We start from the raw sequence: 72,089 nt of genomic DNA, 5'->3' as shown, positions 1-72,089 counted from the left end.
CTTCCCCAACGTCGGCCACAAGTGCCTCATGGCAAAGGACGACAAAAGGAAGAAGGTTAAATCCAACTCCTCCACTAAATATGAATCTTCTAGTGATGATAATGCTAGTGGTGAGGAAGATAATTTGCGTATCCTTTTTGCCAACCTTAACATGGAACAAAAGGAAAAATTAAATGAGCTAATTAGTGCCATCCATGAAAAGGATGATCTCTTGGACTCCCAAGAGGACTTCCTAATCAAGGAAAATAAGAAACATGTTAAGGTTAAAAATGCTTATGCTCTTGAGGTAGAAAAATGTGAAAAATTATCTAGTGAGCTAAGCACATGCCATGACACTATTGCCAACCTTAGAGATGAAAATGCTAAATTAATTGCTAAGGTTGATTCTCATGTTTGTGTTACTTCAATTCCCGATCTTAGAAATGATAATGATGATTTGCTTGCTAAGATTAAGGAATTGAATGATTCTCTTGCTAGCCTTAGAGTAGAAAATGAAAATTTGATTGCTAAGGCTAAAGATTTTGATGTTTGCAATGTTGCTATTTCCAACCTCAGAAATGAGAATGATATATTACATGCTAAGGTTGTCGAACTAAAATCTTGCAAACCCTCTATATCTAATGTTGAGCATGTTTCTGTTTGTACTAGATGTAGAGATATTGATGTTAATGCTATTCATGATCACATGGTCTTAATTAAACAACAAAATGATCATATAGCATTATTAGATGCTAAAATTGCCGAGCATAACTTGGAAAATGAAAAGTTTAAATTTGCTAGAAGTATGCTCTATAATGGGAGATGCCCTGGCATCAAGGATGGCATTGGTTTCCAAAGGGGAGACAATGCCAAACCTAATGCCCCCCTAAGAACTTATCTAACTTTGTTAAGGGCAAGGCTCCCATGCCTCAAGATAACGAGGGTTACATTTTATACCCTGCCGGTTATCCTGAGAGCAAAATTAGGAAAATTCATTCTAGGAAGTCTCACTCTGGCCCTAACCATGCTTTTATGTATAAGGGTGAGACATCTAGGTCTAGGCAACCAACCCGTGCCAAGTTGCCTAGAAAGAAAACTCCAAATGCATCAAATGATCATGCTATTTCATTCAAAACTTTTGATGCATCATATGTGCTTACTAACAAATCCGGCAAGGTAGTTGCCAAGTTTGTTGGGGGCAAACACAAGGGCTCCAAGACTTGTGTTTGGGTACCCAAAGTTCTTGTTTCTAATGCCAAAGGACCCAAAACCGTTTGGGTACCTAAAGTCAAGAACTAAAATTGTTTTGTAGGTTTATGCATCCGGGGGCTCAAGTTGGATACTCGACAGCGGGTGCACAAACCACATGACAGGGGAGAAAAAGATGTTCTCCTCATATGAGAAAAACCAAGATCCCCAACGAGCTATCACATTCGGGGATGGAAATCAAGGTTTGGTCAAAGGATTGGGTAAAATTGCTATATCACCTGACCATACTATTTCCAATGTTTTTCTTGTAGATTCTTTAGATTACAATTTGCTTTTCGTATCCCAATTATGTCAAATGGGCTACAACTGTCTATTTACTGATGTAGGTGTTACTGTCTTTAGAAGAAGTGATGATTCAATAGCATTCAAGGGAGTGTTAGAGGGTCAGCTATACCTGGTAGATTTTGATAGAGCTGAACTCGACACTTGCTTGGTTGCTAAGACTAACTTGGGTTGGCTCTGGCACCGCCGACTAGCCCATGTTGGAATGAAGAATCTTCACAAGCTTCTAAAGGGGGAACACATTTTAGGACTAACCAATGTTCATTTTGAGAAAGACAGGATTTGTAGCGCATGCCAAGCCGGGAAGCAAGTTGGCACCCATCATCCACACAAGAACATTATGACAAGTGACAGGCCACTGGAGCTCCTTCACATGGATCTATTTGGCCCGATCGCTTACATAAGCATCGGCGGGAGTAAGTACTGTCTAGTTATTGTGGATGATTATTATCGCTTCACTTGGGTGTTCTTTTTGCAGGAAAAATCTCATACCCAAGAGACCTTAAAGGGATTCTTGAGACGGGCTCAAAATGAGTTCGGCTTAAGGATCAAGAAAATTAGAAGCGACAATGGGACGGAGTTCAAGAACTCACAAATAGAAGGCTTCCTTGAGGAGGAGGGCATCAAACATGAGTTCTCCTCTCCCTACACGCCACAACAAAATGGTGTAGTGGAGAGAAAGAATCGAACTCTATTGGACATGGCAAGAACCATGCTTGATGAGTACAAGACTCCGGGTCGGTTTTGGGCCGAGGCGGTCAACACCGCCTGCTACGCCATCAACCGGTTATATCTTCACCGAATCCTCAAGAAGACATCCTATGAACTCCTAACCGGTAAAAAGCCAAATATTTCATATTTTAGAGTTTTTGGTAGCAAATGTTTTATTCTTGTCAAAAGAGGTAGAAAATCTAAATTTGCTCCTAAAACTGTAGAAGGTTTTTTACTAGGATATGACTCAAACACAAGGGCATATAGAGTCTTTAACAAGTCCTCAGGACTTGTTGAAGTTTCTTGTGATGTTGTGTTTGATGAGACTAACGGCTCTCAAGTAGAGCAAGTTGATCTTGATAAGTTAGGTGAAGAACAGGCTCCATGCATAGCGCTAAGGAACATGTCCATTGGGGATGTGTGTCCTAAGGAATCCGAAGAGCCTTCACATGCACAAGATCAACCATCCTCCTCCACGCAAACATCTCCACCAACTCAAATTGAGGATGAGGCTCAAGATGTTGAACAAGAAGATCAAGAAGATGAGCCACCTCAAAATGACGGCAACGATCAAGGGGGAGATGCAAATGATCAAGAAAAGGAGGATGAGCAAGAACCAAGGCCGCCACACCCAAGAGTCCATCAAGCAATACAACGAGATCACCCCGTCGACACCATTCTCGGCGACATTCATAAGGGGGTAACCACTCGATCTCGTGTTGCACATTTTTGTGAGCATTACTCTTTTGTTTCCTCTATTGAGCCACACAGGGTAGAGGAAGCACTTCAAGATGCGGATTGGGTGATGGCGATGCAAGAGGAGATCAACAATTTCACAAGGAACGAGGTATGGCACTTAGTTCCACGTCCTAACCAAAATGTTGTAGGAACCAAGTGGGTCTTCCGCAACAAGCAAGACGAGCATGGTGTGGTGACTAGGAACAAAGCTCGACTCGTGGCCAAGGGGTATTCACAAGTCGAAGGTTTGGATTTTGGTGAAACCTATGCACCCGTAGCTAGGCTTGAGTCAATTCGCATATTATTAGCCTATGCTACTTACCATGGCTTCAAGCTTTATCAAATGGACGTGAAGAGTGCCTTCCTCAATGGACCCATCAAGGAAGAGGTCTACGTTGAGCAACCTCCCGGCTTTGAAGACAGTGAGTACCCTAACCATGTTTATAGGCTCTCTAAGGCGCTTTATGGGCTCAAGCAAGCCCTAAGAGCATGGTATGAATGCCTTAGAGATTTCCTTATTGCTAATGGCTTCAAAGTCGGCAAAGCCGATCCTACTTTATTCACCAAAACACTTGATAACGATTTGTTTGTATGCCAAATTTATGTTGATGATATTATATTTGGGTCTACTAACAAATCCACATGTGAAGAATTTAGTAGGATCATGACATAGAAATTCGAGATGTCGATGATGGGGGAGTTGAAATATTTCTTAGGATTTCAAGTCAAGCAACTCCAAGAGGGCACCTTCATTAGCCAAACCAAGTATACTCAAGACATTCTGAGCAAGTTTGGAATGAAGGATGCCAAGCCCATCAAGACTTCCATGGGAACAAATGGGCATCTCGACCTCGACACGGGAGGTAAGTCCGTGGATCAAAAGGTATACCAGTCGATGATTGGTTCATTGCTTTATCTATGTGCATCTCGACCGGACATTATGCTTTCTGTATGCATGTGTGCAAGATTCCAAGCCGACCCTAAGGAATCACACCTTACGGCCGTAAAACGAATCTTGAGATATTTGGCTTATACTCCTAAGTTTGGGCTTTGGTACCCTCGGGGATCCACATTTGATTTGATTGGTTATTCGGATGCCGATTGGGCGGGGTGTAAGATTAATAGGAAGAGCACATCGGGGGCTTGCCAGTTCTTGGGAAGATCCTTGGTGTCTTGGGCTTCAAAGAAGCAAAATTCGGTTGCTCTTTCTACCGCCGAAGCCGAGTACATTGCCGCAGGCCATTGTTGCGCGCAATTGCTTTGGATGAGGCAAACTCTGCGGGACTACGGTTACAAATTAACCAAAGTCCCTTTGCTATGTGACAATGAGAGTGCAATCAAAATGGCCGACAATCCCGTCGAGCATAGTCGCACTAAACACATAGCCATTCGGTATCATTTTCTTCGGGATCACCAACAAAAGGGGGATATCGAGATTTCTTACATTAACACTAAAGATCAATTAGCCGATATCTTTACCAAGCCCCTTGATGAACAAACTTTTACCAAACTTAGGCATGAGCTCAATATTCTTGATTCTAGGAATTTCTTTTGCTAATTTGCACACATAGCACCCAAGTATACCTTTGATCATGTCTCTTTTATATGCTATGACTAATGTGTTTTCAAGTGTATTTCAAACCAAGTCATAGGTATATTGAAAGGGAATTGGAGTCTTCGGCGAAAACAAAGGCTTCCACTCCACTCTACTACTCATCTTTCGCCGTCGCTCCGCATCACTCTTCAACATTGGTATAATCTTCACTCGTTTATTTTATGACCAAAGGAGGAGAAAGTACTTCATTGGGCTCTAATGATTCCGTTTTTGGCGATTCATGCCAAAGGGGGAGAAACTATGAGCCCAAAGCAAAAGGACCGCACCACCATCCTAATTTTAAAATTAATGATTCTCAATTGGATGGAAAATTTCAAAATTGGTATCTCTTTGTGTTCTAAAGGGGGAGCAAGTAGTATTTTCAAAAGTGATGTCTTAAAACCCTCTTGAACACTAAGAGGAGAATTTATTTGAGGGGGAGTTTTGTTTAGTCAAAGGAAAAGCATTTGAAACAAGGGGAGAAAATTTCAAATTTGAAAATGCTTTGAAAAATCTTATTCGTTTTACCTTTGACTATCTTGCAAAAAGTTATTGAAAAGAATTTACAAAAGATTTTGCAAAACAAAACTTGTGGTGCAAATGTGGTCCAATATGTTAAAAACAAAGAAGCAATCCATGCACATTATGTAAGTATTTATATATTGGCTCAATTCCAAGCAACCTTTGCACTTACATTATGCAAACTAGTTCAATTATGCACTTTTATATTTGCTTTGGTTTGTGTTGGCATCAATCACCAAAAAGGGGGAGATTGAAAGGGAATTAGGCTTACACCTAGTTCCTAAATAATTTTGGTGGTTGAATTGCCCAACACAAATATTTGGACTAACTAGTTTGCTCTAGTGTATAAGTTATACAGGTGCAAAAGGTTCACACTTAGCCAATAAAAAGACCAAGTGTTGGGTTCAACAAAAGGGCAAAGGAGCAACCAAAGGCTCCCCTGGTCTGGCGCACCGGACTGTCCGGTGCGCCACCGGACAGTGTCTGGTGCACCAGAGGACTTCAGCTCAAACTCGTCGCCCTCGGGAAATTCTGGAGCCAGCGCACTAAAATTCACCGGACTGTCCGGTGCTCATTTGAGACGCGGCTCAGGAACTCGCCAGTCTCAGGAATTCACGAAGACTGCTCCGCTATAATTCACCGGACATGTCCGGTGTGCACCGGACTGTCCGGTGCAACCTCGGGGCAACGGCTACTTCGCGCCAACGGTCACCTGCAGGCGCATTTAATGCGCGCCAGAAGCGCGCAGTCGTCGGGCACGCGGGAGCAGGCGCACCGGACACTCTACAGTTGAGAGCACCTAGAGGGGGGGGTGAATAGGTGATCCTGTAAAATTTAAAGACTTAAGCCACAAAACTTGGTTAAACGTTAGCACAGTTAATGCCAAGTGGCTAGAGAGAAGATCTTGCACAATACGATAACCACAAAGAGTTCAACACAGAGAAGACACAGTGGTTTATCCCGTGGTTCGGCCAAGTACAAAACTTGCCTACTCCACGTTGTGGCGTCCCAACGGACGAGAGTTGCACTCAACTCCTCTCAAGTGATCCAATGATCAACTTGAATACCACAGTGTTATGCTTTTCTTTTCTTATCCCGTTTGCGAGGAATCTCCACAACTTGGAGCCTCTCGCCCTTACACTTTTGATGTTCACAAAGAATCACGGAGTAAGGAAGGGAAGCAACACACACAAATCCACAGCAAAATGCGCACACACACGGCCAAGAATCGAGCTCAAAAGACTATCTCAAAGTTCTCACTAGAACGGAGCTCGAATCACTGAGAATGACAAACGAATGCGCAAAGACTGAGTGTGGATGATCAAGAATGCTCTAAGGTTGCTTGGTGTCCTCCTCCATGCGCCTAGGGGTCCCTTTTATAGCCCCAAGGCAGCTAGGAGCCGTTGAGAGCAATTCTGGAAGGCTGATCTTGCCTTCTGTCATCGGGCGCACCGGACAGTCCGGTGCACACCGGACACTGTCCGGTACCCGATCTCCTTCCTAAAATGTCGCAGCCGACCGTTGCCCGCCAGAGAGCCGTTGGCGCACCGGACATGTCCGGTGCACACCGGACAGTCCGGTGCCCCCTTCTAGCCGTTGGCTCGGCCACGTGTCACGCGCAGATCGCGCGGCCGACCGTTGGCCCGGCCGACCGTTGGCTCACCGGACAGTCCGGTGCACACCGGACAGTCCGGTGAATTTTAGCCGTACGCCGTCGGCGAATTCCCGAGAGCGCCGAGTTCACGCCGAGTCAGCCTGGAGCACCGGACACTGTCCGATGCACCACCGGACAGTCCGGTGACCCACCGGACAGTCCGGTGCTCCCAGACTCAGCAGATTCTTGGCTGCTCGAGCCAAGACATTTCCAATTGGATTTTTCCTGTTTCCAGCACTTAGACACAATACATTAGTCCATAAAGCAATGTACTAAGTCTGAGAAACATACCTTAATTCTTGATTTGTACTTTGTCCACCTTTTTACACTTAGGCACTTGTGTTGGACACTAAATCACCAAAACACTTAGAAATGGCCCAAAAGCACATTTCCCTTTCAATCTTTTTGGTGATTTATGCCAACACAACATAAAGCAAGTAGAACAAGTACAAAATCAAATCAAATAAGAACTCAAAATTGTTTTGATTCAATTTTGACATATATGGATCATCCTTTGCCACCACTTGGTTTGTTTTTGCAAATCAAACTCAAATCTCTATCTCTAAGTCAAACACACATGTTGAAGCATACAGAGAGTCATTCCAAAAGAGATTGATTAAAGATTTCAAAAACTCCCCCCTTTTTTCCATAATCAACACTTCTCTCCACAAGAGACCAACTTTTGACAAAAGAGACAAAAATGATTTGACAAACCAAAAGCTCTATTCTACTGTTTTCAAAATCTCTCAAGTGGTAGCTGATCCATTTATCACTTTGGCCTTTATTTTCTCCCCCTTTGGCATCAAGCACCAAAACGGGATCAATCTTGGCCCCTTAACCCCATTGCCTCACCAAAATCTTCAACTAAGAGCAAATAGGCAATAAGAGTATAAAGATGAACTTGGAAGAGTTACTCTTTTCATCGGAGTGCAGTGGAAGCCTTGCATGGTCCAAGTCCACCTTTTTCCCTTTCAATTCTCCTTGGAGACTAAAACAACCGAACTCAAGTACATGGTTAGTCTCAAAGGGTCAAGTTGTAGCACAGCTCCCCCTAAATATGTGCTTCACTTGCAAACAGGACTTGCGAGGTCCAGGGAGTGTTTGTACAACTTGAGCACCATTATTAAGCAACAAAATGCATAAGGAATATGATCAAAGGCATAAACACATGTATGCTACAAATCAATCCAGGTTCCGCGAATCTAAGACATTTAGCTCACTACGCAACCTGCAAAAGGTCTTCTCATCTAGAGGCTTGGTAAAGATATCGGCTAGCTGGTTCTCGGTGCTAACATGAAACACTTCGATATCTCCCTTTTGCTGGTGGTCTCTCAAAAAGTGATGCCGGATGTCTATGTGCTTTGTGCGGCTGTGTTCAACAGGATTTTCCGCCATGCGGATAGCACTCTCATTATCACATAGGAGTGGGACTTTGCTCAGATTGTAGCCAAAGTCCCGGAGGGTTTGCCTCATCCAAAGTAGTTGCGCGCAACACTGTCCTGCGGCAACATACTCGGCCTCAGCGGTGGATAGGGCAACGGAGGTTTGTTTCTTAGAGTTCCACGACACCAGGGACCTTCCTAAGAATTGGCACGTCCCTGATGTACTCTTCCTATCGACCTTACATCCAGCATAGTCGGAATCTGAGTATCCAACCAAGTCAAAGGTAGACCCTTTTGGATACCAGAGCCCGAGGCAAGGCGTAGCAACCAAATATCTTAGAATTCGCTTCACCGCCACTAAGTGACACTCCTTAGGATCGGATTGAAATCTAGCACACATGCATACGCTAAGCATAATATCCGGTCTACTAGCACATAAATAAAGTAAAGACCCTATCATTGACTGGTATGCTTTTTGATCAACGGACTTACCTCCTTTGTTGAGGTCGGTTCCCATCGGAGTCTTTGCAGGCTTGGCATCCTTCATCCCAAACCGCTTTAGCAGATCCTGCGTGTACTTCGTTTGGGAGATGAAAGTGCCGTCCTTGAGTTGCTTCACTTGGAACCCAAGGAAGTAGTTCAACTCGCCCATCATCGACATCTCGAATTTCTGCGTCATCACCCTGCTAAACTCTTCACAAGACTTTTGGTTAGTAGAACCAAATATTATGTCATCGACATAAATTTGGCACACAAACAAATCACCATCACATGTCTTAGTAAAGAGAGTTGGATCGGCTTTCCCAACCTTGAAAGCATTAACAATTAGAAAGTCTCTAAGGCATTCATACCATGCTCTTGGGGCTTGCTTAAGTCCATAGAGCGCCTTAGAGAGCTTACACACGTGGTCGGGGTACCGTTCATCCTCGAAACCAGGGGGTTGCTCCACGTACACCTCCTCCTTGATCGGCCTGTTGAGGAAAGCGCTCTTCACATCCATTTGGTACAACCTGAAAGAATGGTGAGCGGCATATGCTAGCAAGATGCGAATTGACTCTAGCCTAGCCACAGGAGCAAACGTCTCCTCAAAGTCCAAACCTGCGACTTGGGCATAACCTTTTGCCACAAGTTGAGCCTTGTTCCTCGTCACCACCCCGTGCTCGTCCTGTTTGTTGCGGAACACCCACTTGGTTCCCACAACATTTTGCTTGGGACGAGGCACCAGTGTCCAAACTTCATTGCGCTTGAAGTTGTTGAGTTCCTCCTGCATGGCTAACACCCAGTCCGGATCTAGCAAGGCCTCTTCTACCCTGAAAGGCTCAATAGAAGAGACAAAGGAGTAATGCTCACAAAAATTAACTAATCGAGATCGAGTAGTTACTCCCTTGCTAATATCACCCAGAATTTGGTCGACGGGATGATCCCTTTGAATCATCGCTCGAACTTGGGTTGGAGGTGCCGGTTGCGCTTCTTCCTCCATCACGTGATCATCTTGTGCTCCCCCTTGATCACACGCCTCCTTTTGATGAACCTGTTCATCGTCTTGAGTTGGGGGATGCACCGTTGTTGAGGAAGAAGGTTGATCTCGTTCATCTTGTTCCTGTGGCCGCACTTCTCCAATCGCCATGGTTCGTATAGCAGCCGTCGGAACATCTTCTTCATCTACATCATCACAATCAACAACTTGCTCTCTTGGAGAGCCATTAGTCTCATCAAATACAACGTCGCTAGAGACTTCAACCAAACCCGATGATTTGTTGAAGACTCTATACGCCTTTGTATTTGAGTCATAACCTAACAAAAACCCTTCTACAGCTTTGGGAGCAAACTTAGAATTTCTACCCTTCTTTACTAGAATGTAGCACTTGCTCCCAAATACACGAAAGTAAGATACATTGGGTTTGTTACCGGTTAGTAGCTCATACGAAGTCTTCTTGAGGAGGCGATGAAGGTAGACCCTATTGATGGCGTGACAAGCCATGTTCACGGCTTCCGACCAAAAGCACTCGGGGGTCTTGAACTCTCCAAGCATCGTCCTCGCCATATCAATGAGTGTCCTGTTTTTCCTCTCTACCACACCATTTTGCTGTGGTGTGTAGGGAGCGGAGAACTCATGCTTGATCCCTTCCTCCTCAAGGAACTCCTCCACTTGAAGGTTCTTGAACTCGGATCCGTTGTCGCTCCTTATCTTCTTCACCTTGAGCTCAAACTCATTTTGAGCTCTCCTGAGGAAGCGCTTGAGGGTCCCTTGGGTTTTAGACTTATCCTGCAAAAAGAACACCCAAGTGAAGCGGGAAAAGTCATCAACAATAACTAGACCATACATACTCCCTCCTATGCTCAGATAGGCGACAGGTCCGAAGAGGTCCATATGCAGCAGCTCCAGGGGTCTTGAAGTGGTCATCACATTCTTGCTGTGATGCGCTCCTCCCATTTGTTTACCTGCTTGACAAGCTGCACAAGGTCTATCTTTTTCGAATTGCACGTTAGTCAAACCTATCACGTGTTCTCCCTTTAGAAGCTTGTGAAGGTTCTTCATCCCCACATGTGCTAAGCGGCGATGCCACAGCCAGCCCATGCTAGTCTTAGCTATTAAGCATGCATCTAGACCGGCCTCTTCTTTTGCAAAATCAACTAAATAAAGTTTGCCGTCTAATACACCCTTAAAAGCTAGTGAACCATCACTTCTTCTAAAGACAGACACATCTACATTTGTAAATAGACAGTTATACCCCATGTTGCATAATTGACTAACAGATAGCAAATTATATCCAAGAGACTCTACTAAAAACACATTAGATATGGAGTGCTCATTAGAAATTGCAATTTTACCTAACCCTTTTACCTTGCCTTGATTCCCATCACCGAATATAATTGAATCTTGGGAATCCTTATTCTTGACGTAGGAGGTGAACATCTTCTTCTCCCCCGTCATATGGTTTGTGCATCCGCTATCAATAATCCAGCTTGAACCCCCGGATGCATAAACCTGCAAGGCAAATTTAGGCTTGGGTCTTAGGTACCCAACTCATGTTGGGTCCTACAAGGTTAGTGCAAATATCCTTAGGGACCCAAATGCAAGTTTTGTCTCCCTTGCATTTTGCCCCTAACTTCCTAGCAACTATTTTCCTATCCTTTCTACAAATAGCAAAGGAAGCATTTAAAGCACGATAAATTGTAGAAGGTTCATTCATTACTTTCCTAGGAGCATGAATAATATTCTTTCCAGGCACATGATGAATAGCACTTCTCCTAGACATATTTCTACCATGCATATAGGAAGAACTAGAAGCAAACATGGCATGAGAATCAAAATCATCATAAGCATTATAACTCCTATAAGCATTTCTAGTTTGTCTCCTATCATGGTACATAAAAGCATGGTTCCTTTTAGCACTACTAGCCATAGGAGCCTTCCCTTTCTCCTTGGCGGAGATAGGAGCCTTATGGCTTGTCAAGTCCTTGGCTTCCCACTTGTAGCCAAGTCCATCCTTAATTGAGGGGTGTCTACCAATTGTGTAGGCATCCCTTGCAAATTTTAGCTTATCAAAATTACTCTTGCTAGTCTTAAGTTGAGCATTAAGACTAGCCAATTCATCATTAAGTTTGGAAATTGAAACTAGGTGTTCACTACAAGCATCAATGTCAAAATCTTTACACCTATTACAAGTTTCAACAATTTCTACACAAGAATTAGATTTACTAGCTACTTCTAGTCTAGCATTTAAATCATCATTAAAACTCTTTAACTTAGCAATAGTTTCATGACAAGAAGATAGTTCACTAGAGAGCATTTCATTTCTCTTAATTTCTAGAGCAAGAGATTTCTGAGCTTCTACAAATTTATCATGTTCTTCATACAACAAATCCTCTTGCTTTTCTAAAAGTATATTCCTATCATTCAAGGCATCAATCAATTCATTAATTTTGTCTACCTTGGTTCTATCTAATCCCTTGAATAAGCATGAGTAATCTATCTCATCATCATCACTAGACTCATCCTCACTTGAAGAAGCATAAGTACTAGTATTATGAGTGCTTACTTTCTTCTCCCTTGCCATGAGGCAAGTGTGTCGCTCGTTGGGGAAGAGGGATGACTTGTTGAAGGCAGTGGCGGCGAGTCCTTCATTGTCGGAGTCGGACGAAGAGCAGTCCGAATCCCACTCCTTGCCAAGATGAGCCTCGCCCTTTGCCTTCTTATAGTTCTTCTTTTTTTCCCTCTTGTTCCCTTGATCCTGATCACTATCATTGTCGGGACAGTTAGCAATAAAATGACCAAGCTTACCGCATTTGAAGCATGAGCGCTTCCCCTTGGCTTTGGTCTTGCTTGGCTGTCCCTTGCGACCTTTAAGCACCGTCTTGAATCTTTTGATGATGAGAGCCATCTCTTCATCATTAAGTCCGGCCGCCTCAATTTGTGCCACCTTGCTAGGTAGCGCCTCCTTGCTTCGTGTTGCCTTGAGAGCAAGGGGTTGCGACTCGTTGATCGGACCATTCAAGGCGTCGTCCACGTACCTCGCCTCCTTGATCATCATTCGCCCGCTAACGAATTTCCCAAGAACTTCTTCGGGCGACATCTTGGTGTACCTGGGATTTTCACGTATATTGTTTACCAAATGAGGATCAAGAATGGTAAAGGACCTTAGCATTAGGCGGACGACGTCGTGGTCCGTCCATCGCGTGCTCCCGTAGCTCCTTATTTTGTTGATAAGGGTCTTGAGCCTGTTGTATGTTTGTGTCGGCTCCTCGCCCCTTATCATCGCGAACCGTCCAAGCTCGCCCTCCACCAACTCCATTTTGGTGAGCAAGGTGACGTCGTTTCCCTCATGAGAGATCTTGAGGGTGTCCCAGATCTGCTTGGCATTGTCCAAGCCGCTCACCTTGTGATACTCGTCCCTGCACAAAGAGGCTAGCAACACAGTAGTAGCTTGTGCATTTTTATGAATCTGTTCATTAATAAACACAGGGCTATCCGAGCTGTCAAATTTCATTCCACTTTCCACAATCTCCCAAATGCTTGGATGGAGAGAAAACAGGTGAGTACGCATTTTGTGGCTCCAAAATCCGTAGTCCTCTCCATCAAAGTGAGGGGGCTTGCCAAGTGGAATGGGGAGCAATTGAGCATTTGAACTATGCGGGATGCGCGAATAATCGAAAGAAAAGTTTGAGTTAACCGTCTTTCGTCTATCGTAGTCGTCATCGTCCTTTTGGGAGGAGGACGATTCGTCGCTGTCGTAGTAGACAATTTCCTTGATGCGCCTTGTCTTCTTCTTCCTCCCATCTTTTCTTTTGTGGCCCGAGCCCGAGTCATTGGACTTGTCATCCCTTGGCTCGTTGACGAAGGGCTCCTTTTCCTTGTCGTTGATCACGATTCCCTTCCCTTTAGGATCCATCTCTTCGGGCGGTTAGTCCCTTTGTGAAGAGAACGGCTCTGATACCAATTGAGAGCACCTAGAGGGGGGGGGGGGGTGAATAGGTGATCCTGTAAAATTTAAAGACTTAAGCCACAAAACTTGGTTAAACGTTAGCACAGTTAATGCCAAGTGGCTAGAGAGAAGATCTTGCACAATACGATAACCACAAAGAGTTCAACACAGAGAAGACACAGTGGTTTATCCCGTGGTTCGGCCAAGTACAAAACTTGCCTACTCCACGTTGTGGCGTCCCAACGGACGAGAGTTGCACTCAACTCCTCTCAAGTGATCCAATGATCAACTTGAATACCACAGTGTTATGCTTTTCTTTTCTTATCCCGTTCGCGAGGAATCTCCACAACTTGGAGCCTCTCGCCCTTACACTTTTGATGTTCACAAAGAATCACGGAGTAAGGAAGGGAAGCAACACACACAAATCCACAGCAAAATGCGCACACACACGGCCAAGAATCGAGCTCAAAAGACTATCTCAAAGTTCTCACTAGAACGGAGCTCGAATCACTGAGAATGACAAACGAATGCGCAAAGACTGAGTGTGGATGATCAAGAATGCTCTAAGGTTGCTTGGTGTCCTCCTCCATGCGCCTAGGGGTCCCTTTTATAGCCCCAAGGCAGCTAGGAGCCGTTGAGAGCAATTCTGGAAGGCTGATCTTGCCTTCTGTCATCGGGCGCACCGGACAGTCCGGTGCACACCGGACACTGTCCGGTGCCCGATCTCCTTCCTAAAATGTCGCAGCCGACCGTTGCCCGCCAGAGAGCCGTTGGCGCACCGGACAGTCCGGTGCCCCCTTCTAGCCGTTGGCTCGGCCACGTGTCACGCGCAGATCGCGCGACCGACCGTTGGCCCGGCCGACCGTTGGCTCACCGGACAGTCCGGTGCACACCGGACAGTCCGGTGAATTTTAGCCGTACACCGTCGGCGAATTCCCGAGAGCGCCGAGTTCACGCCGAGTCAGCCTGGAGCACCGGACACTGTCCGGTGCACCACCGGACAGTCCGGTGACCCACCGGACAGTCCGGTGCTCCCAGACTCAGCAGATTCTTGGCTGCTCGAGCCAAGACATTTCCAATTGGATTTTTCCTGTTTCCAGCACTTAGACACAATACATTAGTCCATAAAGCAATGTACTAAGTCTGAGAAACATACCTTAATTCTTGATTTGTACTTTGTCCACCTTTTTACACTTAGGCACTTGTGTTGGACACTAAATCACCAAAACACTTAGAAATGGCCCAAAAGCACATTTCCCTTTCAACAGTGCATGTCCGGTGCGCCACCGAACATCAAGGCGGGCCCAGAAGTCAGAACTTCAACGGTCGACCCAACGGCTTTTTGGTGACGTGGCTGTCGCACCGGACATGTCCGGTGTGCACCGGACTGTCCGGTGCACCATACGACAGACAGCTCCACCAACGGTCAAGTTTGGTGGTTGGGGCTATAAATACCCCAACCACCCCACCATTCATGGTATCCAAGTTTTCCAGCTTCCAACCACTATACAAGAGCTAGCATTCATTGCAAAGCACACCAAAAAGAGATCAAATCCTCTCCCAACTCCACACAAAGCCCTAGTGACTAGAGAGAGTGATTTGTAGTGTTCATTTAAGCTCTTGCGCTTGGATCGCCTCCTTTTTCTTTGGCTTTCTTTCTTGTGATCAAACACTCACTTGCAATTGAGGCAAGAGACACCAATCGTGTGGTGGTCCTTGCGGGAACTTTGTGTTCCAAGTGATTGAGAAGAGAAAGCTCACTCGGTCCGAGGGACCGTTTGAGAGAGGGAAGGGTTGAAAGAGACCCGGCCTTTGTGGCCTTTTCAACGGGGAGTAGGTTTGAGAGAACCGAACCTCGGTAAAACAAATCCGCGGGTCTCACTTTATTATTCGCTTGCGATTTACTTTGCGCCCTCTCTCGCGGACTCGATTATATTTCTAACGCTAACCCGGCTTGTAGTTGTGATTGTTTTTGAGATTTTTAGTTTTGCCCTATTCACCCCCCCTCTAGGCGACTTTTAGTGTCTACTTAGGTTGTGTATCTAAGGTCTTGTTTGAAATCAACCTAGTTTTTAAGGATCCAGTTTTATCTCTAGTTTTCTATAAACTGATTTATGAAAAAACTAGTTTATGGTGTTTAGAAGTACTCAGTTTTTATGAACTAGTTTTAGTTAGGGAAGGCTAGCTTTTTGGTTTATAAAAAACTGAGAATCTAATTTCTATAAACTGGTATATTTTGAACTACCTCAGTTTTTATAAACCAGTTTCTTGGAAACTGGGTGCTTCCAAACAAGCCCTAAGTTGTTATAGCTCTTTAGTTTAAATTATGTAGTTTTGCTAGTTAAGAAACATGGGTGGACATGACTAAGTCAAACTAATCATGATTGGGATCATCCTGTCGGTGCTTCACCCATTTTGATCATCTAGAAATGAAAATGTTGCTAGAAGGTATCTTTATATCATTTAATTGATTTGATTTGTTTACATGATGTGCTAGGGTTCATATATGGTCGAGAAGGTGAATAAAGAGAATGAATAATCCTTTCCAAAACTAATTATACCAGCTAACTTAACACATGCGTGTAATTAAAAATATTTGATCAAGCTAAGACAACACCCCTCTATCTATCATAAGCACCGTACAAAAGATCCTAATTCAATTGACTAAGACGATGAGTTAGAGAGAGGCCACCTAAATAATTATAACCCATACAAACCTATACAACTATTACTCTAAGTACGTCGGAAGATCCTAATTTCTAGTGAGAACACTAACATTTCTCAACCAGCAAAGCTGCACAATATAAACTTGGCAGATAAAACAACTTAGCTATACAACCTAAGCAAGCACGAGAGCAAGAACACAAGCTTAATATCACTAGAACAGGAGTCTTGTTTGGTACAACTTCTGCTTACACATGTGATGAACACACAGTGAAACAAACTGGTCGGCTACATTGGTGTGTGAGGCAGGATTTTTTTTAGTAAAACACAATGACGGTCTCTAAACTTTTAGCGGTGTATCATCCCGGTTCCTAAACTCTCAAAGTGCAAATCTAGGTCTCTAAACTTGTGAAGTTGTATTGTCCCGGTCTCTAAACTCTCAACATGCACATTCTGGTCTCTATACTTCTATGGTTGTGTCATTTGTGTCCATAAACTTATTTTTTGTGTCATCACATGTCCACACTATTTGGACCCCACTCCACGTGTATTTTGTGAGTTTAGGGACCAAGATGATACAATCATATGTGTATAGAGACCAGAATGCACATGTTAAGAGTTTAGGGACAAGAACAGTACAACTTCACAAGTTTAAGGATCTAGATGTGCCTTTTAAAAGTTTAGGGACTGAAAATAATACACTGCTAAAAGTTTAGAGACCACAAGTGTATTTTACTTTTTTTATTTGTTGTTGACGTTTTACTGCTGGTTGGCAAACCAATGACAATGAACACCATTTTCACCACACTTTCACCTATTATTATAGTGTCGATATAGTAGGCTGCATGAGGCCATGACACGAAGTGGGCTACCTATTTTTTTATTTTAATTAACAAAGGTAAGCACTCTGCCCATATGAGCTATCATGAGGTGTATATGTACAACCCCTTGTAGAAATAAGTTGTGACCATCCCTAAAATGCCTTTATTCTGGTACTGGTCATAGACTCATAGTTCAGTGATGCAAAACGATGGCAAATATTCCATGCATAAAAAAACTGATGACAAATGTATATAATTCTGTCAGACACCACCATACTTCTTCCCCCTTCCATAACTACTACATTCACCACCAAGAAAAAATGTGGCCAAATGGTGCCTTAGCGAAGCTAAGATGAAAATGGAACATATGCAAAACCATCTACTGGTAATGGCATCCACCAGGGGATTTTGTATCATGTTGTTCCAAACGTACAATGCCTCCTCACGGGGGGCGTCGAATCGGAAGTTATGCCACGAAATGTTGGATATTTCGGTCCTGTTTGAATCCTTGGAATTGAATTTTATTCTAATAATACTAAGAGCATCTTAAAAAAAAACTTCTAAATTTTACTCTCTAAATTATCATTTGAAGAACCATTTGCATAGAAATCACTTTGTATATCTTTCCAGTCTCCAACAGCTTAGCTTTTCTATATGTTATTTGCCCTCTAAAGAGTCATTCACGTTTTCCAAAAAAACATTCTGTTCATATCAATTAGGAAGAATATAGAGAGTCTATTGGAGTTGCTCTAATTTAGACATAGATCAATTAAACTAATATGATATTATACAAAATTTATGTGTATATCGTTGTTGGTCATATGTGAGAGATGTTTATATTGCAACATTTTTATTATAGGGAAGCGAGTCGAAGAGTGTGTTATAAGTTGCGAAGTAAAATCGTAGACTAGTGATACATAAAATCAATTATTACATCTCATCCTATGTATTTGGGATAGACTTATATCTAAATATGGAAAAGTGATGGAATGTCAAATTCCAAAATAAATAAGTTACTCTATTAAGTAAGGCAACGTATTAGATGCAAATACCAATTCCTTTAAAATGAAGGGATCCAAACAACCCCAATAGAAATTCTCGCTAACTTCAGAGAATGGTTGCACGCACAAATACTGTCAGGGTGTGTGGCTACGTTTTCACATATGTTGGTGAGAAATTCCTGGAAAGCTTAGTAGACGAAAATCCTGGAAAGCATGACTTTTTAATTTTTTTATCAATTTATTATTATCTCCTTACCCATGTATGTAATTAAACAATGATAGGACATAGTGTTGTACTTACATTCTGACCTAACCTTAGGTTTCTGTTATTTCTAGCCACCACACACGTAGGCCAATGACTTGATATATATTTGGTGTAGGGAGGTTTATTAATTAAGCTTCGGGTGAATTCTCCACAAACCAAAATTCGTCGTCTATTTGGAGAAGAACAGAAATACCTACCTACCGTCTGCACAAAGTAATTAATACAGACGTCATTAGAGCATGTACAGTGGTGTTTAATGTGGGGGCTCTTAAGGTGTTTTACGGGGTTATTTGCAAAAAAATCTTAGAGCCGTCTCTCCGTGAAGAGACGTCTCTGGCTCGTAAACCAAGTAACAACAGACGCCTCACTTCCCACTGTACAAATTTGTCGTCTGTTCTATCGATCTGATGCTATACAAATACATTTAATTATGTATTTATTAATAGACTACGTTTATAGACACTCCATTGTACAATAGAGTCTCTTAGTTGTCTCCTGTGCTTGGAGAACCGTTTTGGTGTCTCTCCATTGTACATGCCCTTATTGAGCTGGGCACGCACGGCCCCCGATTCAAGAAATAAGTTTCAACGTCCTCTAATCAAGAGGGCTTGTTATATATATACTAGTGGTTCGTCATCCAGTGTAACATGAAAATTGATTCCAAATATATATTTTAGTGTCATCATTCATCAAGGGCACCACCCTGCGTTCTCCGCCTCTCTAATACCTCTATTCTATTTGTCACCAATCCAAAGGGCAATGGATAACGGAGCAGAAGATGAGGGTAAGGGTGGCCCAACTAGGGAGGCAAAAGAAGCATATGCAAATCTTCTCCTAGAAATGGAAGGCACCAGGAACTATTCTACTACAAGGGGTTTGCTTTGGGTTTCTTGTTTCATTACCACCGGTCCTCTGAGGGTAGTAATGTCTGGGATTCCATTGGGCTTCTTGTTCCGTTGCCACCAGTCCTCTACTCCTCTTAGGGTAGCAATGTCCTTGGAGCGACCTCTAGTGATAGCGAACCCTTTCGTGCTATCTACACCATGCCATAATGTACCTTGGTAGTCTTCATATTTCCTTCACTGCGGTCTTCTACATAGTGCACATATAGGTGGTGGGCAACCTCTAGACAGGGGCGGACCCAGGATAAAACGGGAGTGAGGGCACACTTGTGAGGACGAGTACCAAAATAATAGAGTGAGGACATCTAAGTTAGGTTGAGCAGAGGATCTAATGATGAAAAAATGTGCTATACTACTTACGGGAGAAAAATGAGCGAGGGTCTGTGCCCTCACTCCCACCAACGTAGGTCCGCCCCTGAGGAGTAGCCTATGGGGGCTTTGGCTCAACTACGATGGCTAGAAACCACTAACTTTTCTTTGGTTTGTCCTCTTGAATACTTAATCCCTTTGGAATCATAAGAGTTAGAAGATATAGTTTTGGTGACTTTATTCTATACATATGATTCAATTGCATATTTTTATTAAGTGTTGTTTGAATGTAGACCAATCGCTATATATATATCTCTATCCCTACTACTCTATAAGACTCTAATATAGATCGTGCACCGTGGTTCTGCCACTAGTTATGCCCACCTCCGATCTGACAGATGGACCTGATGTCAGTGCATCTCCTTCCTCGCCCTCCGTCACGTGGCGCACGCAGCAACCGCTCCCCCTCCACATCTCCTCAATCTCCATCGTCAGTCCGCATGCGAATCCTTCGCCGCACCCTTCCGCATGCAGTCCACGCCTAGGCCTCTGCCTCCACCCCTGCGCAGCAAGACGGCAAGACCCAACCTTTGCCACGGAAATCAGCCGAGCGCAGCTAGGCCTTTGCCCCCACACAACACGCGCCATGCCTTTCGCCTCCGCCGTCAGCACCGCCGATTGGATCCTTCCCTCCACGTGCATCCCTCGCTCGTCTCGCCACACAAATCACCACCTCCTTCTCTGCCTCGCCCCAATCGCCGAGGAAGGACGGGGGCTTCTTGACGCAGGACCAGCCCAGTGCTCGTCCACGGCGGCCCGTGACACCACCTCCGTCGCTGCCAGGAAGGAGAACACCGCGCCCAAGCAGCACCACCTCCACCGTCGCTGGGAAGGAGAACACTGCGTCCAAACCCACCTCCGTCGTGCGGTGGTCCACGTCGTCGCTCCCGCAGGCCAGCAAGATCCAAAGCTCGGTGGACTCCTCCAAGGTCGTCTCCACCTTCAGGGCTCCCGTGCTGCTGGGGAGTGCTGCTCCACGACCTCGCTGACAGGGTCAGGGACGATGACCAGACCGCTGCAATCGACATCTAGCTGGCGGCTGCATTTGATTTGGGAAGGAAGCGTGAGTTTTGTGGACTGTGGTGGGGGACAAGCAGGGAGATTTGCACTGAAATAGGAGGTGCTTTGATAGCACAGTAGTTTATTCCATTTTACATCTTATTGGTATATTAGGTAAATGCCCGTGCGTTGCTACGGAAGAACATATTATGATAAAATATATTAAAATTCACAGAATAAGACAAGCATCGAATTAATTGAGCCAATGCCAGTTTGAGCATCCCACAGAATAAGATAAGCATCATCGCCCACATTACAAATTTCCTATGCACTTCATTCCCCAAAACAAAAAATAATATAGGGTATTAATATAAATAAAAATGAAAATAAGGCATCTATCAACATATACCTTTATAGAGAAGACCACTGATCCTAGTTTAATTGACAATAACATCATTAAACAAATAGAGTGTTTTAACAATGAAAATCTAAAGATTGGAGTATATATTTGCTTACATGTGTCCATTGTGTGTTCTATTTGGATAGAAAAGGCATTTAACACAAACATGGAACTAAACAAAAGGAATGCATGCGCTAACTTCTCATGTTGCTCTCTACATGTCCGTCTCCAAGGAGAAGCCTTGCACCTTCGTCAAAGTGAGATTGTCTCAACCTGCACAAAATACAAGCCCCATTATAGTTAAGTGCGAAAGAGAAATAACCAGAACCACACAGTGTGAATTTAGTCCTCTAACCTTCATGGTGAAGAAGAGCTTGACAAAATTCTGGGTGAGGAGCCCAAGGGACTTTTCCTTCACAGATGTCAGTTTTCTACAGAAATTCATATAAATTTGGGCCAAGTTTCTCACAAACATGTTCATTCACTGAAATTTATTGATTGATTTGACCCCAATGTCTACTTGACAGGTTGGGGAAAATTCTAAAAATCATGCATTATACTTACAATACAAATATGGCTACGATAATCAAACCACTTCCGTATTTGAACACAACTGCAAAAACACATGAGCATGTAACTTCCCACCATTACAGCAGCAACATAGTTTTTTAAGAAATCCCACAATTTAATGCACATAACTTATTTCTTTGTTTTCATAATGGTGACAAGTAAATGTATAGCTTATTGTTTGCCTGCAAAACTTAATCAGTTTAACCAATTACTAAGCTAATCAATCACACACAAGTAGTCAAGCACAATTGTGCCAGAAGAGTGAATGTACAATGAACATTAACAATAGAAGCATAAATAGCTTTGAAGGTAAAAACAACAGTAATTGTGCAAATGACATACTGGTACATGTATCCATTAAGTCCAAGATTATATCACACAAATACAAAGAGCAGTCTCAATTTGTTACCTTGTTCTAAAATGTTGTTCTGGCCTGTTGCAATCAAACTACATTCTTTTTATCAACTATTGATGTTCCTTGAACCAGATTTAGCTAGCTGGTCTACAAGGACGTGGATTAATTAACATACAGACTTCAGTTTTCCCATAATATATACTCAATTGTTGTTCATCTAGATTTACATATATTGGTGAAAAAATCCCATGAATAACACATGGACATGTCTAATGGGTTAGGTCAGATTGTGTAGCTTTAAAAGATTTGGCAATTGGCACAACCCACAACAAAGTAAAAATTCACTTTCCAAAACCACTATATGCATCTGCAACAACTCTCAATGTAAGTTGAAGACCAAGAGAAAAGCTATATGGCATCATTACTACAACCCTCAAGCAAGTGGCAATTTCATGAGATTGCACTATAGTCCCAAGCAGAAAACTCATGCTTTTATGGACAATTGTTGGAGGCTAATAGTGATTAACGATCATCTAAGCCACTATAATAATGACCTACATTACAGGACCACAAGTAATATATGGACTCATGAAGAATAATAACTGACAAACTTACTTGAATAAAAGCATCCTGTGGAGTCTCACACTCTGCTGCCACAAAAACAAACACCTAAAAGCATGCAATAAAAGAAAAGTTAAGCAACAATATTTTAAAGTTTCGCTTGAACAACACAATAAAAAAGGTTCATAAGAGATTCAGTTGCACTGATGTATCAAGATAGACTAAAATTTTCTAATGAAAAAACATTCTGCAAATTGAGAACACTCTAATACAGTTACCCAAAACTCAGGTTTAAATTCTCATTCGCTAAAAGACCCGAACATTAACGAGAGGTACCTCCTCTGCTCGGGGATTCCTTATTTTCAGTGTTAACCTTGTACATCAAGATAAAATCACACTTTATTGTGCAGTAAAAATTAGTGGAAACCAGGAACGACGACCATGAAGGAAATGGTCTGAAGTGCCAGAAATACGTGTTTACCTGTTTTGTGTTCCACGTGAAAAGAGGTGAAAGGTCGGCCAAAATGTTCAGCGTCATGCTAACCTGAAGAACAATACAACAATTAATGGTTACAAATTCGAGGCACATATCTTAAACAAGTAGCCTAATTTAATTGTCCATGCAGTTTTGTGCCACACACAATGCTTTAGAAATCTGAATTGCAGATACATTATGCAAAGAATATTTCAGAAAAATTTACATGTATAGTTGTGCCCCCAAAGATGATACTATAGAAAAGTTTGAACCCTCTTCTATTCTTGAGCAACCCTCATTCAGGAATGACAGGTCGAGTCCTTCAACATGAACAAACCTTTGATAGTTCATCACCAAATATACAAACTATTGTAGCACCATTCCAAATAACAGTTCATCACACTAAAAATGGATGATTTAGACAGTTCAAATTATAATCATGCTAAACTAACAGTTTTAGGAACTTTGATGCCTTGTCCATCTTCTGGAGTCTATATGCTAAACTAACGGGTTTAGACAGTTCAAATAAACCATACATGTTGTATAAACAAAACTAACTCATAGTATGTCTAAGATGGCATATGCATCTTGAATTCCGCACCTCACATAGTTAAAGTTGATGTGGTAAAGAAAAAAAAGTAAACCGATAAGTTTCAAAAAAGTAGATACTCCCTCATGTTTTGCATATATGATGTTGGGACAAGTAGTTAGTTTAAAAACACATCATATAGTTAAAAATCAAGAGAGTAAAAATCAAGAGGGGTGGCGTCGCGGAGGTATGGGATATATCTGCGTCGAGGCAAAGAGAGGGGTGGCGCTGCAGAGGTATAGGATGGATCTGGATCTAGGCAGAGAGAAGGAGAGGTGACCCGTAGATCTCCACCAGCACCTTCTCGTGGTACTCCTTGAGCCACGCTGCCCGCGCGAAGGCCGCCACCATCCCGTGGCTGCAAGAGAACCTGAAAAAACTGTTACGTAATGAATAATAAATACAATCATATAAGTATTCCATGGAAAGTTTATACTCCAAGTGATAGACAGTAAATTAATACTTGAATTTAGACTACTCAAAAGTATAAAGATGTGAACTTGAGTACCATGTCAGTGGAAAACGAAAAAGGGCCGAAGGGCTGAAAATTTAATGCATAGTTCTATTTATGGCACAGAAGTTTCATCATCCTGAATACACTTCTCACACCTCTCGGAGTAAAATGATTTTAATCAAAATAAAATCCTTAGGCCAATGTAACCAATAGCTTAATAATACTTTACATGGTGACAATGGAGGGTGCACAATAGTCTCCTTCTCGGCCCGGGACCTCTAGCCTTCATAGTGGAGTAGAGTGCCCCATGTCATGTGGTAGCAGGTGTTATGCTCGACCATCAACTTGCCGCTCGAATCATCACAGAAGTCAGAGTTGAAGTGGAGAACCCTAATTTGCTATGTTACCTAGCTGCTCCTTGCTACTGAAGATAAATAAAACAAAGCAAGCATGCATTGTGCTAGTAGCCTAAGGAATGTGTTGTCCAGAGATGACGCAGGATGTCAAGGGACCACAAACACAAATGAAATTGCACAACTGTGAGTACCACAAACCTAACTAAGTAAAAAAACAGAGATCAAATGATACTGCTCAAGGAAAGGAGCCAGCCACAAACCCAAACACCAACGAAATACACGAAAAGTTGAATTGTTTTTATATCTGATCTTTCACGACATGTTCTCTTCCTTGAAATGAAACAACACTTATACTTAGTGATGGTGATGAAATGTGTTCTTGGGAGAGACAACAACTCTTGGTTTCAACTGCCTCATTCAAATCCACCTTTTTTGTCAATAAAACCTTGTTAGCAATGGAGTTTTGAAAGTAATGTAATGAAAGAATGAAATTGATTCTTTACACAAAAAATGTAATAGAAGAACAGCTAGCAGAAATATAGCATGTTTTCACGACAAATACACCCTTTTCGCTTTTATTATAGGATAAAAAACCCTGGCACCTAAAAAGACCGATGAAATTCCAATCATGAAGTACATGAGATCTAACACTTGGCTTAGGTTCAAACTCATATAATCAATGTCAGCTTCACAGAGGAGGCTCATAAAGCTTGATAGGGAAATTCATACTGCCAAGGAAGAGCTGACTTATCTCATTGAATATATAAGAAGAACTAAGATCTCACTCAAAGAGAAGAAGAAACTCACCTTATCAGTTTGTCAGGCTCTCAGTGATGAGAAAGAATCACCGCGGAGCAATTTTGTGGTAGGCCATATCGATGCCATGAAGAGCCCACACGCAACGGAGAAGGCGAAGAGCAGGAGGCCTTCTCATGGTTCAGCTCCCCATTTTATGTCCTCGACGATGTGCAGACGGCAAAGACAGTCTGCAGGATGACATTTTGTTAGTAAGCCAAGGCTGACGAAGTCGGTAAACAGACATCTGACAGCTAAGGTGAGTGGGGCCAGTCATTCAGCTACTCTAGCCTTTTGTACGTCATATGTTCACTCATATACCATGTCAACAAATCATCTATCTTAAATCTAGACCCAGAAATAACAATAAAGATACAGAAGCACTGTACTTCAGTGCTCTTGGGCCAGGAAATGTCTTTCCACACCCGTGACTCTTTGGGAGAAGACGGTCCTCAACTTCTTCCCCGCTAATGCCCCTGGCAGTCTTCCATAACCAAGTTTTGCACGAAGTCAAGCGCTTACAAGATGAGTTAGTGAGTATTTGACATGATACTAAATAAATGTATGCAAAGAAGCATGTTTTTGCTACAACAAACTAACTATTAACTTATAAAAGTTAAATAATCTGCTAAAATCCTAAGGGAATAACAAATCTTGACTCTTTAAAATGTGATATCATATCTTCACTATAATCTTATGTCTACATTAATCAAGGTAAACCAAATAATAACACATTAATAAAGCATGAACATAATTACCCAGTATTTACTCCATACTGCTCTTGTAATTTTTCCTCTGTAAAACTTAGGAGATCACCAATAGTCTCAACCCCAAGATCATCCTGCAAGGAACTTCCAAGCTTACCACCAAGTTGTTTCCTGAACAATATGGTTATTCTCACTATTCAGTTTCACATGCAGAGTTCCAACTAAAGCACAATGTTATGTGATCTAATAGTGTCACAAAGTCTCAAAAACTTTTCCCAGGAAAGAAAGAACCATAAAGGACAGAGGCATCTTGTTAGAGGTAGATCATTACATCTTTTTCACAGGTAGTGATGCTAGTAAGTCTTGAACTGATGAAGAAGGGACAACTGTTTGCTGAGCAGGCTTGTGCATTCCACTGACAAGTTTAGCTAACATCTGCACAGTATAAGAACAATGAGTGGAAAACTAAGATAGCAAGAGAAAGGAATAAAGGAATGCATAAAACAAAAAAACAGGAACCTTAGCTGATTTTTTGAGCACAACAAAACTAACATGATAATAACCATGGGCTACTGAACATTTTTGTCAACAGAAAGAAAAGCATCTACTCACTATTACGACTCATTATAAACCTTATTGTGAGCAATCCCAGCAGAGCATGTGAATTGGGTTTCCTCTAGAACTCTGACTCGTAACTGTGCAACAATTATAGCTCCACATGGCAGTAACTTGTCCTGGTAATCAGCTTCTGATTGACAAAGCCATGCCCTCACATTCTTTTCCTTCTCGCTGGCATCCTGAATATATCATGGCCTATGACCATGCTACATCAAATAGTAGAGCAGTAACAAATCTAACTGCGAGAGCGTTCTTACAGCCGGAAGGCCCAAGATATTTGACTTTGCTGCCTCCATAAAAATCCCCTCTGGTGAATCTGGGGGAGCTTGTAAGAGCATTTCCTTTGCTGCATCAGTAAGGTCAAGATAAACTTCGTCGATGGATGCCCGCTCGCACTTCCCTTTGCTTGCAAGGATTGCAACAACCTGAAAGTTTAGGTGCAAAATATAGACTTATTGTTCTATAATAATATGCCATGTAAGTCCTGCGCAATTATAACTTGTAGTAAATTAGTCTACGATGGTGAACCAACCTCAGCACCAGCACTTCTGTAAAGATTAAGGTCAGCCTTGCCACGTGCCACTGGGACCTGAACAAGATTAATACCAGAACAGACCCTCTTGGCCTCATCTCCGCGCATGGACCTGAATAAGCACAACCATTTCGTCAGAAGTTACGACCTAAGCAAATTCCAATTAGACGAGACTATTGACGAAGAAAGGAACGGCACTCGCCTCTTCACACCAAATCCACGAGCCTCGTAGCTGATGGCAATCAAGCCACCGCCTTTCCAGCCGTTGTACTGCACCACGGCGGTTGGCTGTCCCCTGAGCGTCGGGTTCCTCCGTTGCTCGATTGTGGTAAAGCAGATGATCACTTTTTCGGTCGAAGAACGGTTGGTGATGGGCGGGGTGGGAGAGGGACGGGCAAGGATGGTCACAGACCTTGAACATAGAAGCAGTCCATGTCGACATGGGCGATCACTCGGGGCTCCTGCGGCTCCGGCCTAGCAACCGGCATCCCCAATACTCTCCCCTCCAGAAAAACATTCATCATTGTTACCAGTAACATAGGTAAAAGCATCTAGAATGGCCTTATAAAAATAATAGTAAAAGATTCACAAAAAGAAGGGGATGGATTCATGGTGATATACTTCTATGGCCTTTACCAACAAAGTATGAAAATTCAAAAGTTTATTCTCCAATACTGTAGAAGTTGAGAAAAGGACATCTTAAATGTAACCGCTTTTGAACTGCAATACTCCTCTCCCTTCGTTGTTCGGATCCAAACTCTGGGCTAACGTGTAACCATGTTCACAAGCTGCACGAAGTATAAACATAAATGTTACCAGATCAAACCAAGTTGCACATTGCCTGTTTCAATTGTAAACTGCACGAAGTAGAAACATAAATGTACTTAACCAAATGAAAATGAGAAACACACAAAAAACATTTTTTGGATCGTGCAGAAAAAATAAATTTCAGAGTCTTTCTGTATACCTTAGTGACTAAAATTTCAGAGTCTACAAAGTCCCTAAGTGTGATAAGGATCAAAGAACAAACAGAAAACAAAAGAGTACAGACTGCACACCAATGTTGAATAAAATGCAGATATTCTTTTATGAATGGACAAGATACCCGGCACTTCATTAATGAAGTTGTTGTGATACTGAATATAATTGGTTCGTAATGATTTTTTGTTTGTTGTTGATCTGCCATGTGACTGGCAGCCACACTGTTTATGAACGGACAGTGTACAGTACATGGGTGTGAGTACATAGGATGAAAGAACTCAAAAGTGGATCTGCATTGGGAAGGTTAATTGGTATAAGCTTACCTTGACTTATCATATGGTTGAATAGCAACCATGCCCGTTGTGGGGTCTGGGGTCCTTGAACGCAGACTGCAGCACAATGTTGGAGCTGAGCCACAATGCGTACTTGAGCGTGAGGTGCTCGGCCAATGGCCGGCTGATGGCGAAGCCGCCGCCGCCGTACGCCATCCCGTAGGAAAAGCCGATGTAGTAGGGCTGGCGGTTGTCGAACTTGTTGAGCACGGTGAGGAGGTTGTCCGGGAAGAAGACGGTGTCGTCGTCGCCCATGACGAACCAGCGCACGCTGGGGAGGCCGAGGCGGAACGTCTCGGAGATGATGCAGGAGATGCGGATGGCGAAGCGGTGGCCGCGGCGGTGCGTGTAGGGGAAGGCGGATGTGTCAGACGAGATCCTGATGGCCGAGAGCCCCATAAACAGGTATATATATTGATTATAGGACTATCTGAACTCAAAACCAATGTGAAAAACTTAGCTCAGAACAGATGAAAAACACCACCATTCAACACACAAAAGGGAAAAGTGTTGAACATAATTACCCTTTACAAGATCATCAGGAGCAACGTGAACAACAACAGCTCTACCAATGATTGAGTTTGGCCCAGTCAGTGGGGTCTAAAAAATCATTAGCGGTGTTATTACCTGGATGTCAGTGAATTAATATTAGCAACATCTGACAGCAAAGAAACAAACTCAGTGACAAGATAATACATGTTGAAGTACCTCTATTATCCATTCACCTGTTTGAATCATATGCAAAATCAAATGATGCCATTTTACTCATCTATTTGAATTTTTTAACAAGGAATTATACTGTTGGAATTAAAGCAAATTTAAACCCCAAACTTGAACGGAGCATCTGCTTTTTGAACATATGAACGAATACACTACTTGAAAGAATGATCAAACCAGAATTGTAAGAAAAAAATAAATCCTATTACAGACTGAGTATGGATTACAAAGGTCTAAAGAATGAACATAGACATTATGAAAAAACGGATGTTCCGTATACACTATGAAAAACTGCAGCGAACATAGACATTATGAAAAACTGGTACTCTAAAGCTGCAGCGAACCAAACCCTGTCAACTAAAAGCAGATGTTCTGTATACACTCCATATTAGATGTTTGAACACACTACTTCAATCACTACTTCAATCAAAACTGATGTCACTATCACTGCTCGTGCTGCTAATTCATCGCATGATGAATCTTTGAAGCTTTTCTTATTTGACAATCTTTTCTGAAATAATCATTACTTCAGGTCCAGTTGTTTTTTCGAGCTTCTACTGCTGCTTGAAGTTTTTAACATGATTTTTCCTAGAAGATTCTGTCATCAATAGCCATTTGTTTGTTGGGAAAGAGAGGCATAATAATTATTTTACCTTTTTATACAAAAATGCACATGTCATATCCTGTTTGGTGTGTGAGATAATGAAAAAGAACTAATTCATAGTAATCTGTAAGCTTGATTGCGAACAAAAATAATATGGTTGAATGTGAACATACAAGAATAATTTACACATTTCTATATTTTGCCATATTTCAGATGTACTTAGTGAGGCTGGTGCACCATGTGGGATAAAATCAGGCTGTCTTTATGGTGGAACTAAAAAGGAACCCCAAATATCTGCCCTTAAATCTGGAGTGGTAAGATAACTGATTTCATTTTTCTTTTCCCAGCCACAGTTCATATAATTGTACTGAATACTGAATATTGATTAAGTTATGAACTTTTGATATCGTTGCATACCAAACCATTACCATGCCACTTCTTTTTTCACGGATTTCACTTAATGAAAACTCAATGTTTCTTTACTATATAGGACATGTAATGTAACTGTGTCCCCAATCAGTCTTTGACAGTTAATTTGTGTAAAAGCATACTGTTGCCTGACCCTGTATTCATTTTTTTGGGGGTTTGTGGTTGCAGGATATAGTCATAGGAACTCCTGGTCGTATGAAAGTTTTTATTGAAATGGGTGTTTGCTGTCTTAATGAGGTGTAGGTTATTATAGGTCCATTGGTCGAATGGCAACAAGATTAGAATTGTACTGTACTGTGCAAGCTAGCAAGATGAGAGAGGCAAGCAGCTGTTGTTCCTTCGAGAAGAAGCTTTCACCCAGCACATGACGACACACGGATGGGATAGCGTTTGGCACCTCCACCTACCGATGCTACCAAAGAAAAGGGGACTCTTTGCCAGGTCGTCTTCGTTCCAAGGACACCGGCAGAGACGCGCTCCAGATCTCGCCCGTACGTCCATGAACCTGGCGGGCGAGTGAAGCGAAGGCCGGCGTACGGGTCCGGCAGCAGATGGGGGAGGGAAGGGGAGGTAGACAAGGTGGTGGTGGTGCTTGGATCGGTCGGTACCTGGGAGGCGCTGACGCTGTCCTCTCGGGAGCCGGTGAATCCGTGGGAGAAGACGACGGCGAACCTGGCTTGGTCCCGGGGCACGCCGCTCTCGCAGTAGGCGAGGTGGCGGCCGTCGCGGAGCCTGAGCTTAGGCGCCGTTGAAGTCGTGCGTGCGCTGAATCAGGTGGCGGCCGTCGCGGAGCCTGAGCCTGACGAGGTTGAAGTCGTGTGCGTAAATGGCGGAGCTGGCGGAGCGGTTGAAACCGTGGTCGTGAGGAGGAGGTCGAGGTCGTGGGCATCCTGCTCGCGCCGTCGCTGGAGTGAAGGCAGCAGGCGCCGTAGCCTGGGGTGTAGAAGGCAGGCGCCGTAGGATGGGCTGTAAAATGGGCCGCACCATCGTTGGGTCGCATACACCACTCGAACAGAGGCACTGCTATGGTGTTATTTGATTAGTGCCATACCGGCCACCCAGAGCGTCGAAACGTGACTTATAAGCGTTGGTGTGTGTTGTTTGTTGCTTAGATGTGTTGGTGTGTGCTGTTTGTTGCTCAGACGAACGTCTCTGGTACCGTAGCAAGATGATTTTTTGGCGCGGAGCTGTACGACCGGAGGCAGAACGGGTCAGAGGCAGAACGGCAGAACGGGTCAGAGGCAGACTACTATTGCTTACTTAATAAGTAGTAGAGATATACGTGTGTTTCTACGGAGATTCACACTTATCAGGAGATTTGATTTAACAATTGATACACGCTTGCTCTCCTCTTAATAAAAAAGAACTTATGGGTTTCTGGTTTGATGAGTCTTCTGAGGCTTTGATATCGCAATTTTTAAATAAATACCCACCCAAACCAAATAAATAAATAACAAAAATAGTTGATGAGTGCTGCCATGCACAGGGCAGTTCATGGCGCTTAAGCAAAGCATCGATCCATAATTGTAACTGCACTTGTCATGCGTTTGGTACTTGACTTTTTAGAATACAAAAGTAGTGTTGAATATCAACTGTGGTCTGTGGAATTGAATGAAATTTGAAAACACTACTCGTGTGGCCATAACTGAGTAGCATTGCCAAATTGTTTAAAAGTCATTATAAAATTGAATGCATGACTATAGACATATACTTCCTTTTATAGAAATCTAATGGCCCAGTAGCAACAAGGTAAAAATAAATTATTGAACACACATCCCTAACCTATTTTATTTCATTTTATTCCATAAATTGCTAAATACAAAAAACTAAAACTCTATTTTAGTTTCTGTATTTGGCAATTTAGGCACTAAAATAAAATAAAATGAAGTGACTAAAAATTAGTCCATGGAAACCAAACACTCCCCTAAAGAGCTTAGATCTGTTACAATGTCCTTTAGCATTCTGCTCAGTTCTTTTATTTCAAACCCGTTCTAATTTATTTGAAATATGATTGAACGATACAATGATATGCAAAATACTAATTGTTATTTTATTTTTTGTTAGCACCATGTATGTTGTTTACGTACCCTAAAAGATATAGTAAGGTATCTATGCTTTGCTACAACTGTTCTCTATTCATATACAAACATAGTTATTTCGTAAACTAAATTGTTCAAAAGGAATCGAGGTTATATGATATACCCATTTTAGAATTTGCATGATTGATATAGCTGGCACAATCAGATAAGGACAGCCTAGAAAGTTTTCTAGTTATATTTATCCACCCCGAGAATTTAAAAACGACAAAGATGTCATACATAGGAAGAAAAAAACAAGAAGCTACCAATATACTCACTAGCAAGAAAAAATCGTAGAAACCAGTAAGCATTGCTTGTGTCCCAGTCACAAAGAAATCCAAATCCTGTTAACACACGTGCACCTTACTATATTTTAAGGTATGTAAACATCCAATTTTATTGATGCTAACAAAAGTATAGAATAATAATTATATATATATATATTCACAAAAGGGCACATCGCTTACTTCTGCCCCCTTTCGTACCTTCATTTAATTTGTTATCACCAATCCAAAGAGCAATGGATAATGGAGGAGAAAACGAGGGTGGGGTGGAAAGAAAAGGAGGTAATAAGAACATATGCAAATCATATTGGGAATATGTGAACACATGATTGATATATTCCCTCGTGGTTCAAGTTTGTGTTGAGTGATTGTCAACAAAGTAGCATTTTGGGTTGAGTTGGATGGACTGACTAGGGTAGGGCTGGAAACACGACTCACCCACTACACGAGCTCAGGGATGATGCTCGGCTTGACTCGAAGTTGGCTCATGAGCCACACCTTGGTAAATATAATTGCATTATATATTAAATTAATAGTATTTAAATATGAAATATAAAATCATTATTCAATATTTTGAGCAATTTAAATTTTGAATTGTCATATATTCATCGTTAAAGACTAAGAAATGAACCGATAATCTATTATGATTCTACAAATTGATTAAGTCAGCACAATTGGCGCAGCTCGCGAGCCAGAACGGCTCGACCTGCTTCACAAATAAGCCAAAAAATCAGGCTCGGCTCGACTCGCTCGAGGCTCGCGAGCCGCTCCAAGCCGAGCTGCTCCAAGCTCGAGCTTATTTTCTAGCCCTAAACTAGGGCGTAAGGGTGTGCAACATGTCTCTTAGCTTGCCGTGTGCAAGTGTGAAGTGTGGAGGTTATGATCGATGATGAAGTATAGGTCATGCAGGTTCATTCTAATAGACCATGAGTGCGAAAGATGAGCATTTGGACTTGATCGAGGGACTGAAGAAGCTAGGTCACTAGTTGTAATGGCTGACACCTAGGAACACTAACAGGCACGAGGACATGATGCAATAGATTGTGTCACCGACATGATCGAGGATTGGTGGGACATATGTCCAGAACATGGGGGACTCATATAGAGTATACTACTTATGATGGTTTGGTGGTTGAGCCTAAAAAATGCCTAGCAAAAATTTTGTAGGTTTGGCCCCAAATCTTGGGGCGTGGTTTTGTAAGAAGTTGGAGGTGACATGTGGAGCATCATGGAGGTTATGTCGAGGAGAAGAGAATTGGTGAAGGGAGCATGACAATCAGATCTGCAATTTAGGAGTTGGACTATTATGCCCCAGCTAAGTTGTTCGTTCTAAAATATTAGGAATATGTTGGGAATGTGTGATGTCCTATATAAATAAGACGAGGTATGTCCCCTACCAACCATTCCTCTAGTATTTATCTAGTGGTTTAGTTTTTATGTTTTCTCCTTTATAGGTCTTTCCCTCTAGATTGCTATTGAGAACCACATATGTTTTAATTGACGGATATTCAATTGTGTAACTTGAGACCTATGAAACATATTCCTTACCATAGTGGTGAATGGTTAATTGAAATCCATTTTGTGCTCCTTTTAGTCCTTTAAGTTTTTCTTTGGATTTTCCCTTCTCGGTATCGTCTTTGATCTTTTGTTGGATCTTTTGAATATGAGTTCTTAAGGACTTTTGGGTTGGATAGAAAAATGCAAGGACATTCCAGCACCATTCTCAAGAAGTGTGGTTTGGGCAAATTCAACTCGAGCATGAAAATCTAACCTCTTGACCGATTTTAAGAAAACCCCACTTTGAGAGCATAATTTTTATTTATGGTGAAAGCTTTTCACTTTTTGGAGCTATTTTTATGGACCTTTGAAACAGTCATATGAATATGTGTGCAAAATTTTAGATCAATATGACTTCATTTGGATCAATTTTGCCTTTTAGAGTTTTGGTTGGGGTACTGGTAGCAAGCTAAGAGACACTTCAACTGATGGAGTATCACGTGATCCAGTTGGGTTCAGTCCGGCTGAAGGTGTCTAGTTGGCTTGAGTTGGGTATGTGGAGGAAGTCCCCTTTTGAGAGGGGTCCCCCTCTTCCTTTATAGCCCAAGGAAGAGTGGCTTACAAGTTATGTGGGGGCTAGCCTAACGGCTAGAACCCGTCTAGGTGTAAATTCCCATCCCCTATCTCGTGTCATCATCGCCCCCGCGTCATGGGTAGATGTTATCACCAGTCGTGGCACCCATAGTGGCGTACTGGTGCCATGCCTAGGATGCTCAGTCCCAATTTCGTGGCGCATGCCGTGGGCATGATTGTGCATGTCTTATTGTTCAGGCACAACAATTCTCTAACTCCACCAACTGCTTGACCAACCACGTCACGGTTGGCTTGGACAAGTGGTGCCTGGAGCCCCCTAGGGGCACTAGGTCCCGATGGCATGTGGCCCGGACCCCATTGTGGTCGGTGGAGCGGGTGAACGTTGGAGGCATCTTGGGGGTGGCTCCGGTGGGAGTCCTAGGACACGTGGCACATCTAGACTCTACTAGAGACGAGGGCTACCAAGCGACATGTGTCACAACCAGACCCCACCAACGGTTTGGTGTGGCTCCCATAGGGCGGGAGTTTGTTTGAGTTGTGCGTGGAAGGGGACCCCCACACGACCACGTGACAGGGGTCCTGGCCACACAGTCTTCTCTGTGTAGTTGGATCTTCTTGGTTTTACCCATTATGATGGTGGGGTCCTCAACTCATACTTCGCGTTAGCTGATTATGCTGTAGCGCTCTAGGGCACCTATATCTAGGGGTGTTGACAAATATAACTTTTAGGAATTGTGCCAAGAAATGTTGAATATGATGATGATAGAAATCATTGCTAGTGTCATAATGTGGTTGCACCCACATACATATAACATATGTTGGTGATTAAAAGTCATGGAAATAACAGAGGACGCGTCCAAAAGTGTTTGCCGCATAGCAGTAAAACTAGAAGGGCGTCTACGAAATGGACATCAACTTCATTCATTTGAGCATCGACTTTGAACCTGGCTAGCTAGCTAGTAGCTTCTTAGTTTTAGATGATTTGTTAATTATTATCTCCTTATATGTTATATCCATGTTTATTGATTAAAGAACGATACATATATCAAACGGCTTGACCCAGATTCGTCGAAAATAAGGTTATGCACTACTGGAATCCGGCTCTTTGCCGAGTGCTCCATGCTTTGCCGAGTGCCGCACTCGGCAAAGTCCTACTCTCGGCAACGACCACGTTTACCGAGACCAGGACTCTCGGCACAGGTAGACACTCCACAAAGAAAGTTTTGCCGAGTGCCAAACACTCGGCGAACAGCGACGCTTGGCAAAGGGCCGTTAGCAGCAGTCTATAGCTGACGACCGTTATCTTTGCCGAGCACCGGGCTTTGGCACTCGGCAAAGAAGCTACTTTGCCGAGAGCCTCAAACCTGATGCTCGACAAATCATGCTTTGTCGAGTGCCACCCATGCGCACTCGACAAAGTATATTTTATTTTTTTTCTTTTTCCATCCAAATTTTTATGGTATGTTCCTACACTATGTAGACTTACATGTTCCATTTTGACACAATTATCAAAATATTTGTTATAACTATTAAATTTTGTTTTTTTAATTGAATTTACTCGGGTAATTCAGATTTGAACTGCAAGTCACTCAAAATGGAAACTCGTGAATGCAAAAATGATATCCATGTTATTTAGCACAAGTTACGACCGATTTAAGGAGCAGACCAGAATTTTCGAGCACCATACTCACGTAACATCGCCGTGAACTTTGCAATTAAGTTGTTTAAAAATTGTCGACGTCACATGGTGGCCAGCCTTGCTCCATTTTCTCGGCTTATGCTATGGTCCACAAGGGCAAGGCGACGTCCGACGTCACCTACAACCCGGATGACAAGCCCGAGGTGTATAGCAACCCCACCGTCAACAGCTGCCTTCATGAGTACACCACCATGTCATATGAGGTCCATGGGCGAGATTACGATCCGAAGACCGAGGACATCGACGGATATGTCCTCATAAGGGTCAGAGGAGGCAAGAGACATGGGTGATACTGGATTGCCGACGGGGCAATCGACTCGTCGTCCACTCCCACTCTGTCTCATGTGCGAGCAAGGAGCACGAGCTCGAGCCCAACCATACAACCTCGGTAGGACAGCTCACATCATCGCATACAACAACTCGAGGTTAGTGTTTCTATAACTCGTCATTCCTTGAGTTATATACCTTCTCTTTGAGTTATTATAACATTGGCTTGGAATATTATAGACCCAGCTAGAAGAAGAGAGGAGGGAACGTCAGGAGATGGAGGCGAGGATGATAGCGGAGCGGGAGGCCCACTTGGCAGATCAGCAGAGGATGACGAAGATGTTCCAGTACATGTAGAGCCTTGGCGCCACACATGGTTTCGCTGCACCACCTCCGTTGTTCCCTCTAGTTGACCCTGCTCAGTTCCATACTCCTGTGAGTATTAAAATTCTAGTTCTTCATGATATATATTCATCTGGTATAATACATGCAATCTCTTCTTTGTGTAGGGACAATCTGGGGCGACATCCAACAACCCTCATGGATCGCCGAGCCCATCGCCGCACCAGTCCAGTCGCCCACCTCGATGAGATATTATCTTTGTTAGTGTTGTTAATACTTTGTGAGATAACCCGATCTGAACTTGTTTGATGTTGGTAATGCTTTGTGAGATACTTCAGACTTATGTTCTTGAGTGTTGGATACTTATGTTTGTGTTCGAACTGTTGATAATGCTTTGTGAGAACTTGTTTGATTTATGGTCTTTGTGAGATATGTGATGTATATGTGATATCTGTGATGATTATGTGATATTCGTGATGATTATGTGATATCTTTTGTTTGTTTGGAGGGAGTAGCAAAAACAAATAAAAAAGGGCTATATTGGTCACTTTGCCGAGTGTAACACTCGATAAAAAGGTATTTTGCCGAATGCCTAGGTCATAGCACTCGGCAAAGATGACACACCTGGGCACCGGTAAAGCTTCTTTGCCGAGTGTTGTGGCCTCAACACTCGGCAAAGGCGCTGACAGATGGGCCCGCTGGCGACCTCGTTGCCGAGTGCTAGTTCGGCGTGCACTCAACAAAGAGGAAACTCTTTGCCGAGTGTCACCTATAGCTTGTACACTCGGCAAAGGCTCCGTCTCCATTACCAGTCGCCATGACGGTGACTTTTTTTTTGCCGAGTACCTGGTGACACTCGACAAAGTCTTTGTCGAGTGCCCAATAAAAAATATTCAGCAAATAAGCTGTTGCCGATATACAGTTCGTCGAGCTCTCTTTGACGAGCCTTCACCGCTCGGCAAAGAGCATGTTTCCGGTAGTGATGGTGCCCACCCGACATCATTAGAGCCATTAGACGACTTTATTACCGATGGTTGTTAACTGTCGTCGGAAATATGTTAATCCCTAACCATTTATTTTTGAGGGTAATTGGCATAAATTTGACGGCTTAAACCGTCAGATATTATTTGGTTTACTATTGTGCATAGTTGTTCTTACACTCGACTTGTCCCTAGGTTTCTGTTATTTTCGGCAACCACACACACAAGCTTCCGCCGAATTCTAATCTGAAGTAAAATTAATCTGCAATGCTAGACTTTTTAGGCCTAGTAAAAAAACCCGGCATAATAAAGCGACCCAACAACCAAACACATCTCCGTGCACCAGCGGCCAGGGCCCAGGGGCAATGATATGATATATCTTTGGTGCAAGGAGGCTTATTAGTTACGCTTCAGGTGAATTTTCCACAAGCCAAAAAATTGTGTTCTATTTGGGAAAAGAAAAACAATATCTGTTGTCTTCTCTATGCATGTCGATCGAGTATTTATAGCAAGCTCCACTTCATGAATTGCAGAAGTTCAGTTTGGTTTGACAAGGTCTACGTCTACAGGGAAACGCGGAGAAGGACCGGAGGAATTAGAAGAGTGGAGCCCAACAAGGAGCCAGTAGTAATAGGAGACACCAGGACATGAAAGAACCACATGAGAACACATCGAGTCACCGGTTAGGAGAGTGGACCGCAACAAGGAGCTAGTAAACACCAGGACATGAAAGAACCGCACGAGAACACATTGAGTCACCGGTTGTTTGTAGTATCTGATCATAACGGGTGTTGTGATCACACAAGAACACACCGAGTCACCAGTTGCTTGTAGTATCCTATCATAACAGTTGTTGTGATCCGTGTAAATAAATAAACACATGATCAGTGTAAATAACCAGGACATGAAAGAACTACACAAGAACACACTGAATCACCGGTTACTTGTAAATAAACACATGATCAGTGTAAATAAATAATGGTGGTTAGGATCAGTGTAAATAAATAAACACTGTGGCAGCTATGTGGTTCAACGCATGTCCGGTGACACCTTCATCAAGTCTACATACAGTTAGCCGTACAAAAATATGTATCCATATTAGCCATAGATCAGACCATCCTTTGAGAGCGGGACTAAGTCTAATTGATCTAACCACACAATCCACAAAACACATCTACTTTATTTATTTCATCTTTCTATTTTTCACATCTTAAGCCTGCCAGTAGCTGTGCTTTGCTTGTTAACCAGCCCGATGCTTGGATGAGATAAGAGCATGCTGCTTTGTTAACCAGCCCGATGTTATTGGCCTCATCATATTAAAGAAGAATTCTTGACATGGGGAGGTTTCGAGCAGGTGATGGGCGAGCAACTAGATTTTAGGACGGCAGATGGATTCTAGATAGACTGCCTAAGGACCACTTTTCGAATCTTTTTAATATACTCAACCTATTATTTTGTCGAGCTATTGTTGTTGGGGTAAAACATGCCAAGTTCCAAAATCTATCAAAATTTATTGGCAACTGTTTCTTTGTGATAATCGAGAGATAAATTCCTTTTGAGGGGCAAAAAAAGATGGATTTTTCTCTGTTCGATCAATGTACTTCATTCTAATGAATATCCCCCTTGAATATTAATGGGCTGCTTTGGAAACTTAAATTCCCTCTTAAAATTAAAATTTTCTTGTGGTATTTAGAGAGGGGCGTTGTTCTCACTAGAGATAACCTAATTAAACGCAGGTGAGAAGGCAATACGAAATGCACCTTTTGCACTCGAAATGAAACTAATCCAACATCTTTTCTTTGATTGCTATCTTGCTAGGAATATATGGAGAATCATTAACTTTGCTTTACATATAGAGAGGCTTAGTAATTTTAATCATTTGTCTGGAAATTGGTATGGTAACAAAAAAACCTTGCAAAAGAAAAAGACTCCTAATTGGGGTGGCGACAATGTTTTGGTCTATTTGGCTTAGTTGTAACGATGTTGTATATTCTCTTAAACCAATACCATCAATTATGCAGGTTCTTTTCAGGCCGGCAACATACTGGTTCAGATTCTGGAGACTATTGCAGAAAGAGGAAGATCACTACAAGGTCCTTGCAGTGTGTCGAGCATTAGAGGTAGTGGCCATGGAGATTTTCGCAAGACATGCTTCACAAGACATGGATGAAGCTCTAATGCTAGTTTAGAGGGTGCTTAATCTGATATTGTTCTCCTTCTAAGGTCTCATTTTTATTTTATGGTAGATATTTACTTAATTATCGATTTGTAATAGTCGTATGCAGGAGACACTGCAAAAGGCTAGAACATTTTTTTCCATAATAATAAAAAATGTTGTTATTGCTCGTAAAACAGTCTGCTTTAATCCAAGAATACAATACATCTTTACTACTAAAACTAGGTGTGGTTCTATAGATCAAACTGTAGATCAACCTAGGGGAACATATATAATCTCCGGTTGCACTAGGTATCATAGTAATCTGTAGATCAAACTGCAGAAAATATAAGGTACAAATAAGAGGACAATTCATATTGTGTTAAAAACTGTCTAATGATGATAAAGTGTGTGTTCTGCAATACATTTCTCCTGGAAATGGAATGGGTCAAATGGTATGTGTATGTGTCATATATCTATACGTATTTCCAACCGTAACAAAAATAAAAAAAACCTATTTCACAAAAAATATGAGCACAATATGAGCACAAGAGCTCGATGAGCACAATATATGTTCCCTTGTGGCAGAGCCCACCCTGCTGCTGTCCACAATAGCAAAAATCTCCACAGCCATTGTCAAATGGACCGGAGTACTATATAGAAAGCACCAGCGCACCACTGTCATTCTTCCTCACAAAGCCAGAAATGTTCTGTTTGTGTCTTGACAAGGTCCACACAGGAAGGTAGGAATATGTTGGAGGAATTTCGGCGTAAGACGAGCGCGAGGAACTGGTTGGTTGGAATAGGAGACAACAGGATGAAAATTGCACACTGCCAATGATCCGTCGCCTATTTGTTCTTCAAATACCTCATGAGTGGCTCATCTCATTACGTATTAACCAATAATTAAGGGCCACAAAAGTTTTCATGTTCATCATCTTCAAAGAGATATGGAATTCATCACCCAAATGTGGCACATGCGTGATGTGACATGGACTGTATAATACATGTAGGGTGCAACGGCATTGGACGGGTATAGGAGTTGATCACAGGACAAAACAAGTTATATCGTCAATTATGATCCAGGATGATGATGAACCGCTGGAACGAAAGAGAATAGGTGAGATTATGTGTATTGTGTGCTCGCGCGCGTCTCAACATGTTTTGGTGTAAGAGGAATGCAATTACAAGATTGCACACTATAATTATTGCTAAGTAGTGAGTAACTATCAACAATAGATCAGTAGATCATTGTGACATAGTCCAACTATCTCTGATTAAAAAGACTGTTTTGTCATAATTACTGCTCGCACATAGGGGTTAACTGCAAGGACAAGCCTTTAACAAAGTACTACGTCAGTACTCTATCTGTCTCTGGAAGAAAGATTTATAGATAGTTATCTTTAAGCCACGTTTTTTTAAACTTTGACTGAATTTTTAGAAAAACACGTCAAGATTGACATCAAACTAGTATGGTTAGATATGCCATAGAATACATGTTTATAATATACTTATTTTATATAAAAGATGTTATTACTCTTTTCTATGAAGTCGATCAAATTTAAGATAGTTTGACTTACATAGAATGGAGGGAGTACATCATTTTGGGTATAAAATTGATGTCATAATCAAACTCAATTACCTAATAAAACAATAATATGCCTCTATGAAAAAAGAGGCAGTATGAATCTTAGAGGCCAAGTGCCAGTATGCATTTATGGGGTGCTTAGATAGAGGGGGCTAAATTTTAGTCCCGTCACATCAAATCAAATGTTTGAATAATAGTTAGGGATATTAAATATATTGTAATTACAAAATTAATTACACAAATAAGAACTAAACGGTGAGACGAGTCTACTAAGTCTCGTTAGTCCATGATTCGATGACACCATGCTACATTAAATATTTGCTAATCATGGATTAATTAGGTTTAATAAATTTTCTCGTCATTTAGTTTTTTTCTCTATGTAATTAGTTTTATAATTAAACTATATTTAATACTCATAATTGATATTTAAACATTCGACGAGACACAAACTAAACTTTAGTCAGGGAACCGAATACTTTAGTATTACAAGCAACATCTTACTTGGTGCTCATGTCGTTTATTTTTGGTCTACGACCACAAGGAGCAAGAGCAACATAGAATGAGTATAAATAAGGAATAGGTCTTCAGATCCTATGCAATGGAAGACAAAGAGTGGCTAAGGTAAGAGAGTTACTTGAGGAAGAAAAGGAAGCATGTATATGAATCATCATATTATTGGAATGGAAGGATCCAGGAAATAGGGTAACATATGGTCGTCCAATTCCACTGACATCCATTGTCGTAGTTGTTGGTGCCTTTTTGGGGGCGCTAATCACTCAACACGAACCGGCGGCGGTGCCCTCTGCAGAGGCGCGGACGGTTCGCGGCCAGGGGCCGGACGGTCCGCGACCTGGCACAGGGCTTGGGTTCCCTGCCTGACGGCCGGACGGTCCGCGCCCTGGGGATGGACGGTCCGCGCGTGCGCAGGGGGCAGCGAAGGTCGCCGGCGGCGCCTGGATCTCATTCCCGGGAGGGACCCCGTCGGGGAGGAGAGATCCTAGATGATGTCTAGGCTCGGCAGGCCGACCTAGACTCCTCTAATCGACGTAGAGTCGAAGAGAAGCTGAGAATTTGGGGATTGGAATACTAAACTAGGGCTAAACTAGAATTACTCCTAATGCGTAAGGTAAAAACGAGAAATAGACTTGATTTGATTGATTGCTTGGGGGTTCAATCGGTCGTAGCCCTTCATCTATATAAAGGGGGAGGTCTGGATCCGCTTCAAACTGTTTCCCGAGTTAATCCCATGGTTTTAGGTAACAAATCCCGCGAGAAACTAGGAACCCTAATTGACTCTGCGCACGCGCAGACCATCCGCGCCACCACCGCGGACTGTCCGGACCGCGGACCGTCCGGCCTCAGGGCCGGACCGTCCACGCTGCTCTTTTTAGTGTTCAACATATGCCCCCCTGCCTTTTGGTGAAGGTTGACGAACCAAAAGCATATGAACTAAACCTGATGTAAGTCATTGGCTTTTCAACATGGAGATCATTCAATAAAGCCCAATGTATAAAGCCCGTTTCAGATTGTATCCTTCTCGGCCATGACCATTTGGTCAATGGATCAAAAGGAATAGAATGGAGGTGCCCCCCAGTCTGGATAGACAAAGGGACTATACATGTACCATTGATTCATCATTATACCATTCCATGTTTGAACAGGATAATATACCGATGATGAGTAAATGGGTGGAAATTACCCTGGTCTCATAGGATGAATAGGCGATGCTTGTTCTGTCGCCTTTCGGGCTGTTTTGTTTACCCGTTTCGTCTTAGCAATTGACCGGGGTTTCTTCGTTGACCGATCACGTAGAACGGTTGAAAGGGAAATGTGCCTTGGACCATTTCTAAGCATTTTGGTGATTGAGTGCCAACACAAGTGCTTAAATGTGAATTTATGCTCATGGATGGACAAAGTGCAAATCAAGAGTAAAGGTATGTTTCTAAGCCTTAGTACATCGGTTTTGTGTACTAATATACTTGTCTAAGTGTTAGAAACAGAAAGAAGAAGAAAAGAAAAGAGGTGAAAAAGGCTTGGCTGTGTACAGCCAAGACTCAGCTCAGTCTGGCACACCGGACTGTCCGGTGGTGCACCGGACAGTGTCCGGTGCGCCAGGCTGACTCGGCGTGAAGTGGCCGCTCTCGGGAATTCGCCGACGGCGTACGGCTAAAATTCACCGGACTGTCTGGTGTGCACCGGACTGTCCGGTGAGCCAACAGTCGGCCGGGCCAACGGTCGGCCGCGGAATCTGCGCGCGACACGTGGCCGGGCCAACGGTCGGAAGGGGGCACCGGACTGTCCGGTGTGCACCGGACATGTCCGGTGCGCCAACGGCTCCCAGATCTGCAACGGTCGGTCGCGCCATTTTAGGAAGGAAATCGGGCACCGGACAGTGTCCGGTGTGCACCGGACTGTCCGGTGCACCCGACGACAGAAGGCAAGATTGGCCTTCCAGATTTGCTCTCAACGGCCCCTAGCTGCTTGGGGCTATAAAAGGGACCCCTAGGCGCATGGAGGAGAACACCAAGCAACCTTAGAGCATTCTTGATCATCCACACTCAGTCTTTGCGCATTCATTTGTCATTCTCAGTGATTCGAGCTCCGTTCTAGTGAGAACTTTGAGATAGTCTTTTGAGCTCGATTCTTGGCCGTGTGTGTGCGCATTTTGCTGTGGATTTGTGTGTGTTGCTTCCCTCCCTTACTCCGTGCTTCTTTGTGAACTTCAAGTGTAAGGGCAAGAGACTCCAAGTTGTGGAGATTCCTCGCGAACGCGATAAGAAAAGAAAAGCATAACACTGTGGTATTCAAGTTGATCATTGGATCACTTGAGAGGAGTTGAGTGCAACTCTCGTCCGTTGGGACGCCACAACGTGGAGTAGGCAAGTTTTGTACTTGGCCGAACCACGGGATAAACCACTGTGTCTTCTCTGTGTTGAACTCCTTGTGGTTATCGTATTGTGCAAGATCTTCTCTCTAGCCACTTGGCATTAACTGTGCTAACGCTTAATCAAAGTTTTGTGGCTTAAGTTTTTAAGTTTTACAGGATCACCTATTCACCCCCCCTCTAGGTGCTCTCAATTGGTATCGGAGCCGTTCTCTTCACAAAGGGACTAACCGCCCGAAGAGATGGATCCTAAAGGGAAGGGAATCGTGATCAACGACAAGGAGAAGGAGTCCTTCGTCAACGAGCCAAGGGATGACAAGTCCAACGACTCGGGCTCGAGCCACAGACGCAAAGATGGGAAGAAGAAGAAGACAAGACACATCAAGGAGATCGTCTACTACGACAACGATGAGTCTACTTCCTCCCAAAAGGACGACGACCACAACGAATACGAGAGAAAGAAACCGGTCAATTCGAACTTTTCTTTTGATTACTCTCGTATTCCTCAAAGTACTAATGCTCATTTATTATCTATTCCACTTGGTAAACCTCCTCATTTTGATGGAGAGGACTACGGATTTTGGAGTCACAAAATGCGTAGTCACTTGTTCTCTCTCCATCCTAGCATATGGGAGATTGTAGAAAGTGGAATGCACTTTGATAGTACGGATAGTCCCATGTTTATTAATGAACAGATTCATAAAAATGCACAAGCTACTACTGTGTTGCTAGCCTCTTTGTGCAGGGACGAGTACCATAAGGTGAGCGGCTTGGACAATGCCAAGCAGATCTGGGACACCCTCAAGATCTCTCATGAGGGGAATGATATCACCTTGCTCACCAAGATGGAGTTGGTGGAGGGCGAGCTTGGACGGTTCGCAATGATAAGGGGCGAGGAGCCAACTCAAACATACAACCGGCTCAAGACCCTTATCAACAAAATAAGGAGCTACGGAAGCACACGATGGACGGATCACGACGTCGTCCGCCTAATGCTAAGGTCCTTTACCGTTCTTGATCCTCATTTGGTGAACAATATTCGTGAAAATCCTAGGTACACCAAGATGTCGCCCGAAGAAGTTCTAGGGAAGTTCGTAAGCGGGCGAATGATGATCAAGGAGGCAAGATATGTGGACGACGCGTTGAACGGTCCTATTCATGAGCCTCAACCCATTGCTCTCAAGGCAACGAGGATCAAGGAGGCGCTACCGAGCAAGGTGGCACAAGTTGAGGCGGCCGGGCTAAATAATGATGAGATGGCCCTCATCATTAAGCGCTTCAAGACAGCGCTTAAAGGTCGCAAGGGACAGCCAAGCAAGACCAAGACAAAGGAGAAGCGCTCGTGTTTCAAATGTGGTAAGATTGGTCATTTCATTGCTAACTGTCCCCATAATGAAAGTGACCAGGAAAAGGGGAACAAAAGGGAGAAAAAGAAGCATTACAAGAAGGCCAAGGGCGAGGCACATATCGGAAAGGAGTGGGATTCGGATTGCTCCTCCTCCGACTCCGACAATGAAGGACTCGCCGCCACCGCCTTCAACAAGTCATCCCTCTTCCCCAACGAGCGTCACACTTGCCTCATGGCAAGGGAGAAGAAAGTAAGCACTCATGATACTAGTACTTATGCTTCTTCAAGTGAGGATGAGTCTAGTGATGATGATGAGATAGATTACTCATGCTTATTCAAGGGATTAGATAGATCTAAAATTAATAAGATTAATGAATTGATTGATGCTTTGAATGACAAGAATAGACTACTAGAAAAACAAGAGGATCTTTTATATGAGGAGCATGATAAATTTGTTAGTGCACAAAAATCTCTTGCTCTAGAAATCAAAAGGAATGAAGTGCTCTCTAGTGAATTATCTTCTTGTCATGAAACCATTGCTACTTTAAAAAGTGTTAATGATGATTTAAATGCTCAACTAGAAGTAGCTAGTAAATCTAGTTCTTGTGTAGAACATGTTACAATCTGTAAGAGGTGTAAAGATTTCGATGTTGATGCTTGTAGTGATCATTTAGTTTCAATTTCCAAATTAAATGAGGAATTGGCTAGTCTTAATGCCCAACTTAAGACTATCAAGAATGAATTTGATAAGCTGAAATTTGCAAGGGATGCCTACACGATTGGTAGACACCCCTCAATTAAGGATGGACTTGGCTACAAGAGGGAAGCCAAGGACTTGACATGCCATAAGGCTCCTATCTCCGCCAAGGAGAAAGGGAAGGCTCCTATGGCTAGTAGTACTAAAAGGAACCATGCTTTTATGTATCATGATAGGAGACAAACTAGAAATGCTTATAGGAGTTATAATGCTTATGATGATTTTGACTCTCATGCCATGTTTGCTTCTAGTTCTTCCTATATGCATGGTAGAAATATGTCTAGGAGAAATGCTATTCATCATGTGCCTAGAAAGAATATTATTCATGCTCCTAGGAAAGTAGTGAATGAACCTTCTACAATTTATTGTGCTTTAAATGCTTCCTTTGCTATTTGTAGAAAGGATAGGAAAATAGTTGCTAGGAAGTTAGGGGCAAAATGCAAGGGAGACAAAACTTGCATTTGGGTCCCTAAGGATATTTGCACTAACCTTGTAGGACCCAACATGAGTTGGGTACCTAAGACCCAAGCCTAAATTTGCCTTGCAGGTTTATGCATCCGGGGGTTCAAGCTGGATTATTGACAGCGGATGCACAAACCATATGACGGGGGAGAAGAAGATGTTCACCTCCTACGTCAAGAATAAGGATTCCCAAGATTCAATAATATTCGGTGATGGGAATCAAGGCAAGGTAAAAGGGTTAGGTAAAATTGCAATATCTAATGAGCACTCTATCTCTAATGTGTTTTTAGTTGAGTCTCTTGGATATAATTTGTTATCTGTTAGTCAATTATGCAATATGGGATATAATTGTCTATTTACAAATGTAGATGTGTCTGTCTTTAGAAGAAGTGATGGTTCACTAGCTTTTAAGGGTGTATTAGACGGCAAACTTTATTTAGTTGATTTTGCAAAAGAGGAGGCCGGTCTAGATGCATGCTTAATTGCTAAGACTAGCATGGGCTGGCTGTGGCATCGCCGCTTAGCACATGTGGGGATGAAGAACCTTCACAAGCTTCTAAAGGGAGAACACGTGATAGGTTTGACTAATGTACAATTCGAAAAAGATAGACCTTGTGCAGCTTGTCAGGCAGGTAAACAGGTGGGAGGAGCACATCACAGCAAGAATGTGATGACCACATCAAGACCCCTCAAGCTGCTACATATGGACCTCTTCGGACCCGTCGCCTATCTAAGCATAGGAGGAAGTAAGTATGGTTTAGTTATTGTTGATGACTTTTCCCGCTTCACTTGGGTGTTCTTTTTGCAGGATAAGTCCGAAACCCAAGGGACCCTCAAGCGCTTCCTCAGGAGAGCTCAAAATGAGTTTGAGCTCAAGGTGAAGAAGATAAGGAGCGACAACGGGTCCGAGTTCAAGAACCTTCAAGTGGAGGAGTTCCTTAAGGAGGAAGGGATCAAGCACGAGTTCTCCGCTCCCTACACACCGCAGCAAAACAGTGTGGTAGAGAGGAAGAACAGAACGCTAATCGATATGGCGAGGACGATGCTTGGAGAGTTCAAGACCCCCGAGCGTTTTTGGTCGGAAGCCGTGAATACGGCTTGCCACGCCATCAACAGGGTCTACCTTCACCGCCTCCTCAAGAAGACGTCGTATGAGCTTCTAACCGGTAACAAACCCAATGTATCTTACTTTCGTGTATTTGGGAGCAAATGCTACATTCTAGTGAAGAAGGGTAGAAATTCTAAGTTTGCTCCCAAAGCTGTAGAAGGGTTTTTGTTAGGTTATGACTCAAATACAAAGGCGTATAGGGTCTTCAACAAATCATCGGGTTTGGTTGAAGTCTCTAGCGACGTTGTATTTGATGAGACTAATGGCTCTCCAAGAGAGCAAGTTGTTGATCTTGATGATGTAGATGAAGAAGATGTTCCGACGGCCGCTATACGAACCATGGTGATTGGTGATGTACGACCACAGGAACAAGATCAACCTTCTTCCTCAACAATGGTGCATCCCCCAACTCAAGAAGATGAACAGGTTCATAAAAAGGAGGCGTATGATCAAGAGGGAGCACAAGATGATCAAGTAATGGAGGAAGAAGCACAACCAGCACCTCCAACTCAAGTCCGAGCGATGATTCAAAGGGATCATCCCGTCGACCAGATCTTGGGTGACATAAGCAAGGGAGTAACTACTCGGTCTCGATTAGTTAATTTTTGTGAGCATTACTCCTTTGTCTCTTCTATTGAGCCTTTCAGGGTAGAGGAGGCCTTGCTAGATCCAGACTGGGTGTTGGCCATGCAGGAGGAACTCAACAACTTCAAGCGCAATGAAGTTTGGACACTGGTGCCTCGTCCCAAGCAAAATGTTGTGGGATCCAAGTGGGTGTTCCGCAACAAACAGGACGAGCACGGGGTGGTGACGAGGAACAAGGCTCGACTTGTGGCAAAAGGTTATGCCCAAGTCGCAGGTTTGGACTTTGAGGAGACTTTTGCTCCTGTGGCTAGGCTAGAATCAATTCGTATCTTGCTAGCATATGCCGCTCACCATTCTTTCAGGTTGTTCCAAATGGATGTGAAGAGCGCTTTCCTCAACGGGCCAATCAAGGAGGAGGTGTACGTGGAGCAACCCCCTGGCTTCGAGGATGAACGGTACCCCGACCACGTGTGTAAGCTCTCCAAGGCGCTCTATGGACTTAAGCAAGCCCCAAGAGCATGGTATGAATGCCTTAGAGACTTTTTAATTGCTAATGCTTTCAAGGTTGGGAAAGCCGATCCAACTCTTTTTACAAAGACATGTGATGGTGATTTGTTTGTGTGCCAAATTTATGTCGATGACATAATATTTGGTTCTACTAACCAAAAGTCTTGTGAAGAGTTTAGCAGGGTAATGACGCAGAAATTCGAAATGTCGATGATGGGCGAGTTGAACTACTTCCTTGGGTTCCAAGTGAAGCAACTCAAGGACGGCACCTTCATCTCCCAAACGAAGTACACGCAAGATCTGCTAAAGCGGTTTGGGATGAAGGACGCCAAGCCCGCAAAGACTCCGATGGGAACCGACGGACACACCGATCTCAACAAAGGAGGTAAGTTCGTTGATCAAAAAGCATACCGGTCAATGATAGGGTCTTTACTTTATTTATGTGCTAGTAGACCGGATATTATGCTTAGCGTATGCATGTGTGCTAGATTTCAATCCGATCCTAAGGAGTGTCACTTAGTGGCAGTGAAGCGAATCCTTAGATATTTAGTTGCTACGCCTTGCTTCGGGCTCTGGTATCCAAAGGGGTCTACCTTTGACTTGGTTGGATACTCAGACTCTGACTATGCTGGATGTAAGGTCGATAGAAAGAGTACATCGGGGACGTGCCAATTCTTAGGAAGGTCCCTGGTGTCGTGGAACTCTAAGAAACAAACTTCCGTTGCCCTATCCACCGCTGAGGCCGAGTATGTTGCCGCAGGACAGTGTTGCGCGCAACTACTTTGGATGAGGCAAACCCTCCGGGACTTTGGCTACAATCTAAGCAAAGTCCCACTCCTATGTGACAATGAGAGTGCTATCCGCATGGCGGAAAATCCTGTTGAAACAGCCGCACAAAGCACATTGACATCCGGCATCACTTTTTGAGAGACCACCAGCAAAAGGGAGATATCGAAGTGTTTCATGTTAGCACCGAGAACCAGCTAGCCGATATCTTTACCAAGCCTCTAGATGAGAAGACCTTTTGCAGGTTGCGTAGTGAGCTAAATGTCTTAGATTCGTGGAACTTGGATTGATTTATAGCATACTTGTGTTTATGCCTTTGATCATGTTCCTTCTGCATTTTGTTGCTTATTGTGGTGCTCAAGTTGTACAAACATCCCCTGGACCTCACAAGTCCTTGTGTAAGTGATGCACATATTTAGGGGGAGCTGTGTTACAACTTGACCCTTTGAGACTAACCATATGCTTGAGTTTGCTTGATTTAGTCTCGAAGGAGAATTGAAAGGGAAAAGGTGGACTTGGACCATGAAAGACTTCCACTGCACTCCGATGAGAGGGTAACTTATTCCAAGTTCATCTCATGAACTCTTATTGCCATTTGCTCTTAATTGAAGATTTTGGTGAGGCAATGGGGTTAACGGGCCAAGATTTATCCCGTTTTGGTGCTTGATGCCAAAGGGGGAGAAAATAAAGGCCAAAGCAATAAATGGATCAGCTACCACTTGATAAATTTTGAAAATAGTAAAATAGAGTTTTTTGTTTTGTCAAAACTCTTGCATTGTCTCTTTTGTCAAAAGTTGGCCTCTTGTGGGGAGAAGTGTTGATTATGGGAAATAGGGAGAGTTTTTGAAATCTTTGATCAATCTCTTTTGGAATGACTCTCTTTATGCTTCAACATGTGTGTTTGACTTAGAGATAGAGATTTGAGTTTTGATTTGCAAAAACAAACCAAGTGGTGGCAAAGGATGATCCATATATGCCAAAATTGAATCAAAATAAATTTGAGTTTTATTTGAAGTGATATTGCACTTGTTCTAGTTGCTTTATGTTGTGTTGGCATAAATCACCAAAAAGGGGGAGATTGAAAGGGAAATGTGCCTTGGGCCATTTCTAAGCATTTTGGTGATTGAGTGCCAACACAAGTGCTTAAATGTGAATTTATGCTCATGGATGGACAAAGTGCAAATCAAGAGTAAAGGTATGTTTCTAAGCCTTAGTACATCGGTTTTGTGTACTAATATACTTGTCTAAGTGTTAGAAACAGAAAGAAGAAGAAAAGAAAAGAGGTGAAAAAGGCTTGGCTGTGTACAACCAAGACTCAGCTCAGTCTGGCACACCGGACTGTCCGGTGGTGCACCGGACAGTGTCCGGTGCGCTAGGCTGACTCGGCGTGAAGTGGCCGCTCTCGGGAATTCGCCGACGGCGTACGGCTAAAATTCACCGGACTGTCCGGTGAGCCAACGGTCGGCCGGGCCAACGGTCGGCCGCGGAATCTGCGCGCGACACGTGGCCGGGCCAACGGTCGGAAGGGGGCACCGGACTGTCCGGTGTGCACCGGACATGTCCGGTGCGCCAACGGCTCCCAGATCTACAACGGTCGGTCGCGCCATTTTAGGAAGGAAATCGGGCACCGGACAGTGTCCGGTGTGCACCGGACTGTCCGGTGCACCCGACGACAGAAGGCAAGATTGGCCTTCCAGATTTGCTCTCAACGGCCCCTAGCTGCCTTGGGGCTATAAAAGGGACCCCTAGGCGCATGGAGGAGAACACCAAGCAACCTTAGAGCATTCTTGATCATCCACACTCAGTCTTTGCGCGTTCGTTTGTCATTCTCAGTGATTCGAGCTCCGTTCTAGTGAGAACTTTGAGATAGTCTTTTGAGCTCGATTCTTGGCCGTGTGTGTGCGCATTTTGCTGTGGATTTGTGTGTGTTGCTTCCCTCCCTTACTCCGTGATTCTTTGTGAACTTCAAGTGTAAGGGCGAGAGACTCCAAGTTGTGGAGATTCCTCGCGAACGCGATAAGAAAAGAAAAGCATAACACTGTGGTATTCAAGTTGATCATTGGATCACTTGAGAGGAGTTGAGTGCAACTCTCGTCCGTTGGGACACCACAACGTGGAGTAGGCAAGTTTTGTACTTGGCCGAACCACGGGATAAACCACTGTGTCTTCTCTGTGTTGAACTCCTTGTGGTTATCGTATTGTGCAAGATCTTCTCTCTAGCCACTTGGCATTAACCGTGCTAACGCTTAATCAAAGTTTTGTGGCTTAAGTTTTTAAGTTTTACAGGATCACCTATTCACCCCCCCTCTAGGTGCTCTCAACGGTCTTCTTGCTAGTATCCTTGGAGAGCAACTGATCAAAAGTAGGGTCGGCTTTGATCAGCCGACTATATGTGTTCTGCCCTTGCGTCTCCTTACCTTTTAAAGCTTTGTGTGGAGGCTGACGTCTTTGGCCATAGGCGGACTATCCGACAAAGTTAGCTGGACCGTCTATCTGAGCACCGGACCGTCCGCACGTATGTGCCAGCCCGTCCGTGATGCTCAGGCCAGGCTGTCGTGCTTGGCTCATTAATTGTGCTTGCCCCCCGGTGCCTCTGAACTTTTTAGCCTTATCGTCTGGAGCCTTTCGAGCAATCTCCTTTTGTGATATATTTGACATGCGAGGATTGCCAATGATGATGTCTTTGCTTTTGCCTTTATCGGCCATTTCGGGCCGAACTAAGATCTTTTTGCATGCGATATCTATTGTATTAACAGGAAATGGTTGTGTGTCCACTTGCATCTCCTGAAAAGCCAACCGACCCTCATTTATGGCCAATTGTACCTGTCGACTAAAAACATTACAGTCATTGGTGGCATGAGAAAAAGAATTATGCCACTTACAATAAACATGTCTCTTTAATTCATCTATAGGAGGATAGTATGAGTTAATTAAATATTGCTATTTTTAAGTAGCTCGTCAAATATCTTATCGCATTTGGCAACATTAAAGGTAAATTTAATCTCTTCTTGCCGATTCTTTTGAACCGGCTGTAAGGAAGAACATGCCGAAGATTTGGCCTTTGTTGGCCAAATAAACTCAGCGGTTCCAATGATAGACACAATGATTTATCCCGTGGTTCGGCCACAAGATAACCACAAGAAAATCAATCACAGATAGACACAGTGATTTATCCCGTGGTTCGGCCAAGTTCAACACTTGCCTACTCCACGTTGTGGCGTCCCAACGGACGAGGGTTGCAATCAACCCCTCTCAAGCGATCCAATGATCAACTTGAATACCACGGTGTTCTTCTTTACTTTACTCTTTTCCCGTTTGTGAGGAATCTCCACAACTTGGAGTCTCTCGCCCTTACAATAAGAATCAATATGAAGCACAAGAGTAAGGGAGGGAAGCAACACACTCAAATCCACAACAAATAAGCACACACAAGATCAAGACTTGAGCTCAAAAGAGTATCACAAGGTTCTCACTAGAACGGAGCTTAAAATAACTAAGAATGTCGAACAAATGCACAAGAGTGAAGTTTGAGTGATCAACAATGCTCAAGGAATGCTTGGTCTTTTCCTCCATGCGCCTAGGGGTCCCTTTTATAGCCCCAAGGCAGCTAGGAGCCGTTGAGAGCATTCCAGGAAGGCAATTCTTGCCTTCTGTCACCTGGCGCACCGGACAGTCCGGTGCACCACCGGACACTGTCCGGTGCGGATCACTTTCCTTATTTGGCGAAGCCGACCGTTGCAGATTCAGAGCCGTTGGCGCACCGAACACTGTCCGATGCACACCGGACAGTCTGGTGCCCCCTTCTGACTGTTGGCTCTGCCACGCGTCGCGCGCGGATTCCACGGCCGACCGTTGGCCGGGCCGACTGTTGGCTCACCGGACAGTCCGGTGCACACCGGACAGTCCGGTGAATTTTAGCCGTACGTCGCCGACGATTTCCCGAGAGCGGCCAGTTCGCCAGAGCCAGCCTGGCGCACCACCGGACAGTCCGGTGCACCCAGACCGAGCTGTCTTAGGCTTAACAAAGTCATCTCTTTTCCAACTTGATTTTTCCTGTTTCCAGCACTTGGACACAATACATTAGTTCTTAAAACAATGTACCAAGTCTAGAAACATACCTTTTGACTTGATTTGCACTTTGTCCATCACTTTGCATAGATTAACATAAGTCCACTTGTGTTGGCACTCAATCACCAAAATACTTAGAAGTGGCCCAAGGGAACATTTCCCTTTCAATCTCCCCCTTTTTCGTGATTTATGCCAACACAACAAAAAGCAACTAAAAGAAGTGCAACATCAATGCAAATGAAAACACAAATTTGTTTTGTCTCAAACTTGGCATATTTGGATCATCCTTTGCCACCACTTGGTTTGTTTTTGCAAATCAACCTCAATTTCCTATCTCTAAGTCAAACACACTTGTTGAGACATAAAGAAAGTTGTTCCAAGAGAAATTGATCCAAGATTTCAAAAACTCCCCCTTTTTTTCATAATCAACCATTCTCCCCACAAGAGGCCAACTTTTGACAAAAGAGGCAATAAGAGATTTTTGACAATCCAAAAGCTCTATTCTACTATTTTCAAAATTCTCTACTATTTTCAAAATTCTCAAGTGGTAGCTGATCCATTTGTTGCTTTGGCCTTATTTTCTCCCCCTTTGGCATCAAGCACCAAAACAGGATCAATCTTGGCCCTTTAACCCCATTGCCTCACCAAAATCTTCAACTAAGAGTAAAAAGGCAATAAGAGTACAAAGATGAACTTGGAATCAGTTACTCTTTCATCGGAGTGTAAATGAACTTGTGAGACTAAATTAAGCAAACTCAAGCACACAGTTAGTCTCAAAGGGTCAAGTTGTAGCACATCTCCCCCTAAATATGTGCCTCACTTGCAAATGAACTTGTGAGGTCCGGGGAGTGCTTGCACAACTTGAGCACCATTAGTAAACAATAAAATGCATTAAGGAACATGATCAAGGCATAAAACACATGTATGCTATAAATCAATCCAGGTTCCGCGAATCTAAGACATTGAGCTCACTACGCAGCTTGCAAAAGGTCGACTCATCTAGAGGCTTGGTAAAGATATCGGCTAGCTGGTTCTCGGTGCTAACATGAAACACTTCGATATCTCCCTTTTGCTGGTGGTCTCTCAAAAAGTGATGCCGGATGTCAATGTGCTTTGTGCGGCTGTGTTCAACAGGATTATCCGCCATGCGGATAGCACTCTCATTATCACATAGGAGTGGGACTTTGCTCAGATTGTAGCCAAAGTCCCTGAGAGTTTGCCTCATCCAAAGTAGTTGCGCGCAACACTGTCCTGCGGCAACATACTCGGCCTCAGCGGTGGATAGGGCAACAAAAGTTTGTTTCTTAGAGCTCCACGACACCAGGGACCTTCTAAGAGTTGGCACGTCCCCGATGTACTCTTCCTATCGACCTTACATCCAGCATAGTCGGAGTCTGAATATCTAATTAAGTCAAAGGTAGACCCCTTTGGATACCAGATCCCGAAGCAAGGCGTAGCGACTAAATATCTAAGAATTCGCTTCACGGCCACTAAGTGACACTCCCTTAGATCGGATTGAAATCTAGCACACATGCATACGCTAAGCATAATATCCGGTCTACTGGCACATAAATAAAGTAAGGACCCTATCATAGACCGATATGCCTTTTGATCAACGGACTTACCTCCTTTGTTGAGGTCGGTGTGTCCGTCGGTTCCTATTGGAGTCTTTGTGGGCTTGGCGTCCTTCATCCCAAACCGCTTGATCAAGTCTTGCATGTACTTCGTTTGGGAGATGAAGGTCCCATCCTTGAGTTGCTTCACTTGGAACCCAAGGAAATAGCTTAACTCGCCCATCATCGACATCTCAATTTTTTGAGTCATCACCCTGCTAAACTCTTCACAAGACTTTTGGTTAGTAGAACCAAATATTATGTCATCGACATAAATTTGGCACACAAAAAGATCACCATCACAAGTCTTAGTAAACAGAGTTGGATCGGCTTTTCCAACCTTGAAAGCATTAGCAATTAAAAAGTCTCTAAGGCATTCATACCATGCTCTTGGGGCTTGCTTAAGTCCATAGAGCGCCTTAGAGAGCTTACACATGTGGTCGGGGTACCGTTCATCCTCAAAGCCAGGGGGTTGCTCCACGTACACCTCCTCCTTGATTGGCCCGTTGAGGAAAGCGCTCTTCACATCCATTTGGAACAACCTGAAAGAATGGTGAGTAGCATAGGCTAACAATATGCGAATTGACTCTAGCCTAGCCACAGGAGCAAAAGTCTCCTCAAAGTCCAACCCTGCGACTTGGGCATAACCTTTTGCCACAAGTCGTGCCTTGTTCCTTGTCACCACCCCGTGCTCGTCTTGTTTGTTGCAGAACACCCACTTGGTTCCCACAACATTTTGCTTGGGACGAGGCAGTAGTGTCCAAACTTCATTTGTCTTGAAGTTGTTGAGCTCCTCTTGCATGGCCAACACCCAGTCCGGATCTAGCAAGGCCTCTTCTACCCTGAAAGGCTCAATAGAAGAGACAAAGGAGTAATGCTCACAAAAATTAACTAATCTAGAACGAGTAGTTACTCCCTTGCTAATGTCACCCAATATTTGGTCGATGGGATGATTCCTTTGAATCGTCGCTCGAACTTGGGTTGGAGGTGCCAGTTGTGCTTCTTCCTCCATTATATGATCATCTTGTGCTCCCCCTTGATCACACGCCTCCTCTTGATGAACCTGTTCATCTTCTTGAGTTGGGGGATGCACCATTGTTGAGGAAGAAGGTTGATCTAGCTCCTTTTGTTCCAGTGGCCTCACATCTCCAATCGCCATGGTGCGCATTGCGGCCGTTGGAACGTCTTCTTCATCTACATCATCAAGATCAACAACTTGCTCTCTTGGAGAGCCATTAGTCTCATCAAATACAACGTCGCTAGAGACTTCAACCAAACCCGATGATTTGTTGAAGACCCTATACGCCTTTGTATTTGAATCATAACCTAATAAAAACTCTTCTACAACATTGGGAGCAAACTTAGAATTCCTACCTTTCTTCACTAGAATGTAACATTTGCTCCCAAATACACGAAAGTAAGACACATTGGGTTTGTTACCGGTTAGAAGTTCATATGAAGTCTTCTTGAGGAGGCGATGAAGGTAGACCCGGTTTATGGCGTGGCAAGCCGTGCTCACGGCTTCCGTCCAAAATCGTTCGAGCGTCTTGAATTCACCAAGCATCGTCCTCGCCATGTCTAGTAGCGTTCTGTTCTTCCTCTCTACTACGCCATTTTGCTGTGGTGTGTAGGGAGCGGAGAACTCATGCTTGATCCCTTCCTCCTCAAGATACTCCTCCACTTGAAGGTTCTTGAACTCGGACCCATTGTCGCTCCTTATTTTCTTCACTTTGAGCTCAAACTCGTTTTGGGCTCTCCTTAGGAAGCGCTTGAGGGTCCCTTGGGTTTCAGATTTATCCTGCAAAAAGAATACCCAAGTGAAGCGGGAAAAATCATCAACTATAACAAGACCATACTTACTTCCTCCTATACTTAGATAGGCGATGGGTCCGAAGAGGTCCATATGAAGTAACGCCAGGGGTCTTGATGTTGTCATCACATTTTTGGCATGATGAGAGCTTCCCACCTGTTTACCTGCTTGACAAGCTGCACAAGGTCTATCTTTTTCGAAAGTTACATTAGTTAGACCTATCACGTGTTCTCCCTTTAGAAGCTTGTGAAGGTTCTTCATCCCCACATGTGCTAAACGGCGATGCCACAACCAGCCCATGCTAGTCTTAGCAATTAAGCATGCATCTAGACCGGCCTCCTCTTTTGCAAAATCAACTAAATAAAGTTTGCTGTCTAGTGCACCCTTAAAAGCTAATGAACCATCACTTCTTCTAAAGACAGACACATCTACATTTGTGAATAAATAGTTATATCCCATATTACAAAGTTGACTTACAGACAACAAGTTATATCCAAGCGACTCAACTAAGAACACATTAGAAATAGAGTGCTCGGATGAAATAGCAATTTTTCCTAACCCTTTCACCTTTCCTTGGTTCCCATCACCGAATATGATTGAATCTTGGGGATCCTTGTTCTTGACGTAGGAAGAGAACATCCTCTTTTCCCCCGTCATGTGGTTTGTGCATCCGCTGTCGTTAATCTAGCTTGAGCCCCCGGATGCATAAACCTGCAAGGCAAATTTAGGCTTGGGTCTTAGGTACCCAACTCTTGTTGGGTCCTACAAGGTTAGTACAAATAGCCTTAGGGACCCAAATGCAAGTTTTATCTCCCTTGCATTTTGCCCCTAATTTTCTAGCAACTACCTTCTTATCCTTTCTACAAATAGCAAAGGAAGCATTTAAAGCATGATAAATTGTAGAAGGTTCATTACTTGTTTTCCTAGGTACATGAGCATTTCTACTAGGCACATGATGAATGACATTTTTCCTAGCCAAACTTCTATCATACATCATAGAAGAACTTGAAGCAAACATTGCATTTGAATCATAAGCATGTGAAACAACATCATTGCAACTTCTATCATGATGAACATTCCTAGAATATCTCCTATCATGGTATAAGAAAGCATGGTTCTTTTGAATACTATTTGCCATAGGGGCCTTCCCTTTCTCCTTGATGGAGATGGGAGCCTTATGACTTGTCAAGTTCTTGGCTTCCCTCTTGAAGCCAAGCCCATCCTTAATTGAGGGGTGTCTACCAATCGTGTAGGCATCCCTAGCAAATTTTAGTTTATCAAAATTACTCTTGCTAGTCTTAAGTTGGGCATTAAGACTAGCCACTTCATCATTCAATTTAGAAATTGAAACTAGGTGTTCACAACAAGCATCAACATTGAAATCTTTACACCTATTGCAAACTACAACATGTCCTACACACGATGTTGATTTATTAGCTATTTCTAACTTAGCACTCAAATCATCATTTATGCTCTTTAAGCTAGAAATAGAGTCATGACATGTAGACAATTCACAAGAAAGCATTTCATTCCTTTTCATTTCTAAAGCAAGGGATTTTTGTGCCTCTACAAACTTATCATGTTCTTCATACAAAAGATCTTCTTGCTTTTCTAATAACCTATTTTTATCATTCAAGGCATCAATTAATTCATTAATTTCATCAACCTTAGTTCTATCTAGACCCTTGAATAAACATGAATAGTCTATTTCATCATCGCTAGATTCTTCATCACTTGAGGAAGCGTAAGTACTAGTATCACGAGTGCTTACCTTCTTTTCCCTTGCCATGAGGCAGGTGTGATGCTCGTTGGGGAAGAGGGCCGACTTGTTGAAGGCGGTGGCGGCGAGTCCTTCGTTGTCGGAGTCGGACGACGAACAATCCGAGTCCCATTCCTTTCCAAGGTGTGCCTCGCCCTTAGCCTTCTTGTAAGCCTTCTTCTTTTCCCTCTTGTTCCCTTGTTCCTGGTCACTATCATTATCGGGACAGTTAGCGATAAAATGACCAATCTTACCACATTTGAAGCATGAGCGCTTCCCCTTCGTCTTGGTCTTGTTTGGATGCTCCTTGCGACCCCTTAGCGCCATCTTGAAACGCTTAATGATGAGGGCCATCTCTTCCTCATTGAGTCCCGCCGCCTCAACTTGTGCCACCTTGCTAGGTAGCACTTCCTTGCTCCTCGTTGCTTTGAGAGCAACGGTTTGAGGCTCGTGGATTGGGCCGTTCAACGCATCGTCAACGTATCTTGCCTCCTTGATCATCATCCGCCCGCTTACGAACTTTCCAAGTATCTCTTCGGGCGTCATCTTGGTGTACCTAGGATTCTCACGAATATTGTTCACAAGATGTGGATCAAGGACAGTAAAAGACCTTAGCATTAGGCGGACAACGTCGTGGTCCGTCCATCGCGTGCTTCCATAGCTCCTTATTTTGTTGACGAGGGTCTTGAGCCGGTTGTACGTTTGGGTTGGCTCCTCGCCCCTGATCATTGCGAATCTCCCAAGTTCGCCCTCCACAAACTCCATTTTGGTGAGCATGGTGACATCATTCCCCTCATGTGAGATTTTGAGGGTGTCCCAAATCTTCTTGGCGTTATCCAAGCCGCTCACCTTATGGTATTCATCCCTGCACAATGAAGCTAGAAGAACAATAGTAGCTTGTGCATTTTTGTGAATTTGCTCATTGATAAACATGGGACTATCAGTACTATCAAATTGCATTCCACTCTCTACTATCTCCCATATGCTTGGATGGAGAGAGAACAAGTGACTCCAAAATCCGTAGTCCTCTCCATCAAAGTGAGGGGGTTTACCAAGTGGAATGGAGAGTAAATGAGCATTTGTACTTTGCGGAATACGAGAATAATCAAAAGAGAAGTTTGAATTGACCGTTTTCTTTTTCTCGTAGTCGTCGTCGTCATCCTTTTGGGAAGAGGAAGATTCGTCGCTGTCGTAGTAGACTATCTCCTTGATGCACCTTGTTTTCTTCTTTCTCCCGTCTTTTCTTTTGTAGCCCGAGCCTGAGTCAGTATGCTTGTCATCCTTTGGATCATTGACGAAGGACTCCTTCTCCTTATCATTGACCACCATCCCCTTGCCCTTAGGATCCATCTCTTCGGGCGATTAGTCCATTTCTTGAAGAGAATGGCTCCGATACCAATTGAGAGCACCTAGAGGGGGGGGGGTGAATAGGTGATCCTGTAAAACTTGAAACTTAATGCCACAAAAACTTGATTAGGAGTTAGCACAATAAAGCCAAGTGGCTAGAGAGGAGTTCTTGCAAGACACGATAACCACAAGAAAATCAATCACAGATAGACACAGTGATTTATCCCGTGGTTCGGCCAAGTTCAACACTTGCCTACTCCACGTTGTGGCGTCCCAACGGATGAGGGTTGCAATCAACCCCTCTCAAGCGATCCAATGATCAACTTGAATACCACGGTGTTCTTCTTTACTTTACTCTTTTCCCGTTTGCGAGGAATCTCCACAACTTGGAGTCTCTCGCCCATACAATAAGAATCAATATGAAGCACAAGAGTAAGGGAGGGAAGCAACACACTCAAATCCACAGCAAATAAGCACACACAAGATCAAGACTTGAGCTCAAAAGAGTATCACAAGGTTCTCACTAGAACGGAGCTCAAATCACTAAGAATGTCGAACAAGTGCGCAAGAGTGAAGTGTGAGTGATCAACAATGCTCAAGGAATGCTTGGTCTTTTCCTCCATGCGCCTAGGGGTCCCTTTTATAGCCCCAAGGCAGCTAGGAGCCGTTGAGAGCATTCCAGGAAGGCAATTCTTGCCTTCTGTCGCCTGGCGCACCGGACAGTCCGGTGCACCACCGGACACTGTCCGGTGCTGATCACTTTCCTTATTTGGCGAAGCCGACTGTTGCAGATTCAGAGCCGTTGGCGCACCGGTCACCGGACAGTCCGGTGCCCCTTCTGACCGTTGGCTCTGCCACGCGTCGCGCGCGGATTCCGCGGCCGACCGTTGGCCGGGCCGACTGTTGGCTCACCGGATAGTCCGGTGCACACCGGACAGTCTGGTGAATTTTAGCCGTACATCGCCGCCGATTTCCCGAGAGCGGCCAGTTCTCCAGAGCCAGCCTGGCGCACCGGACACTATCCGGTGCACCACCGGACAGTCCGGTGCACCCAGACCGAGCTGTCTTAGGCTTAACAAAGTCATCTCTTTTCCAACTTGATTTTTCCTGTTTCCAGCACTTGGACACAATACATTAGTTCTTAAAATAATGTACCAAATCTAGAAACATACCTTTTGACTTGATTTGCACTTTGTCCATCACTTTGCATAGATTAACATAAGTCCACTTGTGTTGGCACTCAATCACCAAAATACATAGAAGTGGCCCAAGGGCACATTTCCCTTTCACAACCATTAAAAGCTAACCCTGCTAGCTCTTTGTCTGCGACATGGACCCAAAAGCATCGATTTCTAGTGTCCTGAAACCTCCGAATATAATCGTTAACCGATTCTTCGCGTCCTTGGAGGACTGAAGCTAAGTCAGCTAGCCCTAATTCATATTCCCCAGCAAAGAAATGTTCATGAAATTTACTTTCTAACTCATTCTAGGAATTAATGGAATTAGGAGACAGGGCGTACCATGCAAAAGCGGTACCAGTAAGGGATAAAGAAAATAACCGAACACAAAATGCTTTTCCATCGGCCAATTCGCCTAGGTGTGCTAGGAACTAGCCTATGTGTTTGTGTGTGCTTCTCCCATTCTCACCAGAAAACTTAGAAAATTCCGGTATCCTTGCCCCTTGTAGATATGGGACACCGTCAAATCGTTGATTATATGACTTTTGGTATGATTGCCCCACTCTAGCTACACTAACTCTGAACTTATGTCGAAATAGTTCAGTCATCTCTTCCCTAATTTTTTCCATTGCACCCGGTGGTAGACCACCGGATCTTGGGCTGTGGGGCTCATTTAGTCGGGTATTAGTATATCGACCTTCTTGCCGTGACCGATCGATAGTGTTGATCGGTCTGTGATTGTATGGCGCGTTATGGTTTAAATATGTAGAGGGTGAAACATACTGCTGTTGTGGTGTGTAATAATTTGGTGCATGGTGTGCAAAAGCAGGTTCTGTATATGTGTATCCGGTTTGTCCAGTGTTAAATCCAAAATGACCGGTTGCGTTTGCCATTATCGGGACGCCACGTGGTAGTCCTGGTGCGGTCCCGGACTATCCGGCAGGGAAAACTAGACGGTCCGCGTAAGGGCCGGACGGTCCGGGCAGAAGCTCGGACGATCCGACTGTGTCTAGGTTCACCGATCTGCCAATCAGGGACGGTGGTGGTCCTAGGGCGGCCCTGGACTGTCCGGCAGAGCAAGCCGGACGGTCCGCGTATGGGCCGGATGGTCCGGGCAGAGGCTCGGACGGTCCGACCGCGTTCAAGGGCGTCGATCGGCCAAGCAGGGTCGGCAGTGGTTGTATTTGCCCTGAATATGAGTTCATCGGCATACCATATAAAGGTTGGGGCTACAAATCTCCATTTGTTGATGATGCATCAGACATATGATGGAAAACTAGGAGCATCAGACTTTTCCAACGTACGTGTTAATTTTTTAATTTACTCTTCTAACATCTTAATCTGTTGTTTCATTTGATCCTGTCGCTGATCCACATAATATTTAATAGATTGAATATCGTCGGGTTTACTTACGTTGTGGACTTGAAGCGAAGATAGAAGAGATGCGACGTCGGTCTCTCCATGTTTGATAACCTTTTGGTGGCGATCCACCGTGTATTGTGATAAGAATTTCTCCTTCGCTTGACGCATGTAGTCCTCGTATTGCTGTTGCTCATCGGCCGTCAGACTTTCAACATCTGGCTTCAGGATATTGTCCAGGGAGATATCGGTGTGATCTTTAGAACCAACTAGAGATGTCAATGGGTAAAAACCCGCTGGGTATTACTTGCCCAAACCCATACCCGCGAAGAAAAAATACGCCTGCTAAAAAACCCATACCCATGACGGGTATGAAATTTTGCCCAAACCCATACCCATGCGGGTTTCGGGTACCCAACGGGTTTCCCATACCCACTAACATCAACATAAAAAATAATTCATCATGTAAATGACAATCAATACATTAATAAGCTAGCATAAAAGGAACAAGTGATAACTAATTTTAGCCTAAAATTTGTTACATGAAGTTTATTTCAGTTAGAACATATTCAATTAATAATATTATGAGATATATTTATAAGGAATGTTGATTTTAAGGCGGGTTTTAAAAACCCATGGGTCTGCGGGTATGAGTAGTGGAAGAACAAACCCATGCCCACGTACCCGTTGGGTTTCCATTTGAACCCATTAACAAACCCATGGGTACAAAAATTGACCCAAACCCATACCCTAATAGAGCAAAAACCCACCAGGTTTCGGGTAGCGGGTACCCATTGCCATCTCTAGAACCAACCATTTGAGGGCATGATTTTTAGTAGATCTAAACACCTGTCCCCAGCGAAGTCGCCAAAAGTATGTTGGTGCCTTTTTGGGGGCGCCAATCACTCAACACGAACCGGCGGCGGTGCCCTCTGCAGAGGCGCGGACGGTCCGCGACCTGGCGCAGGGCTTGGGTTCCCTGCCTGATGGCCGGACGGTCCGCGCCCTGGGGTCGGACGGTCAGCGCGTGCGCAGGGGGCGGCGAAGGTCGCCGGCGGCGCCTGGATCTCGCTCCCGGGAGGGACCCCGTCGGGGAGGAGAGATCCTAGGTGATGTCTAGGCTCGGCAGGCCGACCTAGACTCCTCTAATCGATGTAGAGTCGAAGAGAAGCTGAGAATTTGGGGATTGGAATACTAAACTAGGGCTAAACTAGAACTACTCCTAATGCGTAAGGTAAAAACGAGAAATAGACTTGATTTGATCGATTGCTTGGGGGTTCAATCGGCCGTAGCCCTTCATCTATATAAAGGGGGAGGTCTGGATCCGCTTCAAGCTGTTTCCCGAGTTAATCCCGTGGTTTTAGGTAACAAATCCCGCGAGAAACTAGGAACCCTAACTGACTCTGCGCACGCTCGGACCGTCCGCGCCACCACCGCGGACTGTCCGGACCGCGGACCGTTCGGCCTCAGGGCCGGACCGTCCACACTGCTCTTTTTAGCGTTCAACAGTAGTCATAGAAACAAATTAAAGTGTTGTTTGGTTAGGGCTCCATGAATGTAAATGACAATGGAATGGTTCACGCCTTGATCTAAGTAACTGAAGCCTATGATTGTTTGTTGAGGGATTTTTTGTTCTGACTGCATAAAAGGGATAGGAAAGCACTTGAAGGATGGGAGGCCAGCCGAACCATGTTGTAGAAGTGTGTCAGAGGGGATCCACACCCTTTGCAAAATAGAAATCCGGATCCGTAGCACATATAGTGGCTCAACATCTCCATTCCATGTCAACCCTACGTGGGGAAAACATGTTATGACTCAACATCTGCTTGCCAATCTGTCATCTGCCTCATGCTTGCATGAAATTCATTAGGACCTGTTCGACATCAATGACACAAACATCAGCATAAATCGAGGAAACTTTCATAGTCATGCAGCAACAACAACATGTGATCACACCCTACTTTAATTAAATCCAATGTGGAATTTAAGCATGCATGATTGCTTGTTGTAGCTTATGAGTCCAACCAAATTATGATTTAGGATAGATGCATTTCATTGAATGGTAATATAATTAAGTGCGTTCATCAAGGCAGCAGCAAAAAATATTAATTCATAGAAGAAAGTGGCCAAACCGATTGTTCTCTCCAAGCATGTCACATATATCTTTGCATCAATATGGTAAAATGCATCCTTATATGCATATACATCGCATTATTGTCACCAACCAAGAAAAAATATGGACGCTTCAAGAATGATAATATTTTCAAGTCTATTGCTGTAATAAAGAATTTCTCGTTCCAACAAGAGTCTATTATAAGTTACAACATAGAGTGACGTAGTATGGTATAATAGTAATTAGCACACCTATGAAAGGGCCATTAGTACTGGTTGGAAACCGTCTATAGTACTGGATTTCCATCCGGGACAAAAGGCACAAATGTTTTAGTCCCGGTTATATGATCCTAGTATCGGTTGGAACCACCAACCGACACTAAAGGGGGTTCGGTGCCAACCATGTGGGCGCGTCCTCGAGGGTTGAAATTCTTCATGTGTTCGACCCACACATATGTACACCTTCGGACCACAACTACAAACTTTCAATGATCAATAGTTTTAGGTACACATTGATGTTGTTGCTAGGTTTCTTTGGGCTGGATAAACACTGACATTATAATAAACTTAAAGACAAATAAAATTATATAACTTAAATTAAAATACATAATTCATGAATATAACTAATAAGCTACTACTCTTGTTCCACATCTTTTTCTTCCACCTATTATGCTGCTTCTTCCTCCTCTAATTTAAGTTGCTTTGTCAACTTTTTAAGGCCAATATGTTGACCCTTTTTATGTCTTTGTCCATGTCGGTGGTGAAACGATCTAACAATTTATTAAATTTCTTAAATAATTTAGTTTGAGCAATCCTCTCAGCCCGGGGCGGGGAAGGGGGCGAGAGGTGGCGAGCATTGGCGAGCTTGCCACGGCGGGGATGGTGGCGCACAGTGGCGACGATGGGACGGCTCGGGCAGGGGGGTGACGGGATAGCTCGGCAGGCGCAAGGGGACAGAGACGCAAGGCGCCAACCGGGCTGGCGAGCGAGTAAATGGCGAGACGACGGGGCGGTGGCGGCCAGCGGCGATCGCGTCGCTAGCCCGGTCACGGGCGCGAGGAAGGCGCTGACAAGCGGGGCCCGCTTGCCAGAGAGAGAGAGAGAGCGAGAGAGCGAGGGTGAGAGCGGCTGAGGGGAGGGGAGGAAAGCGCGGGCGATGGGCCGCTTGGGCCGCGAGGGGGGGGGGGAGGAAAGCGTGGGCGCGCGGGGGAGAGAGAGGAGGTTTGGGCCGGAAGCGGCCTAACCGAGGGGGAGGGGGAGATTTTTCCTTTTTCTTTTTCTATTTTCTATTTCCTATTTCTATTTCTTATTTCTATTTCTTTTATCTCCTTTTCTTTTGATCAAATAATTAGCTAAATAATCTTAGGTGCTAAAAAACATTCTAAGTGAGGTGCTTCTAACAATCATAGTGTGTGCATATGATGAGATGTCCTATGAGGTGGAGTCTAGGGAGTGATTAAGGGGGGGGGGTTAGGAGATTAGGGTTCCAAACCTCGTGTTAAATTTTGGGATGTTACAGCCGTGTTTATCTACGTTTCGTTTTCGCACTTTGATAATTGTTATTGACTATGTGGATGTGTCGGACATCATGATGTAATTAACTATTACCCTCTTTTATGTTATTATTCGAGCACTGTGTGATGATGTCCGATTATGTAACCGCTGTGTACGTGAATTGCTGATCCTGGCACGTACATGGTTCACATTCGGTTTTGCCTTCTAAAACCGGGTGTGACATCCATCCAGCCTTAGTGGATGTCATTATGCATGCATTTATTACAAGCGCCGATGTACTTGGTACCCTGTCATTTAGATCAATGTTACCAAGAGCGAGAGCTATATAAAATGCTAGAAAAGGTAACCCATCAATTCACACACAATGGAGAACAAACCGTTGTCAAGGTAGGAGAAATGGAGGGAGGAAAATGGGGTATATAGAAATAAGGATCATGGAATGGAAGGCTCCAGGAATTAGGCTAATACCATGTCGTGGTGATTTTCTTAGGATGCATGATGAGGGATCAGTTTGACCAAGATATTTACTCACCACCACTATCCCTTGACATAAGAGAATGCATTATTTTGAAGTAACTTCAAGTTTGTACAACGCCACATAATGTGTGCCAGCCCAAGATGGGGAAATCTAACGGCCCTGCTCCACGCAATGGCTAGACCATTGAAATTGTATGGAGCCAAGCTCAAGGAAACTGCATACAGCTACATCAATGTGTCATGCCGGATTAAGTCAGATCAGTGTGAAATTTAAGCATTCAAGATTGGTTGGGTTGCTTTTGAATACAACCAAATAACAATTAGTAGATGAAGTTTTAATTGGCCATGTAAGAGTGATCAAGGTAGCAGCAGAAGCTCATATCAAAGAAAATAGACAAGAAATTGACTGTACTCTCGGAGCATTTTCACTACAAGAAACTGGTTAAAGAACGTGGGTGAAAAACCGTCGAACTTAATGTAATAGGCCGTCGAACTTAACATAAGAACGTGGGTTTACCCACGAACATAGCCGACGGCGTTTTTTTGACGAACTTAAAAAAGTAAGTTCGACGGCCCCCACGTTTTTAAGGTTAAGAACGTGGGTACCGTCGAACTTAAGGTTAAGAACGTGGGTACCGTCGAACTTAAGTTTAAGAACGTGGGTTTTTAAGTTCGACGGGGCCGTTGAATTTTCTTCCATAAGTTCGACGGCACCCACGTTTTTAACCTTAAGTTCGACGGTGCCACGTGGCCGTCGAACTTATGGGTCGTGTCTGGGTCGGCGAGGGCTGGCCATTAAGTTCGACGGTACCCACGTTCTTAACCTTAAGAACGTGGGTACCCACGTTCTTAACTCTTTTCCAGAAAAAAATAAAAAATTCCGAAATGAAAAAATAGACACACATAATATCACATGCAACACAGAATATCACATAGAATACAGATTTCAAACACATGGATATATGTTCATATCACAAATTCACACAAGTCCAAATATAAGTTCACAAATTCACATAATTAAGTCCAAATACATAAGTTCACATCCATAGTTCACATTTGTAGTTCACAAGTTCAAATACACAAGTTCAAACATTCGCTCCATCGCTCTCGATCAGGACATCGGATTGTTGTTTGTAGCTCCACCACTAGAATTGAGACATCTGTCCGCAAAGTTATCGTGAGGGGGAGGAGTCACTTGATGAGAGCCGGAATCCTACAAAATAAACCAAAATTCTTATAAATATGCATGATGTCCTCAATCATTTTACATGTTCAATCCATGTCAAAGAAACAAATGAAGTACTAAACAGAGAACCATCTCAAACTTGTGTACCACTCATGATCATAGCAGAGAACCATCTCAAACTTGAAGTACTACAAATGAAGTACTAAACAGAGAACCATCTCAAACTTGAAGTACTAAACAGAGAACCATCTAAGCAGTACTAAGTATATTCGAAAAATCAACTAGCATTGAAAGCAACTAGCATTAAATTCAGGAACGTACTGCTGATGACGGAAGTGGCTGTGTTGGCCATGGGGGGCGTCCCCAAGGCGCCATTGGATGTGTAGGATATCCCCATGGTGGTGGCGGCCAATATCCCATACCTGGTTGTGGAGGAGGAAGAATCTGTCCTCTAGGGGGCATCGACCACTGTATGTCCATCTGTGGATTTCCTTGTCCGGTCTCAGAACCCTATAACCAAATAAAACAATGCATGATTATAATTGTAAATGAAAGTAAATATACTACAAAACTATACCTGTGTTTCATTGGTGTTTGGTGTCTGTCCAGATTGTGACGGACGGGTGAACTGGGGTCCCATTTGAGTTCCCATCTGAGCACTATATATCTGCAAATACAATAAGCTTATATTATTCTACTGTGTTACTATGTGCTAATCTTGATTCCAGCACCTACATCTCGATTGATCACCTAGTGTTAGATTTAAATCCTCTCAGTGGTCACTAGTTGTCCAGTCCTGGCAAACTAGTCTTTGGGAACACACCTGGCAAAAAAATGGATGTCGCACTGGATTGTGAAATGTTGTCCAGTCCAGGCTGCAGGCACACTAACTCACACCGGCAACGGGAGGTGGGAGGCACGGATTGGGCGAGTCTTTGGGAACAAGTACCTGTACTTGGGAACATTTGGTATGGATGGACAGGCAGCGTACTACATGCCCCATCTATAATTTCGCACGGTCCCTGGTGCATCTAATGGCTTCTATAATTTCGCAGCTAGTAGAAAGCTAGTAGAAAGCACGGTCCCTGGTGCATCCAATGGCTTCTATAATTTCGCAGCTAATGCTGCTACTGCCTCCAAGCGGACAGTAAACAAGCGAACAGTGGGATCAGCAACACATGCCCCATCTGCACCTTCAACTGCTACTCGTGCACCTGTGGCAAAGCCTGATACATTTTGGACCTCATGCAACAAAAGTTAGGAGGGAGAGGGAGGAAGCACAAGCAGCGGCAAGAAGGGAATGATGGTGGACCCAATTGGAAACCCAGGCCTCTGATCCACTTAAGTTTAGCCAAGAACAGACTGGAAACAGGTCAACCTTGGTTAACAAAACTTGTTCGTTATACATAGCTCTACAATTTTCCTGCAGCAAACCTTGGTTGAAAACACACAGACCAAAAGTTATAATGCTACAAAACGAGATGAAACACTGAATTTCAGCACCACTAACTGAATAATGCTCAGTGCACAATTTGCCTGACATCTCATCTTGGAACAACATTTTCTCCCGATTCTAACCAACAACAGGACACAATTTCTTAATAAAAAATACGTAAGATTACCTGGTCTCTAACTTTTCTATAGAGAATATGTCTAATAACTCCGTGGATGAGTGGCAAAAAGGCTCCAAAGTTGAGCAAAACTCACTAAAATTCAGTTTCTGTCAAGTGAACTAAGTCTGAAATCTGGAGCCTGACAGCATGTTTTTAGACACTATTTTCTCCTATTTCTAGGCTAGGTCAAGGGGATTCACCTTAATGAAAATTACTCAACACACTACCCTCTAACAGTTTTATATAGAGAGCGCAGGCTATAACTTCATGGATCAAAAGTTATAGTAACCTGAAGTTGGGTAAAAACACTAGAATTCAGCTGCAGCTAACTGAACAAGAAACTGAACACACATGCCTGACAAAGAATGGTTGGGCACAGCTTACTCAATTTTTGTGCAGCAGAAAACAAAACTTTCTTAAGAAGATTTGATCACCATTATATGGTCTTCAACTTTGCTGCAGAGATATACCCCATAACTCCATGGATCAGGCACAAAGAAGCTCCAAAGAAGCTCCAAAGTTGCACCAAAAACACTAAAATTCAGATTTAGTAAGCTGCACTAAGTCTCAAATCCAAATCTGTCAGCTCCACTTGTGACCACCTTTGCTCCTAATTGCATATGGTTTTAGGGGCATCCCACCTAATAGAGTTTGTCCTCCAATACCTACTCTACAAGTTTTCTATAACAATCTTTCTCAAAACACTCATGGATTCCAAAGTACCAAAGTCCAAAGGTTGCATCAAATACCCAAATTCAGACTTGGTTTTCTTACAAAGTCTGAAACCCAGAAGCAAACATTACATTTCTGAACCACTCTTTCTACCAGTTCCAAATAGTTTCAGGGGTATGACCATTAACCAAACATTACATTTCTGAACCACTCTTTCTACCACTTTGGACTAGTTTTACGCCTAGTTTTATACGGTTTTAGGGCTACCAAACATAACTAGATCTTAAAATCCACTTTTGGGCTAGTTTAAGGTTTCAATTGGGATAGTTCATGCACATAAGGAAATTATTACCTGCATCAGCATTCCGTGCATCATCTGAACTTGTTGAGATAGTTGTTGAACTTGTTGTTGTTGCTGTCTTAGTTGCTCATCAAGCTCTGATTCCCTCGAAGTTGAAGTTCGAGATCTACTCCCCACCGAGGAAACAGACCGACGACCAAAGCTATCGCGACTCACAACCCCATCACCGATCCCCAACCTAGAAACATCACAAGTTATGAACCAATAGTTTTTATATATCAAAATTTTGATCTTATCATACCTCCCATGTGGTAGCCCACCACCAGCAACATATGCTGCATCCGGATCGAAAGGTGCCTCCCTCCAATCTAGATCATCGTCTCCTGCTTTCCTCCTAACCTCCTCGGCATAACGAGTCTACAAAACAATTTATGTTAATTATAAATGAGTCACAAGTTAATTAAGAATAGATAGTTATTATTTACACCTACCAGCTTTTCTGTCGCGCTGTCATCACATAAAACTTCTGGATGATCTGGATCTGGACCTCGGTGTCCCTCCATGTAAACGTCAATGAATCGGGGTTCAACACCATCACGAGCCTCCTGCAGTAAGAGACATAATAAAATATACAAATTTGTCTGAGGGAAAAAGACTTAATGTTACTTAGCTCATCATACCATTCGTTGTGATTTCCCAATAAATCCATCTGCTCCAAATCGATGGAGGCCCGGTTTGCTCTTCCGGTTCAAACGATTTCTATCTGAAATCACTTTGTACTCATCTGAGGCCCAGTACTCGCAGAGCTTGACCCAAGCTTCAGGATGAGCAGTGAGCCAGTCCACTTCACTTTGTTTGTACTCCTCAGCTGTCAAGTGGATTTCACATGCCTGCTTGTTGGTCATTCTTTGACCCTTCACTTTCTTGAAGTACACGGTAACAGCTTTGACCCTTGCATCTGACATTGAACCATTTATAACTTTTCTAGCAGCATTGTGGAATACACGTTTTGCATGGTCTTCGTTCGCTGTTTCGTCCAATCTAAATTGTTCCTGCAAAATGAAGAAGCAATTAAATTCATTTATAGACGCCCACGGTAAGTAAA

General features: G+C 43.4%; 1 protein-coding gene and 1 long non-coding RNA gene across 2 annotated transcripts; both read right to left on the bottom strand.

Moving 5' to 3' along the window:
- Positions 1–20,974: 20,974 nt before the first annotated feature.
- LOC109940749 (uncharacterized) lies at positions 20,975–21,594 on the bottom strand. The gene is made up of 3 exons (XR_002263395.2): positions 21,543–21,594; positions 21,334–21,409; positions 20,975–21,251 (listed from the first exon to the last, which is right to left on the bottom strand). It is a non-coding gene; the product is annotated as an uncharacterized lncRNA (long non-coding RNA).
- Positions 21,595–22,244: 650 nt separating this feature from the next.
- Positions 22,245–56,166, bottom strand: LOC118473015 (DNA polymerase eta; the record flags this gene model as incomplete). Its single annotated transcript, XM_035961221.1, has 12 exons — positions 22,245–22,415; positions 22,519–22,572; positions 22,946–23,008; positions 23,829–23,898; positions 25,499–25,630; positions 25,889–26,011; positions 26,172–26,275; positions 26,473–26,637; positions 26,716–26,883; positions 26,991–27,102; positions 27,193–27,315; positions 56,105–56,166. Coding segments are annotated over 12 exons (1,347 nt in total), but the record flags the coding sequence as incomplete, so codon positions are not given.
- Between the last annotated feature and the right edge of the window lie 15,923 nt (positions 56,167–72,089).

This window comes from Zea mays, chromosome 7, assembly GCF_902167145.1.
Source record: "Zea mays cultivar B73 chromosome 7, Zm-B73-REFERENCE-NAM-5.0, whole genome shotgun sequence".
In the NCBI taxonomy this organism is placed as follows: Eukaryota; Viridiplantae; Streptophyta; class Magnoliopsida; order Poales; family Poaceae; genus Zea; species Zea mays.
Note: the sequence above shows the minus strand (reverse complement) of the source record. Positions and strands in the feature narration are given on the sequence as shown.